Below are 72,089 nucleotides of genomic sequence, written 5' to 3' on the forward strand. Positions count from 1 at the left end.
CATCCCAAATACAAGACCGAACCGTGTCGCACCTTCCACACCATCGGCTTCTGCCCCTACGGTGCCCGCTGCCACTTCATACACAACGCGGACGAGCAGCAAGGCGTTTCAGAGAACACACACGGAGAGAAGAGCATCCGAGAGCGACCGCAGTTGCTCCGCCAGAGCGTGAGCTTCAGCGGCTTCTCCTCGCAACGCCAAACTCTCGGTTCGCAACGTCAAACTCTCGGTGGTTTCCACGCCGTCCCGGACGCCTTGGCCTTCTCCCGATCCTCGTCTGTATCCCCGCCTCCATCCACAGGGAGTCCCGACCTGCTCTCTCCTCTGTTCCCCGAGCCCGGGACCCTAAAGCACGGCCACCCGTTCACAGATCTGGGAGCAAACGGGAGCTTCTACGCCATCAGCGACTCGGAGAGCGTGCGAAACCTTGCGTACGCGCTCACATCGGCTCTGCAGAGAAGCGCTTCTGCGGACTCGCTCTCGGACCAGGACGACTACACCAGCTCCAGCAGCCTGAGCGACTGCGACTCTCCCGGGATCGAGGGCAAGCGTCTGCCCATCTTCAGCCGTCTGTCTGTCTCAGACGACTAGAGCGCATTACCTGTGCATATTGTGCATGCTCACTCGTGCAGATGTTTCTCTGCACTTGACTCATAAGAGTGATAGTTCATGAACTTTGTTGGCAATGTATACTGTTGTATACCCAGTTCGAAAGTGCAGTGGGAACTTCACTTTAGGTTTATTTGTATCGGGAATTGTTCTGCAGTGTTTTGTCTGTAGGATGAACTTTCCCAAGACGCCTATTTGTAGTCTAACCAAAGCCGAGCAACTTAGAGTATATACATCTAGTGTAACGTCTAACCCGCTCCCTGAACATACATACTGTAGCCTTTAGTTAAGGCATTTTTAAATGGACAGTGTTACTGAGTAGTTTAACCTAGTTCTTTAAAAAAAAAAAAAAAAAAAAAAAAAAAAACTATTTATTGCTTTTTTGTATTATGCATTGCTTGCAGTTGTGTTTTGTATGCATTTCGAAGAAGGAACAATGTAGGTAAGGCTTTTTTGTTTGTTTCTTTGAGCCCATTTGTCTGCTTTGCACGAGCTATCTCTTAGCTTTAATGAAGACCAGCTGCACAGAGTCTCACTGTTGGAATCTCAGGATCATTTTAAAGTGCTATTGAAACACTCCACTGTCCTGTATCAGTCCTTCTCAATAATAACAGTCAGAGATATCCACAAGGAAGAGTCAAAAATGTTCATATGCAAGCCAACATGAATGTGAAAGTAACAATGTACCGGAAAGAAGTCATGTTGTACCATGGCCTTCGTCTTTTGCACTCTTATCTTTTATTTAAGAGGCGAAAATTGTCATTTGCAAATAACATGAACTGTGAGTTCTGATGTCCGTAGGTTGTGTTTTATTATTATTGTTGATGTTGTTTCTCATCCTTTTGCCTTGTGAAAAGACACGCTTTTGCCTTTTGTTAACTTAAAACTTATTTATTTTGTTTTTTCGAAGTGGGAAAACAGTATATTGTGTTGTGCTTTCGTTTCATGTTTGTTTATATATAATTTAAATGAACTGTTTACATTCCATGGGATGGTAATGCCCATTTTCATTATAATATATTGTTTTAAAATAAACTTTCAAGGGAACAAAAGATCATTTGCCTCCTTCCTTTGCGTTACTTGTCTTCTAATCAACCCCGGTGAAGCTTCTCAAGCTTTGCTTATAACAAATAGTTGCATGTCAATTCATTTTAAACACAACTCCACAATCCGGTTGAATGCTGCTCCTTCCATCTGCCTCCTCGAAAGAAAGAAAAATGCATACTTGACAGCTCTTTTAATTATTCAAGCTGAAAACACACACAAAGGACAAGTGAACAGATGAAGGCTTTTGTGTGTTGCTTTGCTCATTGTTCCTGCATTTGTGCATGGAAGACTAAGAAACATCCCACTGTCACACACGGTCATGGACAATAGCCAAAGGTCTCGCAGCCTTTCATTGAGACCAGGCCGGGCAGTAAATGAAATGCAGGGGCATTTCTCACATCAGGGCTCCTTTGTGAGGCGACTCTCCCTTTTCTTAACAACATCTGTATGCTAATGGCGTGGCAGAAGGGAGGAGTGATTTGCAAGTCTATTGCAGAGCGGTAGGTCTTCGGAGCAGCTTACCAGACACTGCTGGGTAAACACAAATGCAACCGAGAGAAGGGTGGGGGATCTATCTGGATACCCTAATCACTCAAACTCCACAAACCATGATTTCACTCTTTACGCTCTTAGTTCAGATCACCACAGTCTGACAACCACTTCCACAATCCTTCCATTTCAACTTCCCAATAGACTGTTTTTTTGTTTTGTGTTGATTGTGTTTTTAAGCGTTGATATCTACTTCCTCCAAATCTCTGTAATCCCTGCTACACACTGTGTGATTTCACCAATCCTACAAGATCATTACAAATGAATGAATGAGGCATTTATATAGCGATTCCATATGTACTACTGTACACCCAAAGCGCTTTACAATCATATCAGGGATCTCTCCTCAACCCCCACCAGATCACACTGTACGACATGGATCTAATAAACTTAACACCAATAAACAACCACTTCCACAATCCTTCCATTTGAACATAGACTCTGGTGTGTTTTTAAGCGTTGATATATACTCTGAATCTTTCTTTAAAATCTCTGTAATGTCTGCGATTTCGGCAATCCTACAAGATCATTACAAAACCCACTGTACGACATGGATCTGATAAACTTGGGTACGACATGTGTAGATTGTACGATGGTGAAACCTTGAATCGTAGGTTATGACGCAAGTTAATTTAGAAGAATCATCAACATGCGCTGAAACAGAGCAAGATGAATCACACTTTGGCAATTGTGATTTGTATGTGGACGAGGAAGCGAAACAGGAGATCATGGCTACGGAAAAGAAGCCAACTTGGCTTGCCAATTTGGTAAATGGAGCTTGAGGAAAGTAATTTTAAGTTTTAGTGCAATGTCAAGTTGATCAATACGCCATTTCATGTTGCATTTTTATTGGCTAGTCGGTAGATGTAGGTCGTAGCAGCAAACACACTGTGAGATGATCATACTGAGGATCTCAGGCTATCTTTGGTCTCTGTGACGACGGCCGTCTTTGAAACACTCTCTCACTGTACAACGTTTAGGAGCCACGACCACAGAAACCTCCACGATTGCTCATCTTTCGTCAGGGACAGCCCAACATCTTACAGTGTGTACCGGGCATAAAACGGCTTTCAAGGGCAACTCACACAACACACTTAGTTTGAAGCTACTGCCACCTTGTGGTTCATATGTGGAAAAACACAGGGTCTGTCTGGGACATTCATTAGGTTGGGAAACTAGGCTGCAATAATCCTTTGGACATCAATTACAGTTTTTTTTCAAACTGCTTAGACACTAAAAGTGGTACTTGAGGTTCACTCAGTGTAACTATTCACTCATGCACCGAATCTTCAGACCAAGTCTGCAAAACTACAAGCACATTATACGCTTTACACTCAGGTTTCTATTATATATATATATATATTTTTTTTGTAAAACTCTAAACACAGTTCTCTGCATTAGACATATCACTCAAAACTAACAGCTCTAACAGTTTCATTTGGCAAACACTGCCGTTTAAATGCCACAATAATTTACTGATGACCTACAGCCAATGACCACGTGTGAAAACACTTAGAAATAGATCACTTAGAAATCAAAACTCAGTGTTTAGAGAAAGAAAGAAATTAGTGTTAACCCCTTGAATATCTGTTTCTAGTGTAAATACTGTATATTTACATATACACACACACACACACACACACACACACACACACACACACACACACACAAAGCGCTTTAGAAATAAAGTTGACTTTCTGACTTGGCTTGTATGCATATTCAGTATGTTTATATACAGTGCTATGCATAAGTTTAGACACCCATGCTAAAGTTGACTAAAAAGAGGAATAAAAAATCATCTTTTGGAAATTGAACTTAATGCCTTAATTTAAAAAATTAGGAAAAATCCAACCTTTAAGGACACCAATTTTCTTTGTGAATGAATAATGTATCGTAAATAAATAAATGTTCTTCCTTAAAATACAGGGTGCATAAATTTGGACACCCCTGTGTTAAATTCCTATAGAGGCAGGCAGATTTTTATTTTTAAAGGCCAGTTACTTCATGGATCCAGGATACTATGCATCCTGATAAAGTTCCCTTGGCCTTTGGAATTAAAATAGCCCCACATCATCACATATCCTTCACCATACCTAGAGATTGGCATGGAGTACTTTCCATAAGATCATCTCTCAATGCAAATCAAACTGGCTATTCGGCTAACTGAAATAAAACCATGCCAATCTCTAGGTATGGTGAAGGATATGTGATGATGTGATAGTCAACTTTAGCATGGGTGTCTAAACTTATGCATAGCACTGTATACAAGATACAATATAGATTGTTTCGCAGCAGATTCACACTACAAATTCAAATTCTCCTGAAAAGCAGCACCAACAAGACAATAGTGTCATTATTCAGCTGAAGTCACTTCAGTATTGAATCAGTTCAGTGTGTGTGTTTGTGTGTGTGTGTGTGTGTGTGTGTGTGTGTGTGTGTGTGTGTGTGTGTGTGTGTGTGTGTGTGTGTGTGTGTGTGTGTGTGTGTGTGTGTGTGTGTGTGTGTGTGTGTGTGTGTGTGTGTGTGTGTGTGTGTGTGTGTGTTTCGTGGTTGTGTGTGCAGAGTTTCAAGAAATGGAGCCATAGTTTCAGAAATTGTGTAAGCAATTTGAAAAAACTGTAAGGAAAAACACAAATCCATTGTTTCTCAGGCACTGCTCTGTTTTGAGATTTTGCTTCCATAACTTGTCCTCTTTCAGATTAGTGGAAAGAAAACATCCAAAATAGTGTTTAGTATCTACTTGCATCTGTAGATTTCCATTTCAATACACATATTTAAAGACGGTGAGTTTTTTTCTGTGAGGTTAATACATCATTAACTTGATTTTATACAATATTGTAGCCTATTATTTTTTTTATTTATTTTTTTTCTGGCTGTTGACAGCATTTCTGAATTATAAAGTGATCAAAAGAGATCCAAAATCCACTCTGTAAAAACCTTGAACTCTAATATTAATTAGATAATTTTCTATAAAGAATTTTTCAAAATCCTTTTCTGGAAATTAGCGCATATTTAATTAAATAATACCTCGTTTGCATATTTAAACAACATTTCAGAAAACTTTTAATACAAAATTGCCTTATGTAACTGTTATTAATCAAATGAGGAAATAAATGTTTTCTCAGTACTTCATCTTCAGCATGCTGAAAACTGATGCAGTTCTCGCTTCGACCACACGAGGTCAGCAGAATTCAAACCAGAGTCAAATATCACACATCTCTGCCACTGGAGCAAGTACTAACACAAGCAGCTGGCTAGTGCATAGTGGCTAATAACAGTTCCCTGCTAGATAAAATCTGTCTTCCTCCAGAGAGAGGACTCAATCGCACGGAGCCCCTAAAGGGACGTGGTGGTGTAAAAAGTTGGGGATGGGAGAAAAAAATATTTTTCAAATCTTTTGCGTTTCTTCGCTAAGATACGCTTTCCCTCGCAAAACCTGTTGTGAGCTCGGACACACACACTTCCTGTCCCGCTGGCAGTGTTTCAGACCGCACTTTAACAGCGGAGCGGTTCATAGTGTTTGAACTTGGACTCAAATATAAAGACATGTGTTGTCAGTGCTTAGTTCAAGGAGTTCAGTAAAGTTGGCAATTCACAGTTCGAAGTCGTGAGCTAAACGTTAAAACACAAATGACACCTATTTACAATCATAGGCTAACGTAGACAACGGGATACAACCCAATTTTCCTCAAAACGAGCTTTATAATATAAATTGGTCTCTAAGCATGCGGCTGAGAGACAAGTCTGAATAAGGGACCGTCTGCAAAGAGCAAAACCCAAAACACTTTTGCACATGTCATATTATGAAAAGTATTCAATAACTTAACTGTGACACACCCCAGGCGAAAAAGACGTACTATTAAATGTATTAAAAATGTACCTGAGTATGTTTTTAGTACAATACAAATATACTATAGGCCTAATGCATGTTTAACAGTACGTCTTTTTCACCTGGGACACAGTGGCGGAGCTAGGGGGTGGCCAGGGCTAAGCTTGGTCTAAGCTTGGCCACCCCTTTGGCCACCCCTCTCACAACTGCTGTTTCTGTCTCTTTTTTTATTGACAAATATCGCGTTTTTTAAAACGCTGAACCATCTCTTTAAGACCACAAAAAACGTGTGACTTTTCAGACGCATACTCCAACTTCACCTCAGCGCCAGGCGCAAGTCAAACGAGTGTGGAAATGTGCAAGTGCTGAATGAGCTTCAGCAGAACATCAGACAGTGATATGCACATAGTAAATATAGAGTCAATCTCAACTGGTGAGTTGCAAGACCGTTTTGAGGAAGTCGAATAGTGTGCAGTCAACAACAAACGTAATTCTTTTTTTTTCTGATGCTACTTTTATTTTAGAAAATGTGTGTGAAAGCTTGTGACACTTCTGTCAGATGCTGAGAAAAGCGCGTTGTCCTTATTCAGTTGGCTATCTTCGGTAAGATGAGATGTTGTCAGGCCAAATGTCAGTAAAACTAACTAACTTTCCTGTCATACGGCTGACAGCCATTGTACTGTGCTTGCGGTACGCACATCGCGCGCAACTGTGGTGTGCTGTAGCCGTAGTTCTGTCGTCAATTAAAGGGTTAGTTCACTCAAAAATGAAAATTCTGTCAGTAATTACTCACCCTCATGTTGTTCCAACCGCGTAAGACCTTCGTTCATCTTCGGAACATAAATTAAGATATTTTTGATGAAATCTGAGAGCTGTCTCACTTCTCCATAGGCTGCTAGGTGACCGAAACTTGCCGGCCCAGAAAAGTTATTAAAGAGATCGTTAATATAGTCCAAGTGACTACAGTGGCTCAATCTTAAGTATATCAAGCGACGAGAATACTTTTTGTGCGCAAAAACAAACAAAAATAACAACTTTATTCCACTATTCATTTCCTTCTCTCTGGGCCTCTAGTTGGTTCACGTAGTGTTTTTTGCGCTGTGTTACACGTCATCACGTAGGCTCACTATTGGCCGACGCTGGTCATGTGTGTGATGCGTGATGACGTGTAACACAGACGCGCTGCGCAAAAACACTACGAGGCCCAGAGAGAAGGAAATGAATAGTCTTTATTTCTTACAGGCAACAGCAACTGAATTTAGACTTGTAATGTGCTCCAATGATACCAAACATAAAAGGGAAACAACAATAGATTCAAAAGATACATAATATGTAGTATGTAGATTTTCTCAGTGTACTTTTAGTGACTTGAATCAGGGGGAAAGGAAGGGAGAGGGGGGTGGACGGATAAGGAAGGAGAAAAGTTTCCTGTACATGTCCTTTGCTCTTTCTCTAAGGTCTTCTCTCCAGGGTGCGTTTTACTGCTTTATTGCAGGGTGAGTTTGATATCAGCTTTTGACTTGGCAGGAAAATCAAGTCTTACACAACTATAAACCTTTATCCCAGTTCTTCTGTGATAATTTGAATTAGTGTAATATAGATATACTGATACTGTGTGGTTGAAAAGAATGTCTGTGAAGCTGTTTCATACAATTGGTTCACACATAAGTATACACTTTTAAAGTATAATATCAATGTGAGTACTCCTTTTAAAAGTATGCAAGAGTGTTCTTCTTTTACACTAGGGACGGTTAAAAATGTTGCATGTGTAATCTTTACAGATGTAGGCAAAATGGAGACAGCTCTATCTTCCTGCAGAATACTGTAACAAACATTACAGACAAACTGGGACTGAAAGATCTTTGTGAAACACATTTAATTCTTCTTGCCATGTTTGCTGTGAAAAAAAAGAGTCAAGCAGCAGCATCTCACACAGAAGACTATAAATAAACACACACACACACACCACCCATCATTTCCTGAGAACAGAACTTCCTGTGATAATGAACCGAGCGCAGAGTTCATGGCAAACATTTCTTTAATCATTATGTATTGCTGAGAGTTGATATTAACAACTGCAACAACACAACACGTACACTCACATTATTTGAGGAACTGAAAGTTTTTATGTTGGGTGAACGAATATAGGCCATCACATGCCCTCTAAAGTCTTAACACTGTGATTGTAATGTCTTATTCAGTATATGGGGAAGACTGGGGCTAGTTGTCATAAGGGCTGTATCTCAGTAACTATAAGGTTTTCAGTCAATAAATGTTGTGTCTATCAGTTTAAACTAGTTTAAAACCATCTTAAATTATAATCTTTTTTTAATTTTTTTATTACAATTACAATTACAATGACATCATATTCTTACTGTTGTGTTTTGAACAAAACCACACTGACATGCATTCAGACCAGAATCAACTATATAATGAAGAGTGATTTTATCTGAAAGGTTGCACTGTGTTAAAGGTGCCATAGAATGTGAAATTGAATTTATCTTGGCATAGTTAAATAACAAGAGTTCAGTACATGGACATGACATACAGTGAGTCTCAAACACCATAGTTTTCTCTTTCTTATTTAAATCTCGTTTTTGAAAAACACCCCTGAAAAACGGGCGAATCTCCACATAACACCAACTGTGACGAAACCGATGGGATCATTAATATGTACGCCTCTAAAAATTTGCATATGCCAGCCCATGCTCAGTGCCAGGCGAAACTGCACAGCCGAATCATCAGAAGTTCTGCAGGTGAAGAAACAAGCAGGAGGAGGATCATAGGGAAAATGGCAGATCTATCTATAATCTATCTATCTATAATCGGATACCGCTACAGTTTAATTCGAAGTTGTTTAGTTGCTCTGCCCATTTCACCACGGACTGTTACAACAATATCAAGCAGCCAGGCTTCTCTCGGCGTCTCAAACGGACGAAGGGGGCAATTTCAACTAACGTTATATTCCCGCAAGCGGCAAGTAGGGATTTTATTAACGATAATTTACATTGTGTTATCTAGATCCAGCGCGATATTGTTTTTTCCTCGAGAGACATCATGGCTTGCAAACGAGCGAACGAAGCATGGCAGTTGCTCAGTGTTTGGTTGTACAAATGAACACAAAAATATTTTTTTGCTCCTTCATCCGAGCCTCTGGAGAACCAGTGGGTTATGTGAATTTCTGATGTGTAATTGTTCAAATTCAGACAGATAATCTTTCTTTCAAAGTCGTTCAACACTGTTTATGCATCAGTATATCGCGTTGCAGTGATAAGATCTTCATTCACGCGATCAACAGGCTGTCATCTGCTCAGTGCTCATCACTGCAACCTTTCATGTGATGGGAATAGATCTAAATACTTTTAAAAAAACTTCTCATGATTCGTTAATCCCGATAGCTGTAATAGTAAAAACATATAAAAGCTGTAATAGTAAAAGTTTTCCAGATAGCTCTACATGTAATGCCAGATATTTCATATGCAAGCATGTCAGCCAATCACAGCAGTGGGCAACAACACTGAAGTCTCACAGCAGACACGCCCCTTCAAACAGAGTGTTCAAATCAATGGATGAAATCAGGCTAGGAAATATGCCTTTTATTTCTAAATTATAACAAATTTTGATCTAAAAAACATACTAACATTATAAGGGCACCCCAGGAAACATTATAAAATAATAAAATAATCCATTCTATGGCACCTTTAAGTGAACCCTTGTGGAAAAGAAGTGCATTGAATTGTATTGAATGCAAAATAGATTTTTGTTACGATCTGCGTTTGTTTCTCCTTTGTTTTGTCTGGGCGTGTGCGCACGCTCTTTCTGTCTCCAGGGGCCTGTTTCAGAAAGGAGGTTAAGTGAAAACTCTGAGTATGTTAACCCTGAAATGAGGGAAACTCTGAGTTTTCTGTTTCAGAATGGGTTCATGGCAAACATTTCTTTAATCATTATGTATTGCTGAGAGTTGATATTAACAACTGCAACAACACAACACGTACACTCACATTATTTGAGGAACTGAAAGTTTTTATGTTGGGTGAACGAATATAGGCCATCACATGCCCTCTAAAGTCTTAACACTGTGATTGTAATGTCTTATTCAGTATATGGGGAAGACTGGGGCTAGTTGTCATAAGGGCTGTATCTCAGTAACTATAAGGTTTTCAGTCAATAAATGTTGTGTCTATCAGTTTAAACTAGTTTAAAACCATCTTAAATTATAATCTTTTTAAAAAAAAATTATTACAATTACAATTACAATGACATCATATTCTTACTGTTGTGTTTTGAACAAAACCACACTGACATGCATTCAGACCAGAATAAACTATATAATGAAGAGTGATTTTATCTGAAAGGTTGCACTGTGTTAAGTGAACCCTTGTGGAAAAGAAGTGCATTGAATTGTATTGAATGCAAAATAGATTTTTGTTACGATCTGTGTTTGTTTCTCCTTTGTTTTGTCTGGGCGTGTGCGCGCGCTCTTTCTGTCTCCAGGGGCCTGTTTCAGAAAGGAGGTTAAGTGAAAACTCTGAGTATGTTAACCCTGAAATGAGGGAAACTCTGAGTTTTCTGTTTCAGAATGGGAGGTATGTCAAACCTGAGAAAGCAGAGTAAGTCAAGCCTGTTTCAGAAAGAGAGGTAACTTGTTACCATGGTAACTTACTCTGTGAACCTAACCTGGTCGGGAGCAGGTTTTCTTCAGTAAACCCAGAGTTTCTATCAGTCTCCTCCCCTTTTTTTAAAGAGGAAGTGGTGTTTAAACACCTCATTCATTATTTCAGTACATTTTTATTAATAAAATTAATATTTTATTAATAAATAAAATATTGCTTTTTTAAAAAATAAGATGAAGTCTATATAACTCCTTAACTGGCAACTGAAAACACAGTAGTAGATTAGAGTTACATAATGTAGTTCTAAACAAATTCTACAGAATTAAACTGTGGCATTTACTGAAAATCACTGAACTGTTCATCTGTGCAACAGAAGTTGATGGACCGTCCTCCTGCTGTTCTTCCACACTCTGGGGGCGGGGGTAGAGATAAGAATACCCGTTTATACTTAGATTTAAACTTAGATTCTATAGGCTACTCCACATAAAAATGTGAAAAAATGTGAATGTGTAGATTGTTTGATGTGTAGACACATAATATTAACATTACCTCTGTAGGCCTCTCTGTGGCAGCAGAAACTCTTTATCCCCATGTGATGAGCATTTGGTTGAGTACACTTTATAACACTATTTGTCATAATTTCTGGTGTATTGAGTAGGCGACTTACAACTGCCTGGGGTTCTGTTGGGACAGGAGGCTCCAAAAGACAGATATTACCATCAGAATCTACTGGGACCAACAAAAATCCTAACCCAAAGTAAAATAAATGGAAATATCAAAAATAGCCTATATAAAAAATAACACATATGTAAACCTCTTACATTTTATGAAGGCCCTTGGATCTTTGGGACTGGCTCTGAAGTCCGTCCAGGAATTCCCTCAGCCGTAAATGCTGCTGCACTGCTAGACACTGGATGCTATAGTTATTTAATATGTCACATGTTTGTAAAGTCAGGTAGCCTACACCCATGATATGCTCAAGCCTTACTTGACTGAATTATGTGTTTATATTTAATTTTCAGCTGCTGCCATGTTCTTTTAATGCCTGCAGGATTGCCCCTACATGAAAATTAAAATTAGGTTGAATAACACACTGTTCTTCCAGTTTCACCTCTGATATTATAACAGTTGGGCAAGTTACTTGTATTACTAACTAATGACATCTTCAACAGTGTAATTAGATTAATGTAATAATGACTATCTTTAGAAATTATTGGTCTACTTATTACTAATTACTAAATCCCATGTCAACCTTAAACACTTGAACAATACAAGGAGAGACAAGAAACAGCACTTTTAATGCTTTCAAATAAACAATATACAATTGCATGAATTATTCTTGAATTGACCAAAGTGTGTAGAGGGAGAAGGTTACATTAAAAATATAACTTTTAAAAATGTATGTTAAATAGCCTATACAGAATTGTTCTATAGTCTAATACAATTACATCAGATTTAACTTTAAATTACAGAAGAATTAAGAGTAATCCCTTTAATTAAATTACAGTATTTAGATTACTTGGTAATTAATTACACCCATCACTGTATAACAGTAATTAAAATGTGAAGAAATATGAAGACCTCTTTTTGTCTGGCGCTGTTGCCATGGTGACTCATAATATCTGTGCTCCATTGATAATGGCTTTTTATAGTTGTGGTGCACGCGCTTAACTCAGAGTCAGTCAACTCAGAGTTGATTGAACTAACTAATTTCAGCTGTTCTGAAACCAAAAACTCAGAGTTTCCCATCTCAGGGTAAGTCAACTCAGAGTTTAAGTTTTAACTCAGAGTTGGTTGAACCTCCTTATTGAAACAGGCCCCTGGTGGATGCACCTGTTCGGGATTTGCCTGATGGAAGTGACTTGTATAAAATGGCAATGAGGAGGAGAAAGGAGTGTGTCTTCAGATCTTGTGGGCTAACCAGCAAACAATTTGTCTTTAGTAGCTGTATATCTGTTAACTGTTGTCCGTACTGTTTAGTCCATTTACCGGATGAAATGTTCGTGGTTGTAACGTCTGTTGTGAGTGAGTAAATAAATCATTGCAATGATTCAGCCGTTCATTCGTTCTTCTTTATGTTACGAATTCTCTCTTCTCTCAGAGCCAATATACATTTGTGAGAGGTCGTAACACTGTTTTTCATTCAAATTAGTTAAAGCAACACAATTGCTGTACATTTTGTTTCTACTTAATTTAATCGTGTCCAATCTATCTGTAGCTCAATAGTTTAGTTGAAACTACTAAATCGTTTTTTGTAGCATTAACAGAAACTGGGCTATAGGGCTGGATCAGGAGAGAAAATATTAAAATTATGCGTTATTTTAGGTGGCTACGTCAAAGTGTTGTAGCGCCGTTAACATTGCTAAATGTCTCTTTCTCTATGGTTGAATAGTTCAACTGAGGTCGAGTGAACTTAGTAGAGAAGTAAGACACAGGATGAGAAAATCCATCAGCACCCTCTTGCAGAAGGACAGCTCCGGTTCCCGTCGCACTCGCATCCACCTCCAACGTAAACGGCCGGGACAGGTCAGGAGTTGACAGAACTGGAGCACTACAAAGAAGAGACTTAGCACACATAAAAGCATGTTGGCATGTGTCAGACCACAGAAACTGTTTCTTAGGACTGCATAGAGCAGTCAAAGGTGCCACAATCATAGAGAAATTTTTACAGAAGCACCTATAATAACCGGCCATTCCTAAGAATCGCCGCAATTCCTGCCGGGTCGTAGGAACAGGATACGACAGAATAGCAGAGATCTTAGCGTCAATTGGTCGAACCTTTCCTCGACCAACTTGCTTCCCTAGGTAAGTAACAGTTGCCTTCGCAAATTCACACTTTCTCAAGTTAAGTGTGAGAGAAGCACTAGAAAGACGACTAAAAACGGTCTGTAATGTTGTCATATGCTCATCCCAAGTGGCAGAATAAATCACCACATCATCTAAGTACACATTACACTTGTCAACATCTCTTAAAACTAACTCCATAAGACGCTGAAACGTCGCAGGCACGTTACGCAAACCGAACGCCATTCGTGTATATTGAGCAAAACAATCTGGTGTCACAAATGCAGCAATATCAGACGCATCAGATATCAGATGATATCAATATCAGAGTCAACAAGACTTGCCAATATCCTTTTAAAAGATCTAACTTCGTAATGTACTGTGCAGTTCCTATATTGTCAATACAATCTTCGACCCGCGGCAAGGGAAATGAATCTGGCACCGTTACCGCATTCACCTTTCGAAAATCAGTAGAAAATCTAATCGATCCATCTTGTTTGGGAACTAAAACGCATGGAGAACTCCTCGGGCTTTTACTCGGTTTTGCAAAATCATTCTGCAACAAATACTCTACCTCCATTTTCATTACCTGTCTTTTATCCATTGAACATCGATATGCATGATATCGATATGCATGATATCGATATGCATCGGGTTTAATCGGTGGAGCAGAACCCACGTCACCTACTGCTTCTGTTCAGTATCTAAATAAAACAACTGCTCCTGTAGGGAACTTAAAACCTCAGAGTTATTCAAGAACAGAGTTCTGTTCAACAGCTCTGTTGGCAACAGAAATTGCCAACAGAGCTGCCCACATGTGTAAATTTTAACACCTTTTCACATCGGGCCAAAAAATGGCTTCTTTTAAAACAAACATGTTCACATAATGTATTGTAATTGATGTGAATGTGAGAGTGTACTTGTAAATGAATGCTGAGGAATGAATGAAGGGTGTGATCTTTTTAATGCTATTTTGAGATAGATGTATTATTAACTTTATATGTTGACATCAGCCTGCCCAGGGACTACAGGTGGAAATTAGCACATGTGCTACAACCTGGTAAAATGCATCTCTCCTTTTTAAGGTTAATGTATATTTTACATTGTCCCTGTTCAAATAAATAAAACCCCCCAGTTAGCATCTCACTGTGCAATTCCAGCCCATCCTCAGACTGTGCGTTAAACATGGACAATACAGGACCCACTTTTTCGTTCTCGGTGGGTAATTCGAATACCTTAACAGTTTCGGCCGTTTCGTTTGATACGCCTTCAGCATATTCACATGACATAAACGCGTCTTTCTACGGCGATCTGGAGTATGAAGCACATAATCAGTCTCGCTCACCTTCCTCATGACAACATATGGTCCCGAGAAACGTGCAACAAGAGCAGCCCGCGGTAAGGGCAGCAATACCAGCACCTTTTCCCCCCGCAAAAAATTACGCACAATTGCGCTCTGATCATATCGCCGCTTCATTTTTTCCTGCGATCGACCCAGTGCATGTTTTGCAGCGGCACAAGCGTCATGTAACCGCTCACGAAATTGCGTAACGAAATCAAGAACATTGTTTTTTTCGCTTGCGTCACCGAAAGAAACTGTTCTTTTAAAACCTTTAAAGGTCCACGCACACAATGGCCAAATACCAGTTCAGCTGGGCTGAATCCAAGAGACTCCTGTCTCACCTCGCGAACAGCAAACAGCACCATCGGGACGCCATCATCCCAGTCATTCTCAGTTTCAAGACAATATTTACGCAAGGAAGACTTTATCTGATGCCACCGTTCCAGGGCCCCCTGAGATTCTGAGTGAAACGCACTGGATACAATATGTGAAATATTCAAAGCTTTCCACGTTTTTCGAAAAACTCTTGACAAAAAATTAGAGCCCTGATCAGTCTGAACTACCTTCGGCAGTCCAAAGGTTGTAAAAAAACTTTACAAGCGCTTTCGTCACCGTAGCTGCCGTGATCTTGCGCAACGGAATCGCCTCAGGGAACCTTGGCTACACACATAATAGTCAAAAGATACTGGTACCCCGTTTTAGTATGCGGAAGTGGGCCGACACAGTCTACAATAACTCTTTCGAATGGTTCACCCACTGCTGGAATTGGGTGAAGCGGAGCTGGCGCAACGACTTGATTAGGCTTACCAGCCATCTAACACGTGTGACAGGTTTTACAATATCGAGAAACCTCAGTTTTTAAACCGGGCCAGAAAAAATGCTGAAGAATACGATCATTTGTTTTAGTCACAACAAGATAACCTGCCCAGAGATGATCGTGCACCACAGCCAAAACATGTTGACGAAATCTAAAAGGAACAACGATTTGATTTACAGAGCCCCACTCATTACCTTCCTCCGTAACGGAGCGTGCATTCCATTTACGCATCAACACGTCTTTATCCCAATAATATTGATGCTTCTCGGATTTCGTCCCTGCATTAGCACTCTCACGACATTTCTCAAGAGTAGAATCATCTTTTTGAGTTTCAATCAGTGCTTCACGAGAAACAGGCAAAAATGCAGCCATTTCTGGCACAGCTACAGTGTTAAGGTTTAACTCGGGTTCACCTATTTGTTCGTTACGCAACTCACCGTCTACAAAAGCATCAGTCAGCAAAGTATCGCACAAATCAACTTCAGGCTGACAAGCTACCTTTACCCGTGCTCTTGTTGATACTGCACTGGCTGCAAACACATCAGGAAATTTTTGTGCAAGCTGATCAGGATGCATTTCAAACAGGGGTATGTTAGTAACTTGCAACACAGGCATAACCTTACCACCGGCAATATCATTCCCCATAATAAAATCAACTCCCTTTACAGGGAAAGAGGAACAAAACCCTCAAACACAAAAGGTTTAAAACAGTCTTCAGCACTGTCTCCCGGAACAGGAGAAGATAGAGAAACGGTTTTAAGTAACACCACTCCCCGAGACTGACTTACCGCCTCAGGTCGCGTTTGTTTCTTTTTAAGGCTGTAACATTCAGAAATAGAATACCCTATTTTACGGCAGTAACTACACTCCTTCCTAAATCTCACCCCTAAAGGCTTCATTTTAGAGTCAGTATGACAAACTTCTTTTTTTTGTTGAAAACTAGATCCTGATTCTGATGGAGATCTAACAAAAGTAGTTTTATGCATTAAAGCATACTCATCAGCCAGAATAGCTGCCTGTTGGACTGTAGTTACCTTTTGTTCATTCAAATAAAGAGCTGTACGTTCTGGAACTGAATTTTTGAACTCTTCAATAAGCACAAGCTCGCGCAGAGATTCATAATCAGTAACCTTAGAGGCTTTAATCCACCTGTCAAATAATGTGCTCTTTTCCCGAGTGAATTCAACTTACATTTGAGAAGCAGATTTTTTAGTTATACGAAAACGTTGCCTATAGTGCTCGGGCACTAATTCCTACGCACGCAAGATGGCATTTTTTACGGCATCATACTGAACGCTCTCCTCTAAAGATAATGACGCGCACACCTCCTGTGCTTTCCCCGTGAGCTTACACTGCAGCATCAACGACCAGGATTCTTTAGGCCATTTTAAAGCCATAGCTATCCGCTCAAAAGCCTGAAAGTATGCTTCCACCTCTTTTTCTCTAAAGAGCGGCACTAATGCAATATTTTTCGTCACACTAAACGCAACTGCCGACGAAGAATCTAACACCAGGACAGGCGCAGAATTACCAGAGTCATTTTCAACTGCTACAGAGTTGTCAGTACTGGAGTCTACAGGCGATCGATTTTCTAACACCGGTTCCTTTTGCTGTCTCAATTCTAACTCTCGCAACCGAATTTTAGTATCTGCCTCGATACGATACCTCTCCAATTGATGTTCTAATTCATCTTTTCGCGCCTGAGCTCTTGAGCCTCCAACTGCAATCGAGCAACACGCACTTTCACACGAGCCTGAGACATTGATGACATATCAGTAGAAATTGACAACGGTTCAAATTTTGGCATAGACAACGGTGGACCTACCACACCGATATTCAATGGAGTGACAGGAGCAGGAGCTTCTCCTATAACAAGGACTGATGGTTCACCCTGCTGCATTACTTCAGCGTCATCAGGTAACACCCCTTTTCCAATAAGACCAGCCAGCAAACAAGTTTTCAACTCTTTTTTAAGGCGAGGTGTCAGAGCAGTCTTTGGGACCCTTTACCAGGATCATCCCCCGTACAGTGCTGTTTCAGTGTTTTCCTGTCGGAAAGCCCTGACACACCACTGTGTGTCTCTGTCAGGAAAACATTACTTACTTTTAGAGTCATCTTTGAGTAAATGATGTCATGTATTTTTCTGAATTGGCTTTTAATCATTTACTTCTGTAATTGGCATGATACATTTTTACCTCACAAATAAATGTTACATCTTGATTTATTCTGAAGTTTCAGAAATCATTCATTTTAGTAGATTAAAAGTGTAGTCTGGTGTTTCCGCAAATCTTTGTCCAGGATTTTTGCTTATGGGTTCTATTTGCGACGTGACGTCTCAAAGTGTCACTGGGTCCGTAATGAACGAATATTTGAAATTATGAGATGCCCAGAATAATCAAAGATCTAAATTAATTCATAATCAATATTTATGATTATTTTCTAATCAGAAACAGGATCTAAATTTGATTATCATTTGAAATTGGAGTCAGATTATGCATAGAGCTAAAGTAAAACTAAAACTAAAATCCAATAAATTAAGTGAACTTCACTGGAGCCAACGGATGGTCCTTGCAGTATATATCGTCATATCGTCCAGCCCTAAAACTTGAATAGTTGTTGTCAGTGTTTATTTAAAACCATCAAATAAGGCAGAATATACAACGCTAAATATTTGTCAATACAATATGTAACAATACAATATAGCCTATAGCAGAGGTCTTCAATCCTGCTCCTGGAGGGCCACTGTCCTGCAGAGTTTAGTTCCAACCTGCTTCAGCACACCTGCCTTTGAATACTCAAGCGATTCTGAAGTGCTTGATGAGCTGATTCAGGTGTGTTTGATTAGGGTTGGAACTAAACTTTGCAGGACAGTGGCCCTCCAGGAGCAGGATTGAAGACCTCTGGCCTATAGGGTATGATTTTACCCGGAAATTCAATATATTGAGGCAAAATGATAACTGCAAACCTCTCAGTCTTTTTGCCACCCGGTGGGCATGATCTCAGCTATTCCTGCCGACTCATACCTCTATCCCTCACTCTCCTGTTGAGTAATAAAACACATCTCTGTCGCATTTACAACATCTCAAATCTATGGAGTCCCTAAAGGACGTGGTGGTGGAACACATTTTAGGATGGGAGAATTTTCTTTTTTCAAATTTCTTTTTTTGCGTTCCCTCGCAAAACCTGTTGTGAGCTCGGACACACACTTCCTGTTTAACGTCCCGCTGGCAGTGCTTCAGAGCTCCGCACATTAATGGAGCGTTTCATAGTGTTTGAACTTGGACTCAAAAATAAAGAAATGCGGTCAGTGCTTAACTCAAGGAGTTCAGTGATTAATATTCTTGAGCTAAACATTGTTAAAACACAAACGACACCTATTTACAATCACAGTAACCTAGACAACGAGCTACAACCCAATTCTCCTCAAAACGAGTGTAGAATATTTTGTAGAATATACAGTTTGTACAGTTTAAAATCATTATGTCTATGGAATGTCCCCATAAAACATTTGTGGTGTGTGTGTGTGTGTGTGTGTGTGTGTGTGTGTGTGTGTGTGTGTGTGTGTGTATTTATACATTAGGACAACAATATATTAAAATATGAATAACTGTCAAGTTTTCCAGATTTTTGTTACAGCTCTGCCCAAACTTGAAACGGCATTGAGCTTTACTATTTTTTTTTCTTCTGTTTGCAGAGGTATTGCCAGAAGTAATAGTAGAAGCAGCAGTACAGTAGTTGCAGTAGGTTTATAATCTTTAAAAGGTAGATTGAAACCAAACAAATATGCATTAATAAAAATAAAGGTATTATTTAAAACTAAATCAAATGCCTTGACAATACATTATAAATGTTAACAAACTTAAAGCACACCTTTAAAACTCAAATAATTGTTCAACACAAAACATACAAAGCTTAGCATCAATCAGCACTGTAGCAAATTCCATCACATAAGCTGAAACACAATACTGACATTTTACATCTTCAAAGTTGATATTTTACATCAACATAATTTAAATAGTTAATGTTCATACCAGTTGCATCTTCAAGCTTGAATCTGAGCTGAATGTGTGAAAGTCCGTCCCTGCGTATCAATGTCCATTCTATCCATCCTAAACAGTATGTGAGATTAAAATAGGCCTAAGTGTGTCCCAAAGTATAGCTAGTACGTTGAAAAGAGTATGCCAGAAGTCCCCAGATGGTCTACTATTTCCGGTGGATTTTCGAAGTGTGGATCAATCCGTGCTCACTATAACAGCTAATATTACCCACAATCCACAATCCCATGCCAATGGAAACTGAGGGGGAAAGGAATAAACGAATCCACGACTGCTTTGGAGGAGGAACTACAAAAATGGCGCGACCGATGGTGAGAGGTTTAGGCCCTGTCCCAAATGGCACCCTAAGCACTCGTGGTCTTCCTACGAGTCCGCACTTTCGTGGCGTAATGCCGCTTTGGGAAGAAGTCTGCTCTGGAGCTCGCATCAATGCGGGCTCGGCAAAAGTGCACATCGAGGGCGCATATCGACCGCAAAGGGGGCTGTCTGTGTCTGTGCATATGAAGTGTGCCATTTGGGACAGGGCCTTAGATAAAGGTTTGAGTGACTTATCAAAGTTTAACCTGATAAAAAAAAATATATTTATTTAATGTTATTCATGTTATATTTCATCTGCAATAACAATGTGAACTTTTGTAAAGATCTGTTTGGCTATTAGCCTAACTTTTAAATGCAGTATAAGTAGGCAAATTAGTATAAGTAGGCAAATTGAGTGGCAGCACTTGTTAGTCAATGAAGAGGTGCACCACTATACTGTTCCCCCTGGAAACACAACCTATCAGGTCCAGCTCAGCCGGGGGGCGGTCCAAGATGGCGCCGAGGAAAGTCGTGTCGTGAGTGACGTCGTTTTATTTTGTGCAAAGTTTTAACAATCGGTTACTCAAAAATGAACTCGTAGGTAAGTGTTTTTTTATTGGTGAGATCTGGAAGTTTAGTTGAACTGTCTGTGATCGTGGATGAGTTAATTTCTTGGAAAGAAAGATGAAGGCAAGTGTCGGAAATTCGAGGGAGAAGTTACAAAAACCCACGCCAATGGAAACTGAGGGGGAAAGGAATAAACGAATCCACGACTATGTGAAACATCCCACCTCTGAGCCTGGAAAACAGTCAGGAGAGTCTCCAGTGAACAGTCCAGCAAAAAAAGCAATAAGAGTAGAAACATCCGAAACAGTCTCTAACAACACTCTTCTAGATGCAATCAACAAAATTGGAGAAACACAACGATCATTTCTAGAGAAATTAGTGTCTGTTGAGAGCGCTGTGAAAGAAATCAAAGATCAAGTGAGTGGGATAAACGGCAGACTGGACATGGCGGAGGAAAAAATATCAGCGATAACTGCGGAGAACAAGATGCTGCGAAACAGAGTGAATGAGCTTGAATCCTACCAAAGACGCTGGAATTTGAAAATTTCAGGAGTCCCGGAAAAAGACGAGGAGAATGTCAAGATGATGGTAATTGATCTTCTATCACGCATCTCTCCTACTATTGCGGATAATCTGCAAAAATCGGTGGATGTTGCCCATCGCTTGGGTCCCGTCCCAGACCAAAAAAAGGTATCGGTCCCTCACAACCTCGCCGCATCATCGTGCAATTCTTGGCGCGAACGACACGAGACCGCATTTGGATCGACGCCAAAAACTCAGAGGTTCTCAAACAAAAGAACATTAAAATCACTGAGGATCATACACTATGGGCCCTATTTTAACGATCTGAAACGCAAGTGTCAAAGCGCAAAGCGCAAGTAACTTTGTGGGCGGGTCTCGGCGCTGTTGCTATTTTCCCGGCGGGATAAATGACTCTTGCGCCAGGCGCAAATCTAAAATGGGTTGGTCTGAAGTAGCTTCATTATTCATAGGTGTGGTTTGGGCGTAACGTGAAATAAACCAATCAGAGCGTCATCTCACATTCCCTTTAAGAGCAGGCGTGCTTTTTCTAAAGCGGATTCCTATTGTAACGGCGGATTTGCCAGGCGCGCGCCAGGAGCGGTTCACATCCGAGGAGAGCAACGCTCTCGTCAGGGACGTTGGGGATGGAGAAACCCACCCAAATTAACTTCGGTTAAAAAGGCGTATGATAATTTGGGTAAATGTGTAAGCTAGATGTATGCTTTTATAATAAATTGTCTATCTATCTATCTATCTATCTATCTATCTATCTATCTATCGTAATAATGTATGATTTGCAAAAATGAAAACTGCTGCTTCTGTGTAGATAAGAGAATCAAAGTGTATGCGCATTGTGCTCACGCTACATTGATTATGGCCCAGCATGTGCCCTTAAAATAGCATATGAATAACATGCGCAACGCGCCACTGACTTTAAACTATTTTTTCCTGGTTAGTGGCGCAATTGTTTTCTAAACCTGCAAAATAGCATGAAGGAACGTTTGCGCCGGAACACGCCTCCTTTTTTGCGCTGAACCGCCCAGGGAGCGCAAGTTCATTCCCAAGTTTAGCGACGTGCTTCTGTAGAGGGAAAAGCGCGCTTTGCGCGGGTGCAAAATAGGAATGATACATGCGTCGGTGTACAAATTCAATTGCGCTGGGTGCAAGATAGGGCCCAATATGTCAAAGATGCAAGAGCCAAGCTATGGCCTCTGGTGGAGGATGCCAGACGGCAAACGAAGATCGCCGGATTCAAAGGGCCATTTGCCATTATAGAGGGTAAAAGAATTTCAGTAGATGATCTGAACTAAAGTGATAACTAACCTAATTTTGTGAAATTGTTCTTCTATTAAGTTTACTAAAAGACATAGCCTATTATTTTTGTTTTGTGAATGTTGAAGCAGAGTTATTGAAGTTCTTTTCAGTCATTGTACTAATCATTCTGGGGGTGTAGCTATTCTTTTTGAAAGAAATTTTAAAGGGAATATTTTGGAATCTCATTTTTCTGTTGATGGTAGATGGATTGTAACTGTGATAGAGTTTGATGATTTTTTGTTTATTCTAGGAAATGTGTATGGTTACAATAATTCTGCTGCAAATAATGCCCTTTTGCAAGATTTATCAAATAAGATCTCATAGTTAAAAGGTAAATTCCCATCTGCTTTTTTGATTACGGGTGGTGATTTCAATGAGGCTCCTAACAATAATATGGACAGGTTTCCCTCTAGGACCACTGGTCATATTATTAACCCTGTTATTACTGACTTTTGCAATAATTTATCACTGTTTGATTCTTTTAGGTATCTTCACCCTTCTTCAATTGATTCATTCACCTGGTTCAAACCTGATATGTCTAAAAAGTCTAGAATAGATCTTTGGTTGATTTCAGATTGTCTATCTCCATTCATTAACACTTGTGAAATCTCTCCGGCTCCTTTAACAGACCATGCTGGAATCTCTTTGCTCCTTTCAAATGCAAAAAAGACAAATAATAGAAATATGGGATATTGGAAACTGAATTGTTCTTTTTTAGATCAAGACCCCAATACAAGATATCATTCAAAAATACAAAAATATGACAGATATATCTACATCCTTAAAATGGGAACTATTAAAAAACGAGTGCAGAAGCTATTCAATTAAATATGGAAAAGAACAGGCTAAAAAGAGAGTACAAATTCATAATAACATATTAAGCAAAATGAATTACCTTCTCAAAAAACCACTGCTTAACAAGGAGGAATTAATAAATCTTCATGATTTACAAGAGAATCTTGATAAACTTTACACAGAAAGAGCAAGAGGAGAGCAATTGAAAAAAATCAATTTTTTTTTTTAATTTAGAGAAAAATCGTGGTCATTCAAAAGAAAATCTAAATCTTTTTGTAAACAACAATCTTACTTCTGACAGCCAAATTATACATTCATATATATATAATTTTTATAAAAACTTTTACTCCTCATCATTTAATGATAGTGAATGTGAATCATTTTTTGATAGAGTTGATCAGTTTATATCTTCCCATAGTTTTAATAGCTGTGAAAATCCTATAACTTTAGAAGAGTTAGATTGTATTTTATCCAAATCTCCTTTAAATAAAAGTCCTGGTCCTGATGGCTTGCCATTTGAATTTTATAGAACTTTTTGGAAAGAATTAAGAGAATTGATTTTCACTGTATTTAAAGATTGTTTAGGTCCTGGTGAATTAATAGAAACTACGAAACAAGGTCTTATTACACTTCTACCAAAACCAAATAAAGATAATCGTCACATTGAAAATTGGCAGCCTATCACTCTCCTAAATTCTGATTATAAATTGTTAACCTCCTTATTTGCAAAAAGATTAAAACCTTGTTTAGAAGATATTATTTCAATAACACAATCAGGCTTTATTAAGGGTAGACATATTTCTAATAATATACGTCTTGTATTGGATATGATGGACTACTCTGATCTTATTGAAGAAGGAGCCATTATTCTGTTCCTAGACTTCTATAAGGCTTTTGACTCTATTGAACATGAATTTATATATACAGCCTTAGATAAATTTGGATTTGGATTTAAATTTAAGAATATGGTCAGAACTATATACAGAGGTATAAACAGTAGTGTTTCCCTAGCAGAAGGTACATCTAAGCGTTCCGTACTTAGTAGAGGTATTCGACAAGGTTGCCCGATTTCCCCCTTTTTGTTCTTAATTGCAGCAGAATTATTGAATCTTTATACTGTAAATTGTATCAATGTTGAGGGTATAAGAATAGGTGATGATGTTATTTTAACATCTCAGTTAGCTGATGACACTTGTATTTTTCTTAAAGATGAAAACCAGGTTTTGAGTGTTTTGAAAGGACTGGATCTTTTTTCAAAAGCATCAGGCCTCCTAATCAACACAGACAAGAGTGAAATACTTGCTGTTCATGACTCTAACAAAACTGTTATCAATGGTATTAAGGTCAAGCAGTCAGTGAAATATCTCGGCATAACAATTAAAAAAACAGCGAAGGAAAGACTGGATGACAACTTTACCCCTAAGCTACAGAAAACAAAAAACATTTTCAACAGATGGCTTCAAAGGGACTTAACTATACAAGGAAGAACATTGCTTTCAAAAGCAGAAGGAATCTCAAGATTGGTGTACCCGGCTTTATCGTTATATGTGGACAAAAGAACAGCAACGTCAATTGACTCTCTCTTATTCAAATTTATTTGGAAAAACAAGACTGAATACATCAAAAGGAAAACAATGATTAGGGACCATGCTGAGGGAGGCTTTAATGCTATTGATTTCACAACTCTCAATCAGGTGTTTAAAGTCAACTGGGTCAAACAATGTATGCTTGAGGAAATGCTCCCTGGTTTTTCATTCCAAATTTATTATTTAACCGCTGTGGTGGTTTAAAGTTTTTGCTAAGTTGTAATTTTAAATGTAATAAGTTACCTATCCATTTATCAGATTTTCACAAGCAAGCACTGGATTCTTGGAAACTGGCTTTTAAACACAATTTTTCACCTCACAAATGCATTGTATGGAATAATCAATATATCCTATTTAAAAACAGGACGATATTTAATTAAAAATGTGTAGAAAAGAATATAATATGTATTTCAAAATTTATAAACACGGATGGGTCTCTGATTAGTTATGAAAATTTTTGTAAGGAAAACAGTATTAATATTACTCAAAGAGAATTTTTGAGAATAATCAAAGGTATTTTGCCTAAACTTCTACAGCTTATCAAATCATCCTTACAATACTCTCCTTTAAAGGAAGACATTCCACGATTAATGATAGATGGTATTGACTTGTTAGATAAAAAATGCAATAATATTCATATCAGAAGAACATTACTCTCTATAAGTAGTATTTCTCCTAAAGCAGTGTCGTCATGGAAACGGATATATCCTTCTTTATCTTTATCTAACATATGGTCTATTCACAATAAGTTTGTGATACCAAACAAAGTCAAAGAAATCCACCTTAAAATCCTTCATAATTTTTACCCCTGCAAGTTATTTTTATCTAAATTTATGGATATTCACCCAGAATGCTCTTTTTGTGGATCTGAAAATGAATCAGTGATTCATTTGTTTTTTAAATGTCCCTTTACAGTACCATTTTGGAATGAGATTTCAGTGTTGATCTTTACATCCTTTAATAACCTTATTGACATCACTGAAGAAATGGTCCTGTTTTTGTCATGTAATACTGGTTCGGTTCCTTTAAATAATGCTGTTAAAATCCTGTGCTTGCTTGGAAAAGGTCATATTCATAAGTGTAAAGTTACAGCTTCAAACCCAAATTTTATTGCATTTTGCTCTGAATTAAAAAGTTTTGCTGAATCCCTCTGTAAATTAAATCAAAACAAAAAAGCAGTTAAAACATACCAGATTTAAATAAGGTCTTGAATCACCTGTAAATTGATATGTAATCTTTAGATGAGCTTTCCTACCCCCTACTTGAGTAAAAAAAAAAAGTATTTATTTATTTTTTGTCTATGTATTATTGTTATTTAATCTTTGAGTTAATTGTTATTGTATTTTATTATTATTTGTTGCTTTATTTGGATTTTTTTTCTTTTTTTTTCTTTTTTTTTTTCTGTTATTCTAAATCCCTCGTAACAGATTGTTTGTTCTTATTCATTGCTAAAGGCTAACTTTCATTGGAATATAATTCTGTGTTTTCAAATGTTACTGGCAAAATGTTAATAAAAAAAAATTAATAAAAAAATAAATAAATAAAAGGTCCAGCTCAGCCACCACACTGCACTGCCCTCTTCAGGAATTTCTTAACATGGAGGAACTTGAAGTGAATACTCATTCTTTCTTGACAAAACAATAACATAGCCATTTTTTTGTTTGTCTGTTGTTGTTGTGTCAGAAATTAGCTATTTACATATAGGCCTGCAAATACATTATACGCTGTATCAAATCATGTTATCTTATCACCAACCCTCGGCCCCTGATGTTTCGGGCTTTTAAAATCTACAAACGCCCCTGATTGATAAAGGATTTTTTTTTTTTACATTTGGGAAATGGAAATATTTACATTTTAAACCATGAAGGTGAGCCAATGGACATCACACAAGCAATGTGGAAACTTTGCTCTAGAGTTATAGATAGTATAGAAGTCATTATCTTTAGTCCAGTATTCACTACGGAAAGTGAAAGTAAAAACATCTGACGCTGAACTAACAGTGCATGTTCTCTCAGAGACGATGAGAGCTGAATCTACTTCACTGCGCTGATAACGGTAGGCTATAACTGTCTTCATTTATTTTCTTAATATTTCTCTTGTGGCCCATAAGTAGTGAAAATGAGAAGATAAGTATTTTGTGTTTAACAAGTTGTTTTTGAAAAGAGGAAGCAAATCTAACTAATCGTGTAATTTCCTCGAAGCTCGTCGGTTATGTGACGCGCTATAAAAATGATTCCTCCAACAAGTATCGTGAACAAGTCGCGGCTGAACATAATTAAATGCTATATGAGTAAATGCTATAATTTTCAATGACTTTCTCTGACTGGTGTACACAGTATAGCAGTGAAGCATTGCCTCTTTTTTTTAATTTTCAGTTTGACCCCACTGGTTAATGATCACAGGCCTATAGGCTAGTCAGTGTTTATTTTACAATAAATGATAGTTCAAATAAGTAAATGAATAGCCTGTGTAGGTTTGATAAGGACAGGGAGTAAACTTTTTTTTTTTTTTTTGCTTGTCTTTGACAAGTACTTGAGTCGTTTGCATATATTGCAGAACAGATCAGAGCACTTATCGTGGCACATGAAACCGTTCGTTAAAAACTCGTGCCAGGTGTTTGTGGTGAAATTAACCCGTGTCAGCAAGTCATATCTGAAGAGCTTAAAGAATTATGAACTGTGCTTTTTGATGAATGCTTATCAGTTCTGTCACAATGTTTTCATGAGGTAGGCTAAATTTATTTTATATTGTCTGGCATTTCTCCTTTTTCGTTGACATTTTTTTTGTAGTGCAATAGTATTAAATTAAAATATCTGATGGTAAAAGTAGTAGGCTAAACAAAATGTTTAGCATGTAAGCCCGTCTATTGGTCCAATGGGGGTCTCCAGTAATAGGGGGAAGGTTTCTCTGCGTACAGGGGCGTCATGCAAGCCAAAATTTTGGGGGGGGGCACAATCTGAGACGTTGAAATTGTTTTCTGACGGGTGATATGGATCATGTTAGGAGGGGTTAGGGGGTTTCTCCCCCTGAACATTTTTAAATTCTGGCTGCTAAACATACCATTTCAATGCAGTTTGGGAGGGACAGAAATACCTTAACGTAGCTAGCAGCAACCCTCCTCTATCTGAGGACTAAGTTAAAGTATCTATTTTGTAAGTTTATGTAAAAGACAGGTTGATGAAAGAACTGTAAGCTCAAATTCAAAAGCTTTTGAAGTCTACTTCATTAAAGCATGTTTACACACACACTTACTGTACACTTAGGCCTACTACACATGATTTTAAAAACAGTACCTTTGCAGTTTTTATGTTATGATTTTAAATTGGTATGTGACCTAAGAACGATCTTACATTAAAGGTACATAAAGGTGCTGAGGTCTGACTTTGTGGTGCTCTTAAATTAAGTTATTTTAATATTAATATGTGATGAAGGACTTTGAAAAAGAAGTTTGACAGATTTCAGTGCTGAATAAGGTAAACACTACCCCGTTTATTTGAAAATGGTTAATATTTGACAGAAATGTAAAAAAGTAATCAAATCAAATGTAATATGTAACATTACTTTAGTGAAATCATTGAAATACTGTAATTACATAATAACAGTCTATGGGAGAAACATCAAGTTGATGCCTTGATAACGTTAGGTTGGATTTTGCAGTTAGCCTACAACAAATTTAACACCCTCGTTTCTATGAAACTGAAAACAATTGAACCAGCTGGAGACTTTGACACAAGACAAAACAGAACAGATGTTTCAAAACCGTCCCGTGTGCATGAGTTGAATGTGTGAAACGAAATTATTTAAATATGATTATATTGTAATCGAGACGACGATATATGGCGAAATCTGTTAGTGAGCTTTTGCGGGAAGCTGCCGCAGCATTAGAACATGGAAACAACCAGCCTGACCATGTTAGTTATGATGTTAGACTCAGACTAGACCATAATCGATGAGGTTCATTCATGTATTAGGCTGTTTTGGAAATTCAACTATTTGGGTGTACAAAGGTCTTAGTAACACAGTTTCTACAACAATTATACCCAGACATTAATAGCCGCTGGCTTTAACCGAGAACCTCGGCCAATGTTTCATATTCGCGTCGTGCCTAACAACGCCCTTCAGCCGTGACTTATTCAGATACAGCACTAGCCTGTATCTGTCCGCTGTTTAACTGTTACGTGTCTTTTGGTTATTTTAAGTTTGTGTACAAAAAGAATCACAATGCTGATTTTCATTTCCAGTAACAACTTCTGGATGAGACCGAGAAAGCGAGTGTACCTGCATTTACAGTAGGCTAGATATAGCATTTTCCTTCAGGTCAGTCCTATATTCATAATAAAAAATCCGTTTGAATACCCGGTGTGATATCTTGTACTTTTAACAGCAGAGCCGGACAGTAATGGAGTACATTTACTTGAGTACAGTACTTAAGTACAATTTTGAGGGATCTGTACTTTACTCGAGTATCATTTTTGGGGAGTACTCATGACTTTACTCAAGTACATTTGAGAGGCAAATATTGTACTCTTTACTCCACTACATTTCTATCCATAACTGTGAGTACCCGTTACTTCAAAAAAAAAAAAAAAAAAAAAAAACGAAAAAAGAAACATCTCGGAAACCCTCTCAAATGTGATTGGATTGTGCAGGCGCCACTGATTGGGACAGCCTATCAGCAATCACCTTCAACTTTCCGCCAAAGTCAACTCCATGGTCAGATTTAGATAAGAGACGAAACCATGGACGAAACAATAGATGAAGACGCAGCAGGTCCATCCCAGGAGCAATATTTTTTTTCCCAGGATGGTAGGGGAAGACTCATGAATATTCATTAGGGAAGTCATCCCTGATTGGTCTTAACCCCAGTGACGGGTAGGTTTAGGGGCGGGGTTATGGAGGTCATAAGACCCCCAGTGACGGGTAGGTTTAGGGGTGGGGTTAGGGGTAGGTCATCAGACCAATCAGGGATGACTTCCCTAATGAATATTCATGAGTCTTCCCCTACCATCCTGGGAAAAAAAAATTGCATCCCGGGAATGTGCCAAGCCGTGGCCCCACCTCGCCAGACTATTTCAATTTTCTGAACAAGTTAATGATAGTTTTCGCTTCAAGTGTTTGCTGTGTTTACCAATGTAAGCACTGTGGCAGTAGTAATGCAATATTTAGAAAATGTACTCTTGTACTCTTGATACTCAAGTACTTTTAAAAACAAGTACTTTAGTACTTTTACTTAAGTAGACATCTGACTGTAGTACTTTTACTTGTACTTGAGTAAAATTTAGCAAGGGGTATCTGTACTTTTACTCAAGTAATGTAGCTGTGTACTCTGTCCGGCTCTGTTTAACAGTTAATAGGGGTTGTCCGTGCCTATAGTCATGTCAGTTGCGTCTTTCTTCTCCGTGATCACAAGTTTGAGTCATTTCAAAAGTCTTCTCTACTGACTGACTCACTCATTAAGACAGTCTTTGTCTCCATCTAATGGAGAAATAATGTAACTTCTTCTGCTGCTTTATGGTCAGGGACTATTTTTTTTTTCTCCAGCGGAAGGAATTGGCTTTTAGTGATTCATTTTACTTCATGAAAGTTGCATAGATACATATGTTTCGGGATTAATATTTGTATTGCGTGGTAACCGTTTTATAAAAGCAATAAGGTACTCTATGCTAGTGCTGTATCTGAATAAGTCACGGCTGAAGGGCGTTGTTAGGCACGACGCGAATATGAAACATTGGCCGAGGTCCTCGGTTAAAGCTAGCGGGTATTAATGTCTGGCTATAATTGTTGTAGAAATTGTGTTACTAAGACTTCTGTACACCCAAATAGTTGAATTTCCAAAACAGCCTAATACATGAATGAACCTCATCATCGATTATGGTCTAGTCTGAGTCTAACATCATAATTAGGTTATGAATTCTAGCTTTACAGAAGGCGTGTCTCAGCGGCGTTACTAGAATAAGCCACACCCACTCATTAACATAGAGTTTGCATGCAGGATGTCTTTGAAAATGAAAACGAAAATGAAAACTGTGAAATAAAAGAGGAATTAAAATGAAAACGAAAATTTACATTTGTATTTGAATTGTGTCACTATTATTGCGTGAGCGTTACTAAAGAGCATTGTAAAAACTGTATTTGCAGTTTCTTTTTCACGTTTGGCTTTTCATTTTAATATCGGCAGTCTTGCCTCGAGACTGTAGTGAAAATGAAATGTGAAATCACCAATTGCATTTTATTTTTCAATTTGACAGGGATAATTCTGTGAAAATGAAATCATTTAATTTCATTCTCAATTTTGTCACATTTTTTGCATACAGTTTTCTGTAATGAAATCGTTAATCTGGTTTTAATTTTCATTTTAATCATTTTATTTATTTATTTAAATTTGGCAGAAAATGCTTTCCATACGGCACAATTGGTCAGTCCCGAAGATCAAAAACAGAAGTAGTTGGCTAAATTTGGTTTATTTAAAATAAACCAGAACTGCACGCATATTTAAATGTAATAATTGTTTAGGTAAACTTTTTTTTTTTTTATGCTAGAGTTGAAAGCTCCATTTTAATATGTATAATTTAGGTAGGTATTTGAATGTCAATAAGTGACATATTGTGGTAGTTTTATTCTATGAGTAGTAGCCTAGTTGTTTTTTTTTTTTTTGTTGTTTTTAGAAAAGCCTTTCTAGGGACCTGAGATGCAAATTAGCTTTTGCTGTACTCTCTATGTGCAATACATATTTTCCAGTTTTGACTGGGATCATGTTTTTTTGTACTGTCCCTATACAAATAAACGTATAAATAAATAAATAAATAAATAAATATCTAAGATTTGCCGTAATTCCCACGCGCACAATCGAAGATATATTCATATAGCCCCCTTGGATGCCCCTCAGGAACTTAATTCAATCGTTTACTTTAGTAGAGTTTTTTGACCACCATTTAAAGACGTTAGTCGATCAACTTTACCTTTCTTAAAAATGGCTTTGTTTGGCCAAGCTCGTGGCTTGTTCCACGTACACTTACCTAAAGTAACATTAAATTAGAACAGAGGTCATCAGATGCGTCCAAGCTAGATTGATCAACCAGCATCTGCTGATTCTAGATGGACAAACTCATCTCCTCATCCAAGCACACTTGTTCTCTGATATCGGTTATTAGTCGTCACTAATCTATGACGCAACCTTGTGGAAATATACGGATCCATTAATCTGTTTGGGAAAAACAAGTCTCAGAGTCGTTCAGAATAAAATCAAACGTTTACAATTTATTGACCAGGTAATGAAGCAATAATTCAAAATCCAATTCATAAGAGTAAAATCATCAGTTAAGCATAACAATTCAGAAATAGAGGAATTTGTAGAAATTATTACCTGGCAACAAAAATTACACACAGCGGTTGTTTCCTGCACCTTTTCCTTATATACCCAGATAATTCAATATTCTTACCAAATGGTGGCGTCTGTCATTATAATTAGATTTTGGTTCCCTATTGAGGGATTCACAATGTGAGATCAGAATTTGTACTTGAATGGGTTCTTGTTTTACATACAGGAGGTATAGTCTGAATGGAGGATCTGGGGGAGGGAAACACCTTTTAGAGACACATCACTTTTCTCATATTTTATAACTTCTTTTAGCTTTTCATTATGGTTGGGAGAATGAGACCATTTTACCAGGCGCACTGAGACACTTTAAATGATATCAAACACGGATAGACACGTCTTGTACACTGTAAACCCTAACACTCAAAATAATTAATTGGTTTGAGTAGGACAAACTTAAATTAAACTAATTAGTTCAGTCAAATTAACTTATATGAGTATTTAGCACTTTCTTTTTCTTTCAAGTTCACAGAACTGATATATTTTAAGTAAACTGAACTGTTTCATTGTTTTGAGTTTTATGAAATTATTTATTTTAATTTAGACAAACTTAAGTTTAACCGAAACGGCTGGGATGTCTATTTCCCAGCATGCTTTGCCGATGGCACTCGAAAGGGAGAGTAAATGCTAAAATTAAGTGTAATATAATGTTTTTTTGTTTTGTTTTTTGTTTTTAAGATTAATGTTAAGTGTGAGATTTAGTAGTGATTAATGTTTTGTTATGCTAATTTAGAAGAATTTCTGTTAATGTTGGCTTTACACTGTAAAAAATAAAATCTTAAAAAAACAGTCAATGACTGTCAGCTACGGCTGCCAAACAAAAACCGTAAAAATAAAGTAAAATATCCTTATTTAAATGAAGTGCAAAAAACTTTTACAGAAATTTTCCTTAAATGTTTTACAGAAAAACATTGTTATTTTACAGCTATTTGCTGAATTATTACGATCAAACACCTTCACTGTAAAAAAAAAAAAAAAAAAACATAAAAAAACAGTCAAATGACTGTCAGCAATGGCTTCCAAAACCATAAAATTAATGTAAAATATCCTAATTTAAATAAGTGCAAAAAACTTTTACAGAAATCTTCATTAATCTTTTTTGAACAGAAACACAGTTATTTCATATTTATTTCCTGAATGTTTTTACTAAAAACCATGCAGTTAACTACATGCATGATTTGCTGTGACTATACGTCACTGCATTAGCAACTACTAGCATATCATCTGTTGTGTTTTCTCTGCTCATCCTGGACTGAACCTCAGGCTCTACTCTTCAATACAATGGTGACACACAAAACACACCATACAGAAACACTTTAAACCCCAACAGAACATTAAACACTACCAGAGGGTTGTTCCATAAAAGACGCTTAGAAAAGCGGGGATTAAACTCCAAAACCGGACTTGAATGAGCCTAACAAATAAGTTGGGGCTGAAGTGGTTCCATAAAAGGTAATTGAAGTTCACGCAATCTCACTAATTTGATCCAGGTTTATCAAGTCTAGATAATTGCGTGTGCACGCGTTTTTGAAGCAGCCCTAGAGGTCGATCGTGGATCAAATCGATCCACCATCAAACAGCGTATATTTTGTGCTGTTTTTTTCCCCCTCAGTGCAAAACTTACATTTTACAGTTATATCCTCCATCTGTAAATGTTAGAAAGTCATGCAAATGTATCCATTTTGCTGCTAATCTTCATATTGAACGAGCGCTGCTGCGCGCATGCGCGCCAAATAGGAGCGCAATAATTCTGACTGAAATATACATTTTGCTTGGAAAATTAATACGCGATATTTTATAACACTAGAAATATCTTCTAATTATAATAATTTATCTTTAGGATGTTGGATAAGTTGCAGTGAACTTCTAGCGAACAGAAGTAGGCTACTTAAGGGAAGTTTATTTTAAGAAACTAAATATATAAAGATACAAAATATAGTTTTGGGTATAGGACCTATGCTACTTAATAAAGATGATGTATACTTATTTAGAATGCTGAGAATTACAGCTTTTAATTCAATACTTTTTGGAGAAAGCAAGAATCCCCAGTTTTAAATGAGTAGATGTAATTTCTAAAGTACATTATGGAGAGGATAACATGAAATTAAGAGCAAATGAATACATTTTGAAAAGATATGTGCAACTCTAAAATCAAAGAATATTCCATAAAATAAAGGAATATATATTAGCCTACATTAACTACATTTTTATATAACCCTCCCTCCCTTTTATTTCTAGTTATTTGTTATTTTATTTATTTACTTATTTAATATTGAATATTTGATATTTAAATAATATTACTTGAATAACTATTAGGAATTATGTGTCATTATAAGAGTTTGATATAAATATGTGAATGTTAGATTTTTATTAATATTTATTTATTGTTTTTTGTCTTTTTCCCCTTAAATCATATGTATGTGTTGGTGGGTATTATCACAAAAGAAAAAAAGTAGAAGGAAAAATAAGGAATATTTATTGGGGGAAAATATGATGTCTTTAAAGGAACTGTCCATTTGTATAATTGTGTTAAATGTGTTTGAACTGACAGACATAATATATATATATATGCTAAAATATTTGTTAGTTGGACATTAGATGTCCCTTATTTAGAATTTTAAACCTACAAGTGTATTTTTATGATAGCAATAACTGTAAAGGGACTATTGGGGTAAATCAAATGTAGGCCAATATACTGTCAATTACTAAGCTCAGATTTATCTTACCAGTTATAATTTATATTGTGCTTTTGTAATTATTTATTTTTAATTTTGTGATTTTAACTTCTGCTTTAAAAAAGCTTTTTTTTAGATTGTGTTCTAATGTTCTTCTAATAATCATAAACATGTAGCCTACTACAGCTGCCAAACAAAACCAGAGACAAATGTATTCATAAATCTTTAAAACAATCTAATTAAATCTTGGGCACAAAACATTCAGCCAGTAAAAAAAGAAAACCTGTAGTATATATATTGTATTTATCTATCTATATCTATAAATACAGTACATATATATATATATATATATATATATATATATATATATAGAGAGAGAGAGAGAGAGAGAGAGAGAGAGAGAGAGAGAGAGAGAGAGAGAGAGAGAGGGGTCTATATTGTCTAATTTATCATTGTAGCCTTATTTAAGTTGATTTTCTGTATACTGTGTATTTATTTTTGGACTAATAATGGTTAATAAAGTCCAATAATGGTATGAGAGAGTGTCAGTGGTAATACCATTGTGTTCTTGTCGGTCAGTGTTAGAGGATCTGTGTAACAGCTGAGGCTTAGCCTGACAGTTAGCCTGCCCTGGACCAGGCTAGTTTCCCAGCATAAGTTGCCAGGGTAACTGAGTTTGAACTATTTTAAGTTTGCTTTATGAAACAGAATCCACCGACAATAAGTCTGACTTACCAAAATAAGCCTGGCTTGTATTCTAATCTTGTTTTATGGAACAGCCCTCAGGGGCCCGTTCTTCGTACGTCGCTAACTCAGTTAGCTGGATTTGATTGTTGGTGATTTGGCATGATCTTGGATTGTTTGGTTCTTCGAAGCTCATCCTGGACTTGCTGTCATAGCAACAGGTGCGCAAGCTTAAACCTGAGCAGGCTTATTTCATGTAAACAGGATTAGATCCCGGCTTCATAAGCGGAGCTGATACGGGAAGCACGGTAGTGCACTTTCTGAGAGATATATTTTTTTCTCGTGACTCGTGAGATTGTCGTTTACATTATTAATTTGTTGGAAACGCACATTTATTTTCGACTTGTCGGAGTCGGGCTTTAACTACAGCACAAACTGTACCCTAAGATTATTTGCGAGTGGCTCTTTCCTTTACACTATTGGAGATGTGGAGAACTTTATGGAAAGTGCTGTCTGTCGTGTCATTCAGAGATTACCTGGCGATTTAGGTTTAAAAAACAGTTTTAGTTTTTTTTTTTTTTTTTTTGGCATTTCCAAGCCACTTAAGACCCAATGTTGTAAAGCAGTTTTTTTAAGCAGTTTTATTTTTTTATTTTTTTTAGGCTATCATAATTTTTTATGAAGATCATGCAATCATGACCATGCTGATTACAGTATATATGTCACTCAGGCTTATAGGCTAGACCAGACTGCCATCAAGGCCTCAATGAAGGGGATCATGTGAACAGAAAGGGGGTTCACAATGTAAATGTGCAGCCCAGTTACTATTGTGATTCTTAATATTCCAGATTAATAATATATCAAATAAAAAAAAGGCAGTTGACAAATCTTCCAATTGCAAAATGGCCAGGATCTGTGCATGACTTAAGAATTTTCAGAGATTCACATTTATGCAAATTATTTGAAAGTGGTAAGGAAAGTTCCACAATTAAATACCAAGCTCACTGTATTACATACACTTATGCTGATCCTAACAGAACTGCATTTTTTCATAGGTGATTATGACATGTTCCTGCCTGCAGACAGGTGTTTTATGACCCCATTCCCAGACCCAAACCAGTTACAATGCAGCTCTAGCTCATTGCACAAGGGCACACAATAAAATGAACTTTGGCTAACTAAAGGGAAGATTTCAGTGTCTGAAAAGTCTGAGGGGTTGCACACCTGACAGGGCCTGTGACACTGTTGCATGTGCCATATTACACAACACTGCCAAAAAAAAAAAAAAAAAAAACACTTTTCATTAAATGTTTAATAAAAGACAAATATGCTTAGTTCCTTGAGTTTTATTTCAATTGTTCTTTGTAAAGAAAAGCCAGTGGTCAAGTGCCTGCAACAAGAGATATAGACACATGCCCCATGCAACAAATAAAAAGGAAAAGTTGGCTATACACTGCCCACCTGTAGGCCTATGTCTCCTCTGTAGGCCTTTCTGTAGATGTGGAATCCTGCAACTTATATTGCACCCATAAAGCATACAAGTATAAATTAAGTAAAGTTATTTATGCACTTGCAGGTAGGCTAGTTCCTCCATATGACAGTTATCTGAGAGGGTTTATTCACTGTCCAGTGCAATGGAAACAAATGGACATTACAAAGTCTTATACTTTCTTTCCTTTGGAAAGTTAGAAAATGTCCACTTACTGCACATATTTCAGCCACTTTCTTGGGAACAGATACAAGTGTTGGTGTATTATGTAAAATTGCACAAAAGAGGAAAACACAATGACATTACAATGAACTACACTTGGGAAACATGTAATCAATAACTCATGGCAAAATATTTTTACATTAACATAAGTTTATCAGTTTTCACTTTCACAAGTCAAAGCAATTCAGCATTACTCAAGATTTAACAGTTGAAATGACTATATGGCCTTAATTTAATGCAGCAAAAATTATTTTACAGTGTAGGCTACTAAGATCTTTTCTTTCATTTTTCTCAGCCTTTTTCTTGGTTGCTTTTATAAACAGACAACCATTTATTTAACAGTGCCTTTTATAAAAGAGACTATAATATAACTAAAAATTACCATTATGTAGAATATTTTTGTTCTTCACTTTTATTTGTTCCCATGTTCTAGTGTGGTGACTCTGACATTACAATGCACAAAGTAATTATGCAATTATTAAAATACAAATAAGGCTAATAAGTGATAAAAACAAATAACATGGCCACTTCTAACGGATTTAAATTGTCTGCTACTTTTTGCCAGCCCTCTCTCCTGGCTTTTGCAGACTTTGAGGTGTTCCCTGGCGTTTTGATTAAACATTAAAATTCCGAATAAACTTCGACTATTAGTTCTTGCTCTGCTGAGGAGAAAAACTGTGCGCGCTCTTTGGCCACTCTGAGCAGCCAATAGCAGCGTTGCTGATCAATGTTTCTACTATCGATATCATCTTGGATGTGTCATTTGATCTCGGATGTAATAAGCAACGTACGAAGAACGAGACCCAGATCTCTCAGGATCTCAGCATCTTCACTTATTACAATCCAGACTTTATTTATTTCATACTTACATTCTTATTGAGAATTAACAGAGGTTTAGAAGTTGAAGCTTTATTGAAAAGAATAAATTTTGATGTCACCATGATGGAGATCAGTTTTGCTTTAGTTGGGCTCTTGACCTTTTAGTGTTTAACTTAAAGGGGTCATGAACTGGCTTTTAAAAAAAAAAAAATTATATTGATGTCTGAGGTCAACTTAGGATGTTCGCTTGGTTTTTACATTCAAAAACGGTAGCTATTTTCTACCCTGGTTTTGAGCCTAGCTCCTTAAACGCTTGGTTTTTATGGGCGTGCCGCATTGAAGACTTGGAAGTAAACGCCCACCGCTATGATTGGATAACAGTTTTGCATATTATAATGAGTTTCATGTAATGCACGAATCGGTGGGCGGGGCTAAACAGGCAGTGTTGAAGTAGGTGTTGATCTTCTTCTGCGGAGGCGGGGTTTGATACCCTTTGACCTCATAGATCCACACTTTTAAAAACCTGTCGTTCGCTGTGACTGGTGACAATAACAGCTTTTATTGGACTAACAAGGACGTTTTCAGTTCTGAAACTTACAGGATATTCTTATAGTATGATGACCTCTTATATGTCAAAAGCTCAAGGAAAATTTGATTTCTCAGTTCATCACCCCTTTAAGTTTTTCTCAGGCTGCTTTAACTGTGTGTCTCTGATGCATATTAGTTATGGGAGGAATCCAAGAGAATCTTAGATCAGATGATGTTCAGATCAGATCAGATGGTCACTTTTTAGTGATAATAGTCATCATGTAGTGTCCTGCTTCATTGATACCATCTGAAGTGTAATATCTGATTAAGTCGATAAATATTAGTTGTTAATTTTACATGATAAAACTGCTATAGAAGATCCTGCAGTGCTGTGATACTCAGATTTTATGAAGTCATTATACAGAAAATGTTTTGACAGGATCATATAGACTCACTCAGACATCAAGAATCAGCGTATGAATCGCAACAATGGTGACAATGAAAAAAAATCTGATCAACTCTGAACTACTATAAAGTCACAAAAAGGCTTTGTTGGTTGTCACCATTGTTGAGATTCATATGTTGATTCTTGATGTCTCTATACTACAATACAAATGAACCAGCTCAAAACTTTTTCTGTATAATATATTTTTTTTTAAATTTCAGATTGTTATAATACTGATTCCACAATATTTCAAAGGTCATGTGATTAATTATGGCATTATTTATAGACTTTGTATAAAGCTAAAATCCATCTACGTATTATGTAATCTAAGCTAATATATTCAGAGATTCCAAGATCATCTGATATTTTCTTTTGCATTTATTGCTATAACAAATGTGTATCAAATACACAGTTAAAGAAGCCAGAGAAAACTAAAGTTAAAAACTCAAGGGTCATGAGCCCAACTAAAGCAGACACTGATCTCAATCATGGTGACATCAAATTTCTTTTACAAGTTTTTTACACTTTATTTAAATTAGCATATTTTACTTTAATTTTATGGTTTTTGTTTGGCAGCCGCAGCTGCCAGTCGTTTGACCCTTTTTAAAGATTTTTTTTTACAATGAAGGTATTTGATCATAATAATGCAGGAAATACCTGTGAAATAACAGTGTTTTTTCGGTTTATTTAAATTAGAATATTTTACTTTAATTTTATGGTTTTTGTTTGGCAGCCGCAGCTGCCAGTCATTTGACCACTTTTTTATGATTTTTTTTTTTTACAATGTGTTAATTCTCAGGAGGGCCTTTTGTTTCATCGAGGGGTCGATCGGACATACTGGCACCAGCCTTACAAGTACATAATTTGACATTTTAAAAGTTAAATAATTATATCTACACTGTAAGAATCATCTGTGCCCTGTATTTTTTAAAACATGTATATTTCATGCAGAAATTTGAACTTGCTACACTAAAATGGCTTGATGGTTTTACAAGAAGCTTTCAGTTGTTAACAGTTTTTTTTTTTTTTTTCTTATTGCTTACTTATTTATTGCAATTTCTGAAACTATGGCTCCATTTTTTGAAACTCTACACACAAAACCACAAAACACACGCAACATGCAAAACATCAGACATCTCTTGCAAAAGTAAACACTTCATTCAAAACTATTTAAACTCTTCCAAAAATTGTGTTTTTGTGTAGTAACTCTACACACAATCACATCAAATGATTAGCCACACACACACCAAACTGCACACAGATGTGAAAAATGTAAAACACCACAATCTTGTGTCTTTTGCTTGTTCAGTGTGCAGTGGAGCGTACAGGAGTTTGTCACACATATGTGCACAAAAAATACACCGTATATAGAGTATGTATGCAAAATTGATAAACTTTTATCTATCTATCCTGTATATGCATACAAGCCAAGTCAGAAAGTCAACTTTATTTCTAAAGTGTGTGTGTGTGTGTGTGTGTGTGTGTGTGTGTGTGTGTGTGTGTGTGTGTGTGTGTGTGTGTGTGTGTGTGTGTGTGTGTGTGTGTGTGTGTGTGTGTGTGTGTTTGAGTTTATACATATTATGGCCTGCCGTTCAGGAAATTATTGTATTTATAATATGAAGTTTGAGCAGAGGTGGACAGTAACAGTACATTTACTAGAGCAGTGGTTCTCAAACCTGTCCTGGCGTACCCCCAACACTGCACGTTTTCTTTGTCTCCCTAATAAAACACACCTGATTCAACTCATCAGCTCATTCACCCATGTTATAATGAGCTGATGAGTTGAATCAGGTGTGTTTGATTAGGGCGACAAAGAAAACGTGCAGTGTTGGGGGTACGCCAGGACAGGTTTGAGAACCACTGTACTAGAGTACTGTACTTAAGTACACAGTATCTGTACTTTACTTGAGTATTATTTTTTCTGGAAACTTTTTACTTTAAAGGGGTGGTTGATTATTATTTCACTTTTCTATCTTTAGTTAGTGTGTAATGTTGATGTTTGAGCAAAGTTAAGACACTCAAAGTTCAAAGCAAAGGAAGATATTTGCTTTTAAAGAAATAGTTTTTTAAGGACTACAACAAACGTCTGGTAGAGACTACATTGCTCCTGGATTAGTGACATCACAAACCCTAGAATTTACATAAACCCCGCCCCCGGAACATGCAATCCATGTTGAGAAGAGGAAGAGTTGTTGTAATCGAGCTCATTTGTGAGTCTGCTCAAGCTGTTGCATCCGTCTTTTCACACGCAATACAGTACGCAACACAAATGCAATAGCATGTCGCTCTCTAAGCATCTTACAACAGTTCCCACACAAGCAATTTTATAGATTATCATGACAGAATATGCTAATCAAAGACTTGAAGATAGTTAACTCCACATCAGCAACATAAATTCATCAACTAACCATTCAGAAATGTCCTGTTGCTTCTACATGTTGTCACTTCTTCTTGAGTCTCTCCATCATTGTCTGACTTCGGTTTGAACATAAAAGGCAGAACAGTTTCTGACATCGGAGCTGCTAACACACACACACACACACACACACACACACACACACACACACACAGGAGTGAGCCAATATGGCAGTGGTGTGAATGGTCACGTTTTTTAAGCATCCAAGCAGTTTGAGGAGTTTAAAGCTAACAAGATGAGATTTGAGTATGTAAAGTTCAGATTGTGATAATTTGTTTCTTTTCTCTCGATAATTTTTTGGCAATACTTAACTTTTGACTTGATATAATGGGCAAAAAAAGGAAGAATCAGTCCCTTCAAGAAAGCGCTATATTAGCTGGACACCTCAGTCTGAGAGAGCTGCATGTAGTCGGCCGATCTGGAGAATATTAATATTGAGAGAGAAATCGCTGCCAATGAAGAGGTTTTTGCAAGGCCTGTTTGTATAGAATTACTTTTGTGCCAATAATAATGAACGTAACTTTTCAAGAAACTAATGAAAATATAAATCGAAACTGAATAAAATATCTTTGAAACTGAAAAAGAATAAATCGCAGGCAAATTTTTTGACTTTGTTTTTAATACACTGCATTTCTATCGCTGATCTGAACTTACAAATGCGCTTCCAGAGTTTTCATTGACGCTTCTAAAGTTTCCGTTCGCCGTTCTGACACATTTCTCTCGTGGGGGCGGGGCTAGTAGCAGTGTGTTCTCATTGGCTACTGAGTTTTTGATTGACAGCTTCTTCACCTGGAAGTGAAGACGTCAGTGGTGTGTTTATGTGTGGATGTGAGCGTCTGTAATCGCAGCTTTCTATTTCATTTTAGTGATATTAAGGCGAGACACGGCAGGCAAAAACATTGTTTGTTTTTTTACTGGTCAATTTTGAGATTTTTGGATATTTGTCTTCAATAACATGTCTTCTTTCAGACTTGTGGTGATAAAAAGTCCGAAATACACATTTAGGTCTTTATTTTATTACACTTTGTCTGTTTGCGTCTGTAGATTTCTCATAAATTCAACAAAAATTGGCGTTCTTAATCAACACGCTTCTCCACGATCGCTGTCTGCTCCCGGTCATCACAAGCACCGTTAGGAAGCTCTCTCTCTCCTGTACAATCCTGTCGGATCCAAATATAGTAATTTCCTTTTTATCAGCAACCAATCGTGAAAGTAAAAGGGCTGAATGCGCAATCTCATTGGCTGATGATAAATCTTTAAAGCCTGTTTTCTCAAAATGACTTTTTTCTCATTCTCCAAGTCCGAAATCTCCACTTCAGTAGCACCGATATACACACCAAACTTTCCAGTCTTGTACCTAGTTATATTATGAAGACATTTACAGAGGGATTTGTAAATATATTATTCCTAGCCTGATTTATATAACATTTTATTCCAAAAAACATGGCGAAAATAATTTTATTTTAAGGCTATTGACAGTATTTTCTGATTTACAGGATAACAAAAGTAGATATCCATAAATCCCTCTGTAATTTTTTCCCATCTAATATGTGAACACAATGAAAAAATAATTTTTAACCTGGCTTTATCCAATACTCCGATTTCGTTTTTTTAAATATATGCAAATTAGCGCATATTTAATTTGATTTATTTAAACATTAAATTACAAAAAACTTGTAATACATTTTTTCTCATCTTAATGTAGGTAGGGGAGAGTGGGGTGATTTGTGCCAGGGGGGGTAGTAGTTCCACCCTTGTTTCTGGAAAACCATAGAAGAAATTGGTCATATGACCACATAATTTTGAAAAGCAATCACTTTTACTCGTCCTCCAAAGAAGAGAGACACATGGCATGAGAGTTAAGCATATTTTAGTGCAAAAAACTGTTTTTTCCCTTTCAAAGTAAAATTTCTATGATTAAGGTTTTTTGATTGTAGTGTCTGAACAATTATAGACAAGTTTGAAAACATTTCACACGTTTTAGTGCTTTAGTAGGCTACACAATGAGTCTATACAGTTAGCATGATGTTAGCTCTTAACTGCTGGGTCATGCTAGTTTTTCAAACTTGTGGGTCTGGGGTGATTTGTGCCAAAGGGCCTGGGTTAAGTTGTGCCAGATCCAGACCACCTAGACCTACATACTCACGGGATAATCTTGAGAAGTGAGGAGATGGGCATGCCTCATCATTGTTTTACTTGGGCCTGCCTGTTATTTGTTTAATTTAGCTAACACTGATTTCAGTTTTGAGTTTGCACTATGTTATTAAAGAGAAGTTTTATTCCGTTTTTAAGTGGCCTATGTCACAATAGGATGTTTAGAAATTAGCCTAGTCACTTTATTCTTATATGTTACATAATTGACAGACAGCGCTGTCAACAGGCATCTATAACAGGCATCTGTTATAGGGTGACAATATCTAAATAAACCTTAAATTAGTCATTTTGTATTGAATTTATCTTGCTTTCATATAGCATTACGGTTCATAACATTAAAATGTTCTGTTTTACTTCAGAAATCACTGGCACAATTTACCCCCAATGTATTCCCCCAAAGGCACAACTTCCCCCGCACCAGGGGCAAGTTGTGCCATGAGACCACTTTTTTTCCCAAGAGCTATATTTCTGAAACAGTTTATTTCAGATCCAAAGTTATTGTTCTCAGGGATGCACCACATCCTGAAATATATGTACATCCTTAAGTTGAAGGCATTACTGCCATGGCCTCACTTTAAAGTCACTTTGAGTAAAAACTGGCACAACTCACCCCACTCTCCCCTAATCAACTGGGAAAGTTTCATGGTGATATCTGCTAGTTACAAATTTTACCCTATTCACCTGTAGTGTCTCACCTTAAGTTATGTTTGTTTTTTTAATTTTATCTGTATTTACATGCTGCTACTACTTTGTCGACAGAAGCTTTTAGGAGCACAAGAAATCTATTCAGTCTATTCATGTGTAATTGTACATTAAAGTACTGTATATAATACTTAAAATATTGTATAGTGTCCAATGTTTTTGGAGAATATTTGTTTATTCCTGATGATTATTTTGCATGTTAGGCTCTGATTTGGTTCAGCTGTTACAATTTAAAGAGAATCAAGGGTGTAACTTTGGTTTGAGAAGTGGGGGGGACACAAAATGGGGGAACATTTTTTCGATTTGAATCCCATTTCCTGCATTTACATGCATTTTGGGACTATGGTGATACAAAATAATTAATAATAATAATTTTGAAAATAATTAAGTTGATTATAATGATAAATTCTGCCAAAAAGAATAGTAGGCTACTAAACTTTGTATAACAAAAATATGTCTTAATTTTTTATTGTTTAATAGGGGCCGATTGCCAAGACATGAGAGAATCATTTTATAAAGTCAAATATTAATATTAATGTTTTGTGTGTAAATAAAATTGAAATAAAGTGAGACTCAATTTCCACTGTAATGTAGAAACAACATAAAGACAGCACATTTTAAATAATTGTTTAATAGCATCTTTCTCTTAGAGAATACTAGCAAACGTGTGTGATATATTCAGCCGTCAAGAAAGTTTCACTTCAAGGTTGGCAACCATGGCCATCACACTACTCATTGTTAGCATGATATACGTTTACACCATCAAAATTAATGATCACTTAAATAAGAGGAATTTAAACAATATGAAAATTACAGTCGTGGCCTGCTGTCAGATACAGACCTCAAAGGGCATTTCATTACATATGTCACACAAAGAATGTTCTTGTTGCCATTTTTTTAAATTGATAATTGTATTTAGTTGTTTCATTTAATAAACACTATCTTCTAACATTTAAAATTGTAAATATATTTTAACAATCATCAACCGTTTCAATTGTGACTTATACAACCAGTTAAATTAATGTAATTGAAAATATGAATTCAAATAAATGTACATTCTTTATTGTCACTAAAGCATATACACAAGTATCAGAGTGAAGGTCTTGGATGCAATTATGTTGTGACCAGAAAGACCAGAATCCACAAAACATTAACTGCATAATATACATGTAATGCACAGTATTATCATGATATACATTACTATACAAAATGCACAATTACAAATACAGAATACATTTTAAAAATTCATATACATTTTAAATGTTGCAATGATTCTTTGAACAGTTCCTGTTGCAGTACAAAAGCAAAGCAGTGACTGGACACAAGCAGTGCAAGGATAGTCCACCCAAAACATGAGCATTCTCTCATCATTTACTCTCCTTCATGCCATCCCAGATGTATATGACTTTCTTCTTCACATAAACATAGACAAAGATTTTTAAGGAAATAATCCATCTCTGTGAGTTCATAATACAAGTGGATTGTAACCCATGTACGTAAGACAGTTGGTTGGAAGTGATTTTTAATAGTTAAAACAGTCATATTATTAGTATTTTTCTTATCTAGCCTGTTGTTTGACTTCAGAAGGCATTGACTCATCCACTGAGGTCGCATGGATTACCGTCACGCTCACTGTGTGTGGTTTTTAAAGCGTCTTTAGGACTCGCAGAGATGGATTACTTTCCTTACAATCTTAATTCGTGTTAATCTGTAGAAAGAAAGTAAAATGCATCTGGGACAGCATGAGGGAGAGTAAAATAAGAGAGAATTTTATTTTTGAGTGAACTATCCCCTTAACATTCATATGCTGTTGTTATGCTAATCCAAGATCAGCACAGATTAATAAGAATAAAGTAAAACCTCTTGTGTACTTGTGAACTGTGTTTGTTTTAATCTAGAGGAAATTAAAATATTTGCTAGTTTATATTAAAATAAAATAAATCAGGTGTCTGAAGATCAAGATCCCAGTCATTCAAAGGTGATGTGTCTGAACAAAGTAAGATTATTGTCTGATAGGGACAGTGGATCTCTGGTACTGTCACTCCATCCTCTGTGTCAGCATCAGAATTTTGTTTATTGAAAAGTTGCTCCACTTCCTGGAAAATGAGAGAGGAAATGTATTATAATCTAACAATACAAACTGCTTTGAACTCCCCATACAGTAACACGTTGCAGACTTAAAATATTTATTCTAAACAAATTTTATAAATGTTTTAAGAGATATTATAGTACTAAATATTAAATTCAGGTTTAAATAGCTTTATTGGCATGGTAAAAAAAAGGCTTTAAATTGACAAAGTTGAATCAGGCAGTGATTGACAGCGCTCTGGTCCAGTGGCATCGGTCATTGACTGATACAGTACTTTTTGTACTGTAGGCTACAGTACAGATACTGTACAGTACTCTAGCCCAATGCTGTTTGGGGTGGCTGGGGGGAAATATGATCTAATCGAAGACTGTAACCGAATGTAGATAAACAAGTCATGTAATGACTGGGCTAAGTTAAATCAAGACAACACAGCTGTATAATGTTATGGGCTCTCACTGAGCTCTAAAATACCTCTCCACCTGAAAAAAGCCAGTACTGTATTATAAATAGTATTAGTATAGTATTAATTTAAAAAAATAAAATAAATCAGACTTACCATGAGTAGGCTATCCAGTATCCTGATAGCGACGATGACTAATGATAAATATCATTCGTCTGTACTATTCCTTCTATAAGAAATCATCTCAACAATATAGTGTAGCAGCAAATAAATACAGATATAAACTTAATATCACTAAAATGAAATAGAAAGCTGCGATTACATATGCTCACATCCACACATAAACACACCACTGACGTCTTCACTTCCAGGTGAAAAAGCTGTCAATCAAAAACTCAGTAGCCAATGAGAACACACTGCTGCTAGCCCCGCCCCCACGAGAGAAATGTGTCAGAACGGCGAACGTAAACTTCAGAAGCATAAACGAACAATTCAGAAGCGTAAACGAACACTTCAGAAGCGTAAACGAACACTTCAGAAGCGTAAACGAAAACTTCAGAAGCATCAATGAAAACTTCAGAAGCGTCAATGAAAACTCTGGAAGCGCATTTGTAAGTTCAGATCCAGAATTCTTCAAACAGTGGTAGAAGAGGATGTGGTGCTGGTCCTTCAAGAGTCACTCTCAATCTGTCTATCTACAAAGCCTATAAAAAAACAGTCTTCATGTATTTCACAACACTTCAGTTTGTGATTCTTATTAAGAGGGGGTACATTTTAGGATTCTTTGCCTAACCCAAGTCTCTGAGATCCTGACACCTTGCTTTTCTGGAGACTGCAGTTCTGGAAAATGGTGGCGCTGAAGACTAAAGGGTTCCTGATGGTTTCACACTTAATTCTTCACCTTCATTCTTCATTCTTTTGCAGTTAACGTGTCTTTTTTTCTCCATCTGTTTTTGTCTGACCCTGCTGACCTAATGAGTATTTCACTGTCCAATGGTCATGCCTTAACTGCCATTTGTAGTATTGCATTAGTATTGCATTCTTCTCATGGGCATTTAATAATTTTTGACTTTTCAGTCTGAGTTAAATCTCTTTTTTGGCTTATTTTATCTGTAAAAGAAAACATGCCTAATAATTCTGCACACCTGAAAATAAGGCGTTTTTCATTTCCAGCCTTCATGAACAATTATATATCACTTATAAATGATTAAATACAAAATGAATATTAGTTATTACGATTAAAGTGGTTTGGAATTGGTAAAATGTGCCTAGAAAAAAAATATGATCAGAAAATCAACGTGCCTAATAATTCTGCACGCACTGTAGGTCTGGCATCGGACGCTCCGCAACGTCCGACTGCCAAAGGGGTGCGGAGGAACTCTACAGGGTTCGCCTGAGTGGGGAACTCGACTGGAGCAAAAAGCGCATTTATCCGCTCCATGAGGAGGGGAGTGGCGCAGCAAGCCGACACTAGAGCGTGAACTTCGGTGTTACTGGCTTGTTGAAGTGAGCACACAGGAAGAAACTGGCTCAACACGTAAGCTATAAAACCTAGTGAACGTGTTAGGTGTCGCCCAGCCCGCAGCTCTACAGATGTCTGTCAGCGAGGCGCCGTGTGCCAGCACCCAGGAAGAAGCGACACCCCTAGTGGAGTGGGCTCTCAACCTGGGCGGGGAGGGCACGCCTTGAGCTTCGTAAGCCAAGGCGATGGCATCCACTATCCAGTGGGCCATCCTCTGCTTGGAGACAGCCTTTCCCTTCTGCTGGCCTCTGTAACAGACGAAGAGCTGATCTGAGGTCCTGAGGCTTTGCGTTCTGTCCACATATAACCACAAGGAGCGGACGGGACAGAGAAAAGCCAGGGCTGGGTCTGCCTCCTCCGAAGGCAGCGCTTGCAGGTTCATTACCTGGTCCCGGAAGGGAGTGGTAGGAACCTTGGGCACGTATCCGGGCCGGGTCCCAGGATCACGTGAGAGTTAGCCGGGCCGAATTCTAGGCACGATTCGTCAACCGAAAATGAATGCAGGTCCCCTACCCTCTTGATAGAGGCCAATGCAACCAGGAGTACTGTTTTTAAGGAGTACAGGACAGCATTTTTAACTCCGCTGACTGCAAAGGCTCAAAGGGTGGTCTCTGAAGTGCCGAAAGGACTAGAGACAAATCCCAAGAGGGTATAGAGAGCGGGCGAGACGGATTTAGTCTCCTGCCCACCTCAGGAACCTGACGATCAGGTCGTGCTTTCCCAGCGACTTTCCTTCAACTGCATTGTGATGTGCAGCAATAGCGGCAACATACACTTTAAGGGTGGAGGGAGACAGCCTTCGCTCCAGCCCTTCTTGCAGGAAGGAAAGCACGGCTCTGATCGAGCAAGATCGGGGGTTCTCCTCGTGAGAAGAACACCAGTCAACGAACAGGTTCCACTTCAACGCATAGAGGCGCCTCGTAGAGGGGGCTCTTTGGCTGCACGGTTGAGCAGGCCCGGAATGTAACCGGCACGAAGCGACCTCAGATGCTTCTGATTCCAGAGGAGGAGATGGCAGGCGAGTTGTGACATGAGGCAGGAGCGTAGACCACCTTGGCGGTTGTTGTACGCAATGGTCGCAGCTCTGTCCGTACGGATCAGTACATGCTTGCCTAGTAGCCTAGTACATGCTTGCCTAGTAGTAGTTACACTAACTGGACATGGGCCTCTGTGAGGTGCGGTGTCATGTTAATCGAGTCCAATTCCATACCGAGAAAAGAGATCCTCTGCCCGGGGGTGAGTTTGACCCATCGTCAAACCAATCGTCCAACCGATAAGGTTCGGGACATGGTGGAGGGTTCCACTCAAGCCCGACCTTCTCGGTGGCCCAGGAAAGCAGGGCTGCCCACTCTGGATCGGACTCGGGCAACGCTACACCCCCCAAAGGGGGCAACGCAGCCGAATCTTCATCTCCAGAGGAGCGAAGCTCCCCCTCCGATGCTGCGATAGACATCTGGTCATCAGGAGGAGCCACGAAAGAGACGGATGGTCGTTCCTGAGAAGGATCAGCACGTTCTTTTGGAAGCTCCAGTGGCGGTCACATTTGTGAGGCGTGAGGGGCCCACGGAGATTGCCTCGGCGGGGAAGCCCTCATGGTAATCCTCAGATCACCCTGGCTAAGCGCCGTAGTAGGCCTATTCTGCAGGGCAGAATAGACACTAGATCAGGGCAAATGTGAGGGGACTGCACCTCCCTTGAGGTAAGCGAGTCAACGTAGCCATAGTCATATTCCCGCAGTGGGAACATGAACTATTCACAAAAGCTGCCTCAGCATGCTGAATGCCCAAACATGAGAGACTACTATTGTGGCCGTCTGCTGGCGCCATGGAACGACTGCACCCAGAAACGCACAAGCAGAATGATATCCTGAAAAGGACGCAGGGTCACGCTTGTGTTTTACTTTTGTGAAGAAAAAGAAAGAAAAGAAAAATACTCTTCCCACTACTGAGCTGAGGCACCCAGGGAATGGCCGCAGTGTACAGCAGTGCTGTAAACACTATCAGGGAAAAGCTTGCTGTGAAAACAGCAGTTGTGTGAGCTTAAGCTCGCGGCCACTCGCTGATTGTGCCGTTTGTCGTCACGTCAATTATGTCGTCACGACGACGTTACGTCGAACGTGAGCGACTTTAAAGGGAACAACATATATTTTTAATATAATATAATAATAATAATATATTTATATTTTTAATAATGGTTACAAAGAGCTCCAAATTTTATTTGGAATAATAAATCTCACAAATTGAAGAAATATATTTTTGCAAACAAAATGAGTGAGGGGGGGTCTTGAAATCCTGAACTTTGATGATACTAACAACACATTCAAAATTAATTGGTTGAACAGATGCTTGCTTGGGTCAGATTCTATGTGGTATTTTATCCCTAATAATATGAAGGGTAGGTGGCCTTTCTTTTTTGATGAAATCATGTAATTACAAATTTTAAAAAATGTAAAAAATTATCATGTAATTACGCCACTTGTAAATTACACATTAAATTGGCTAGATTTCATCAACAAGCTCTGTTAGCCCGGAAATTGGTTTACAAACTAAAGTTAATATGAACGGTAATCTATGCATTAAGGATGTCATTTGTCTTTTTGAAAACCCAAACAAATCTTTAGAATCTACTGTTAACTTCTTTATCATTGTGGCAAAGGTTTACTTTCACAAACAAAGGTTTCTTAAGAAAAATCCTACTTTTAAAGACACCTATGTGAAGTAGAATATTTAATCAAATCCCTAAGAATAATTGATAATAGAAAATGTACTTCTTTTTTAAAGAAATATGATGAGATCTTTCATGTACCATGATTAATATATGTTTGCTGTTTCTTTTTTCTTTTTTTCTTTTTCTTTGTTTCGTTCTTTCCATTTTTCTTCTATGATTGTGCAAGAATGATTTTACTTGTTTAATATGTACATTGTAATATATATATATATATATATATATATATATATATATATATATATATATATATATATATATATATATATATATAAAAGTGTGAATATATGGAAGGAAACTCTGAATACATGGAAAGAAAGTGCAAATTTGACAGTACTTACTGAATATAGCTAGAACAGACGGATATTCCATGACTTCTGAATTCCATGACTTTAAAAATGTGACTCCCTGAAATTTTCCAATAATTTTAGATTTTTTTTTTTTTGCAACAGCTGGCCATAGTCCAAACAATACAGACAGTCTGGAGTCTACATCCCGTCATCTTGAGGATCATATTTTCATTATTGCAACATTCTTAATGCTTATTTTTATGAGTAATCGTGTTCATCAAAATGTTGCTGAAAACATTATGCATCATTATTGAAGGAATTTATGATTCTCTAAGAGAGATGTTGGCTGAAATAGCACTCCAGGTAGAAGCTGATATGCAAGTGCATGGTATGTACATTTGGAGAGTACATTCTGCATCACTTGTAGACAGGGGCTTCTGTGGGGGCTCCCTGTGAGGTGGAAGGCATGTTTCTTTCTGTATTTATGTTTGCCGCTTCCTGTCGGGGGTTTATTCTCAGATAACAACCGGCTGGATGTACATTATCCCTTACACAATATATATATATATATATATATATATATATATATATATATATATATATATATATATATATATATATACACAAACACACACACACAAAGCACTTTATAAATAAAGTTGACTTTCTGACTTGACTTGTATGAATATTAAGTGTGTGTATGTGTATATATATACAGTCGTGCTCAGAATTAATCATACCCTTGGTAAATATGATCAGAAATAGCTGTAAAAAATAAATCTGCATCGTTTATCCTTTTGATCTTTCATTAAAAAAATTGGCAAAAATCTAACCTTTCATTGAAGTAAAAGAATTGAAAGTGGGGGGGAAATCACATTATGAAATAAATGTTTTTCTCCAAAACAGACATTTTTGATCATATTTACCAGGGGTATGATTAATTCTGAGCACGACTGTATATATATATATATATATAGATACAATATACAATATAGATAGTTTCGCAGCAGATTCACAAATAGTAACAAATTCAAATTCTGCTATAAAGCAGCTCCAACAAGACAAAAGTGTCATTATTCAGCTCGTCACTTCAGTGTTGATTCAGATCAGTTCAATAACTGTAAAATTCATCAATTGTGCATACATACTCTATATACAGTGTATTTGTGCACATACGTGTGACAAACTCCTGTACGCTCCACTGCACACTGAACAAGCAAAAGACACAAGATAGTAGTGTTTTACATTTTCACATCTGTGTGCAGTTTGGTGTGTATGTGGCTAATCATTTGATAACATAAAAATAATCGATTAATAATCCCACAACCTAACCACAAACACTCAAAAACGCTTAAATATAACCCAGTTTCAACACTTACCCTCCCAGTTCAATCCTATGCAAAGCATGCAAATGCACTGCTGAGTGTTCATGAGTCCCAACACTTATGGAAGTGTACTGAACTCAATGAAATTAAATTGTGACAAAATATTCAATAACTGTGTTGCTTCAGCTCATTTTAAAACAGTAAAACAACTCAAAAATGTGTCTTTGAGTCTGACTTCTTGTGTTGTGGTTATTATGTGCAAGAGTTCACATCCCAGCCACAAGTGCATTTGTCCATTAAAGCCAAAAGCTTTATTAGAGACAACCATAAAATGTGTGTTTTCTTTCTTTTCCCTAGGGAAACGTGATGGAATATGACTAACTGAAGAGTGAATCAGAAGCAATCGCTTTTAAAATGAGGATTATACTGGTGATCTTGTTTTTGGGCTTTTTGTTTTTCATGCTCATACAGTTACCATTCCTCCAAAAACCCGTCTACCACAAATCCTTCATTCCTCCGGCTCCAAAAGCATCTGGCGTTCAAGTGAAGGACGGTCCAAAAGCATCTGGCGTTCAAGTGAAGGACGGTCCTGAAGCATCTGGCGTTCAAGTGAAGGACGGTCCTGAAGCATCTGGCGTTCAAGTGAAGGACGGTCCTGAAGCATCTGGCGTTCAAGTGAAGGACGGTCCTGAAGCATCTGGCGTTCAAGTGAAGGATGGTCCTGAAGCATCTGGCGTTCAAGTGAAGGACGGTCCTAAAGCATGTGGCGTTCAAGTGAAGGACGGTCCTGGGATTAAAGTCGGGAACCTTCACACATATGTGACCGGCTCTTATATGGATCATCGTTTCAGAGAGAAAGAGATAAAGATGATTGCCATCGTTCTCCGTGATGAGAAGGTGACGTACAGGTGTGTGATGTGCTGCGAAGAGAGGAACGTGACTTCACCAGCCGAATACACAATTCACTACGACCACTTTGGTTTTGAGTACGGCACTGCTACTATCACATGCCAGATCGATAGCTCGTGTTCGACACCGACGCATGTTGCGTTAACAGCCAGTGAGATCTCGAACAGCATAACATCCTTCCAAACCATTAGAAACAGAGACGTTCCAGCAGTCTTCCCGTATACATTTACAGTCTGCATCTCTGTCATGTATGACTACAAGAATGTGCTGGGTTTAGTCCAGGCGATGGAGATGTTCAGACTGCTTGGTGCTCAAAGGGTGGTGATATATAAAACCAACTGTGATTCAGACACACAGAAGGTTCTGGACTACTATGTGAAAATAGGTTTTGTGGAGATCATCCCATGGACGATTAAAAAGCACATCAATGTGTCTAGTGGCTGGAGGAAGAATTTATCACCCGGTCAGCTGCATTACTACGGGCAAATTCCTGCACTTAATGACTGTGTTTATCGTTACATGTACCAAAGTCGCTATGTGGCTCTACATGACCTGGATGAGTTCATTCTGCCTCTCAAGGTGAAGAACTGGATGGATCTGTTGCCTGAGCTTGAGAAAATGTACGGCACTAATGTGGGCTTTGAGTTTGAGAATAATGTATTCCCTTGCACCGCAAAAGCTGAATATGAACAAAACAAATGGGAAAATGTACAGGGATTGAATATTTTAAAGTGTATAGAGCGAGTACCCAATATCCCCAATAGTTTCAATAATTACAAGATTATAGTGAGTCCTCGGCTAGTTCTGCAGGCTACTGTACATGGCCTGCTGGAAACTGTGAAACCTCGACCCTGCACAGTAAGAGTGAAGAACTCCATCGCTCGTATGTACCACATGAAATTATACCCAACAAACACAGACCTTATAAGAGATGATCATCTGAATGACTATGTCGAAGATCTTATACCTGCTGTTTCTAAAGTTCTGCTGGACTGTGGATTCATTAAGGACTAAATTATTGCATTATTGAACAGATGTCGTCTGGAGAAACCTGAATGGACAGTCTGCATGAGGAAAAATCTAGTGGACCGTTCTTTTCAAGGTTGAAATTGAAAATTGGGCTTTACACATTCCTACACATTCCTACAAGTTACACACTACTATAATACGGAATTCAAAATCGGAATAAATTGTTATTTCTCTCAGACAAACACCTTCATCAATGCATACAAATGATTAGTTATATGCCATTCAGGCTATATCACTTAACAGCACAGGGCTTTAAAGGGCTTTATTCAATGCGTTGACATAATTTCCACTGGAACAGGAAAACAGGGCAGGATATATCAAGCAGCTCCTTGCCTTTTTTAAAATAGCCAATAGGCGCATTTGACAGCTTATGACAGCCACAGTCTAATAGATTCCCCTTTTAGATTTAAAAGTCGACATGAAATCAAAATTGACCCTATTTACTTTGTTAGCGCATATTACTAGTCTTGTGGTGAACAATTAATCTGTGCAAGTTACTACGCAGAAAAAAATTGTTTGCCGTGGTAATCTTTAATCAAAATCTGAAAAGTTACTTCCGGTATGGAATGGCGTTCCTTTTCTGATGACGTCAGTTTGACGGCTTGGGTTGATAACGCTTAACCAAACCGTTAGTCTGCTATGAGCAGAGATGGAGAGGAGGAGCGCTAAAGTAAAACCCTGCCCTCTGTTCAATATTCCGTTTCACTTGGAAATATGTCACAACACTGGAGAAAAGTCGTTTGCAACTTTCGGTTTACGGGGATTTTAATATGAAACTGTTACTAAAGCAAAACAGTGAACATAAATATGCATAGGATGTGTATTATGAAAAGTGTGTAATTTATGTTGGTACATGACACCAGTGTTACCTTGTCTACTCGTCAGTGCTGTTTCTAATGCCGAGTCTCTCTAACCGTTTCTCCACCTAATCTCCTCCATATCGCTTTATATTACAGCATTCTGTGCAGAATCCAAAGGATCCGATACGTTTTCTGGTCTGCGCCGACATGGTCATGTTTTTTACAAGGGATATTTCTCACAGTTGCTGCTTTATTTTTCATAATTACAACTTTATATCTCACAATGAGAATTATATAAAGTTTATTTTACAGTTACCTTTTTATATTTTATTCTGGCAGAAACAGATGGTTAATGTGCAGCAAGTTGGTAAACTGACAAAAAAATTGTCAATGACATTTCCTACTCTTTCTGAAATGCTGCAAATTGAATTGTGATGTGTAGTAAAGTATGATTGTAAATTATTTTTGTGATCAGTGAAATCTAGTGCAATAAGCCTTTACTTGTACATTACATGCATTTGTTAGTAGAACTAGTTTATAATGTTATGACTACTTCAGTACAGTATCTGTTAGTGACACTGAATATACCCAGTAGGAAATCAATGCAACTGTGCATGATTAGTTGGTAAAATCTCAACAGTCACACATACTGTATGGTTGACATAAAGCAGTAAAGATCAGCATCTTCAAAAAAAAAGTTTACAAGACATTAGGCTGCTTTAGGCTTTTCTTTTCTCTCTTGGCAGTGAGTAGATTTTAAACTGAGGTTACAGCTGTAAAACTAAAACAGTGAAACAAGTTTTTATATGCAGCGGGTACAGGATCTCCATATCAGCTGACAGTAAGCGTCCCTAGCCATCCGTGGAATGGTGGAATATACACAAGACAACAATGTCCGTGTGATCATCTCTGGCCTTGCTGGGTTATATTTTTTTCATTAGAACAAACAAATGTAAAAAAATAAGAAAATACATTGTCACAATACTTTTTTTTTTTTTATGCAAATCTTCACTGTTTCAGTCTCTTTCTTGCAATTACACAGCGTTTTCATGAAAAACCTTTCAGCCAATCATTGTGTTACTCATTTGCATATTCAAAATGCTGTTCAGTGTTACATGACTTTTAGAGCTTTCACTCAATTCAAATCAACTAAGCAATATCAACACATATTCAAACAAGACATTTCTGTGTTTTACCCATTTTAGACCACTCACATGCATTTTTAAAGTAAAATGTACATATTATGAACTATTGACACATTTGAACATGTTCACCTTCAATCAACACTGTAATGCAGCATACATATCATCCAATCGTGGGTGAAACATTGCAATTTCATTTTTTGATTAACCATGTAAAACTTTATCAAAACAAATCAATTTGCAACACTTAATATGCACTAACATGTATTCTTTCAACATCCATGGAGACTGACATAAAACAATCGACTAATGGTGGAATAAACACAGGACAACAATGTGCATGTGATCATCTCCAGTCTTGCTGGGTTATGACGAGCAACTCAGCAGAACCTCTAAACTTTTATTTTGTGTCTTTATGCATACCTTTAATTAAGTTGGAACCATAAAAGTAATTGGCACTATTTGGTATGGATCATTGGCATGGCCTAACCATGTGTGTGCAGTTGTGGGTACCAATGGTAGTGACTGATTTGAGTTTGCTGCCACTGTGTTTAGTGTAGACAATGTTTGGAATGTGGATTGTCCAAGGAATGGGTAAGTCATTCTTTGGGCAGGTTTTCTCTCTCCGAGTGATGGTCTGATTGCTCAACAAGGTTCCTGTTGCTGTGACCCTCCCTCTTGGTCCTCAGTAATCTGCTCCTCCCGTGTGTCTCCACATTCTGGCTCCATGCCTTGTTCTGGCTCTGGATTCTCAGCAGGTACACTGTTAGACATTTTATCGTATTTTTGCGGTAACTTACTGGCAGCACTATTGCCAGTAAGTTACTGTAAGTTCCCCTTTACAGTAGCTTACCTATAAATGTGTTTTACGGTAAGATGCCCTTACCGCAATTTTATTTTACAGTATGATGCCCTTACCGCAATTTCATTTTACGGTATGATGCCCATACCGCAATTTAATTTTACAGTATGATGCCATTACCGCAATTTCATTTTACAGTTAGATGCCCTTACCGCGATTTCATTTTACAGTATTATGCCCATTTTACACTATTTTATTATTTATATTTTACATGAATGCTATTGAATTTAATAAATTCCAAAAAAATGACTTGAGTCCATGTACATCAGCATATTCTTTATTCACTGCCACAATCAATTACATCCATTATATTTATTTATTGTGATGCAACAGTTTTATTTATATAGCACGTCATAAACTTTGGCAATTAAAAGTGCTTTACACAGTAAGGAATTAAAATAATCACAAAAAATGACCTTTCATGTAGTGTGTAACAGCTCTAAGGCCTCATTTACAAGTGAAATGTGACCCAATTCCGATTTTTTTTTGCCCATATGTGACACAGATCGGATCGTGTTCTATGAACGTGTAAACAGGAAAAAAACGCATGCATTCGGATATTTCGAGATCAGTTTCAGGACTCATTTATATGTGGAAATAAATCAGATATAAATCAGATATGCGCCAATGCAACTGTCATGGGCCTCGTTTACACTGCAGGTCTTGATGCCCATTTCTGATTTGTTGCCTATATCCAATTTTTTTGACCGTCCATTTACACGTTCTTTCAATTGTGACCCATATCCAATTCATGTGTTTACACTGGCCATACTATCTGAAACATCGCGTATGCTTAAAGGGGGTTCTTGGGGTTGTGGATGAACACAAAATATGCTTGATAGGTTTGCGATATATGCGAATTTCGCCAAACATCACCATGATTATGAGGCGGAGGAGGACGAAAAGGGCCATCATTTCAGCCTGTGCATTTGCTTCAGTTATTGTGTGCGAGAGAGATCAGGACTGGTGGGAGCAGTGGTTAAATTGGGCCGGGGCTCTCCGGGGCTCAGCCCCAGCACATAAGCCTGCTCTCGTTTGCAGTCAGTTGCCTACTGGAAATTATGTCACATAAAATTTGATGAAAGTGATGCTTTTGAAAACATATTTCTGATTATAAATGAAAGATTTTGAAATGGCATGTCTATTTTGTCTCGAGGGAGCGGAGAACAATCGGGACACGGCCGTTCGTGTTCAGCTGCTTAATCTCGTTGTCAGTTGATCGCGCACCGCTCGCGCATGCCATGCGCATCTAGGTAGGCTACTACTCAGAACTCCGACACGGATAAATGTACGCAGCAATAATGAATGTTCCTGGGAGATCCGTAGTTGCGCGGGATGTGGAAGCGCGCAAAAGTTCCAGAACCTTCTACTGCCTTGAAAAAACAAACAAAAAACAAAACTCACAAGCTGCTGCAGCAGATCAATTTTGTCAAGTTGATCAGCACACGGACGCGCCGGCGAGTGAACTGGACTCTCGTCTCATAAATGAACCGAAACTCATCGTATAAGGGAGCCTACTTGCCTGACAGACCTGATAAATATATCTATAGAAAGCTTGGAAGGTATTCTTTTAAACAGAACAATTCAAAACGAAAGAAAACAGACCGCTGCTTGTGTAGCCTAATCCGTATGAAATGTGCATTTCTCTCTGGCGCGTTCACTACTGCGAAGATTGCGAGGACAGCATCGTCAACTTCATCTATGCAGGGCACTGACACAGAAAACACTTGTTTATTAATAAACAATTAAAATGTCTCCTTGCTATATTTTACATATTCATAATCATTACTTTTGCCGGTTTTTTGTGACAGCTTTTAGCTTATTGGCAGCGCCACCCTTAAATGTTACATGAACGCGTCACCACCGCATCAGCACAGAAAACAGGAAAAAAAAATTCAATCCCTGTTTTGGCAGGGGGGAAAACTGATCAGAAAATGTAACGAAACGTTGTAGAAATGTAGTGGAGTAGAAAGTATAATAATTGCTGCAAAATGTAACGAAGTAAAAGTCAAAAGTATGCACTATTGATTCTACTTAAGTAAAGTAGGCCTAAAGAAACGAAGTATTTGTACTTCGTTATATTCCACCACTGCTGATTAACAGTAATGTAAATGCTAAATGTCCTAATACCTGTTGATACTACAACAATGCAAATATGCTCTTAACCTTGCAGTTTTTCACATATCATGTAAGACACAATTTCTCCATTTCTTTGCACAAAACTCTCCAGAAAATGCCATTTAATAGTTTATTTTTCAAAAACAAATTCCGGGGGGGCATTCCGGACCACCCTAGGGAGAGCCCCCCCACATAATAAATCCCAATTTAACCACTGGGTGGGAGCATATTGTGGCGAGCTTTAACAAGAAGCAGTGGGTCCGAAATTTTAGGATGAGCAAGCCAACCTTTGATATGTTGTGTCAACGTTTGTCCACATTCCTCTCCTACGACGACACAACGTTACGTCGGACCATCCGTCCCTTTGCAGAAGCGTTTCTCTCGTCATTAAACCGCGGAGACGTTGCCTAATGCCTCAGAAAATCCGAATATGAGAAAATTAAACAGTTTTTTTTTTTTTTTACCTTTGATGCACGTAAACCTGTTGTAGGTAAGTGTTGTAGTAAATAGGATAATAGGGGCACTTTAAGACAGTTATAAAAACAATTAAAAAAGATGTACAGTACAGTTATAAAATGAATTAAAAGAGTAAAAAGATGATACATAGATAACAACAGTAACAACTTCTCATCTGGCAATACACCGGTGCATCATATTTTTCACAACTCCCAGTTTTACTCTGAGATTTTCCCATGGTGATTACACTGTGTCTGTGGTGTTCTTGCGGCACGCCTAAGAAATCGACGTATCCAATAAACCTGATTTTTCCCTAAAATCGTACATGAGAAGCTCTAGGACTGACTCACGGGGTAACCTCGGGTTCACTGCCCCATCAGTCCGCACCCCAAAGTTTTGTCCGGAAGCTCTAGGAATGGAATCGATTCAGTCCGCACCCCACAGAACCTCGAGTTTAATTACACGTCAAAATCACTACTTCACCACAGACAGAGGTCATCAGCATGGTTTCATCTCTCAATTTCCCCAATTAAGTAATTTATGTTTGTCTCTTACCCAATTCGCAGTGCCATTTGAGTTCAGTTTAGAATCAAAGGGAGGATGCAAAAAGAGAACTGAATTCATAACAAATCAAAGCAGGGATCATGACAATACACAAAAAAAAGCATCCCAGTTGGTCTTGACTGGCCTCCATACCGGTAAACCACTGATGGCTGATCTGAAAAACAACAACAACAAAAAACAGAGAAAATGTGTGAGTAATGGTCATGAGTTTATTTAATCTAAATTTGTCCATGGACAGACGAGGAATCAACTTGTGCAACAGCAGTTATTACCAGTCGAGTTAGTTTAAATAGTATAGCATTATTGCACATCCCTTGTTAGGGAACTTTATTAATTGCCTGAATGTACAATTACGTTAAATGTACACTGAGTAACTCTATGGCCCTTCAAACTTAAATCTGAAATAGAAAGCTTTTGTAACATTACAAATGTTTTTACTGTCACTTTAAGTCAATTTAATGCATCCTTGCTGAATTAAAGTATTAATTTCATTCAACAACCAAAAAAATAAAAATACTGACTGAACAGTAGTGCTTTCTATTTCAGATAAATGCTGTTGTTTTGAACTTTCTATTCAAAGAATCCTGAAGAAAAGTGTACAACTGAAAATAATCAGAAATGTTTCTTGATTCTCACAAGTGCTCCTAAAAAGAAATGTAAGTGTAGAGCCCTGCAAGTTATGCATTACAAAATGTTAATCACATAATGCATCTGATAGTTAGTCAAAACATACTTACAAAGCCAAAGATGCTCAGTGCTGAGGCTCTTAAAATAGCTTCTGGGCTGTAGTTAGCTCCTGTTGACACGGAAAAGAGAGAAATAGAAGAAGCATTATTTTTCATCAATGATTATTGGCTAATGAATAGCCTATGTTATGAACATGATAATTCACAGATCTAGGATGACTGCTAGATTGATCAATTACACAATCAGATGACAGTTTTACCAATAATTGGCATAGAATTTAAAAAATATTTTGCAATGAATATTTTTCAATTTAGTCTGCATTTACATTGTATAAATGCATCACTATTTTAACATGTCATATTTCGGTCCTGTGCAGAGTGAATCCAGCATTTAGATAGATAGATAGATTGATTTATTGTCATCATAAAAAACATTGTAAAAACGTTGTTTACAACGAAATTAAAAGTGCTACTCCTGGTGCATATATAAAAAGAAAAAATACATTCATACACTTTCTCAAGTCATACTCTCACACAGAATCATACCAACACATACACATAATAAGACTGGTCACATGGTAGATGCAGTGCAAGTAATACAATCATTTCATCATGAAATAGTCCTATTTCAGTAAGTGAGTATTTAAAGTTGTGATGGCTGTGGGAAAAAAACTGTCTCTGAATCTGGATGTGCGTGTTCTGACCGACCTGTAATGCCTTCCGGAGGGGAGTAATTGAAAGTGTTCGTGGCCTGGGTGGGTGGGGTCGTTGATTATATTTTTTGCTCTGCTGAGGTAACGTGATGAGGCAATACTGTCCAATGTGGGTAGAGAGCAGCCAATGATTTTTTCCGCAGAATGGATAACCCTCTGAAGGGATTTTTTCTGTGCCACAGTGCAGCTTGTATACCACACTGTGATGCAGTACGTCAGTGTGCTCTCTATGGCAGAGCGATAAAAGCCCACCAGCAGCGACTCACTTAAGTTGTTTCTCTTTAGCAGTCTCAGAAAGTAGAGACGCTGCTGTGCTCTTTTGATTATGGTGGTTGTGTTAACGGACCAGGAAAGATCATTGTTGATATTTACTCCAAGGTACTTGAAGGTGTTGACCCTCTCGACACTAGCCCCTGCTATGAGGAGTGGCGGTGGGTCCATCTGTCGCTTTCTCCTAAAGTCCAGGATCAGTTCTTTGGTCTTTAATGTATTAAGCTTGAGGTTGTTGTTATGGCACCATCCTGTTAACCTCTCTATCTCAGCCCTATAATGCGTCTCGTCTCCCCTTACAATTTGCCCGATAACTGTGATATCATCTGCAAATTTGATGATGTTGTTGGTTGGATAAGCTGGGGAACAGTCACTGGTGTACAGAGAGTATAGCAGAGGGCTGAGAACGCACCCTTGCGGTGCTCCTGTGCTGAGTTTGATGGTGGAGGAGAGATGGGGGCCCAGTCGGACAACTTGTGAGCGGTTAGTGAGGAAGTCTCTTATCCAAGTGCAGATGGGGGTTGAGAGGCCCAGATGGAGCAGCTTGTTGATGAGGATGTCCGGAATGATGGTGTTGAATGCAGAGGTAAAATCCACAAAGAGCATCCTCACGTAGGTGTTTTGGTGTTCTAAATTATTCAAAGCCACGTGTGTTGCTATGGCAACAGCATCCTCTGTGGCCCTATTAGAACAATATGCAAACTGATGTGGATCAAAAGAGGCTGGCAAGCTAGATTTAATGTGTCGTAAAACCAATTTCTCCAGGCATTTCATAATAACTGGTGTCAGTGCAACTGGCCTGTAGCTGTTAAGGTCCTCTGGAGCTGGCTTTTTTGGCACGGGGATAATGATTGCTGATTTTAGACAAGCTGGAACGATGGCCTTTGACAGTGAGCTGTTGAAAATTCTGGTGAAGACACCTGCTAGCTGGTCAGCACAGGAGTTGAGGACTTTGCCCGGCACTCCATCAGATCCAGTAGCCTTTCGTGGGTTGATGGTCTTTAGTGAACATCTCACTTCATGTTCCAGCAAAGTGAGAGTATGACTGGTGATGGCTGGTAGAGACAGTAGATCTGTTTCAGATCTTTCAACCTCAAACCTGGCAAAGAAGTGATTCAGCTCCTCAGCCAGTCGAGACCCGCACGGAGCGCGGTGTGAAGGACCCGGTGAGAGGGGTTACATTGGTGCTGTGACCCGGATGGGAGTGAGGTTTAGGGGGGTGAGTGTAACAGAGGCAAGCAGAGGCTGCAGACGCTAGAGGCTGCAGTCTTTAGCCTCCTTGTTAGAACGCCTGACTCTCATGCCGGAGACCCGGGTTCGAGACCCGCACGGAGCGGGGTGTGAAGGACCCGGTGAGAGAGGTATATATATATATATATATATATATATATATTTGTTATTGGAGAAAATGCTAATATAAAAATGACTGGTCTCTCACTAAGAACTTTTTTTTTTAATTCAACTTTTAAACATCCAGTGTGTGCATAGCTTAAAAATTAGAGTGTAGATTCATGATTTTCATCTGCAGAACAAGATGGGGGAATGATATTTTAATATGCCTAAAACATATGCATAAACACACTTCCAGAAATCTGTCTTCTTCATTTACAGTAGCGCTACTGCTTTTGCGTAAACAGTAAAGTACTGTAAATTCCCATATACAGTAAGTAAAAATACCCACAATGCAGTGCATATTACAGTAGTTAACCGTAGATAACATAAGTGGTATTTTACTGGGTTTTTTTGCGGTAAGTTACTGTAAAATTACGGCAAAGTCTAACAGTGTAGGTAAGTGTCAGCTTGTAAGTATCAGTGGACATGTACATGGTAATTGTCTCAAAGTCCCTCTTGTGCAAGTCTGTGGTGAATCATCTCTTTCATTGGTGTAGGGTCCATTCAATCAGTATACTTTCTGATTCTTCTCTTCCAGATCTTGGGTATTCTATAACCTTCATCCTCTTCAGAGCTAGACTCTCCATCTTCTCCTGCCTCCTCTTTTTGTGTCACCTTTATGTTCTGTTGTCTCCTTACCTTAACACTTCTATTTTAGACACTTCCTGTCTCTTTTGGTCCAGACTCTCCAGTGTTGGTAAGTCATTCACAAGCAGGAGGAGGTTTCGGTGCAGTATCGTTTTCAGGATGTACTTTGTATACAAAGTTGTCACCTAATTGCTCCTTTACAACGTAATTGGTGGGCTCCCAATAGGAACAGCTTTCCTGGGCCACCTCTCTGACTCAAATTTCTTACCAGGACACGATCTCCAGGTCTTAGGATGACACAGCTGGTTTTCTGATTGTGGTACTCTTTATTGCGAAGACTCATCTGTTTGCTTCTCTGTGCAGCAATCTTATAGGCCCCCTTCCATGTGGGATGGTGAATCCATCTTCCTGTAGCAGCCCAAACAATAACTCATCGGGGAGTTGGGATGATGACCACACATTAGGTAAAACAGAAAGTACCCCGTAGATTCATGTATGGTGCAGTTGTAGGCATGGATTGCCTTCTGCAGATGTTCCCATCATCTCTGTCCTTATCAGTCAATGTCCGCAGCATCTGGAGCAAGGTTCGGTTAAGTCTCTCTACAGGATTACCTTAGGATGGTATGGTGTAGTCCTGAGAGGTTTTGTAGGTTGTGGAAGAGAGAATTTTCAAACTCGCACCCCTGATCATGATGTAGCTTTGCAGGGAATCCAAAATGAGTTATGAAGTCATTGAATATTTTCTCGGCTGCTGTCTTCCCAGATTTGTTCCTGGTAGGATAGGCCTGGGCAAATCTGGCGAAGTGGTCAGTCACCATAAGGATGCATTCATCCCCCCCGCGACTGGCCTCAAGGTGCAAGTAATCAATACACACTAACTCAAGGGGTGCGCTTGATGTGATTCCTCCCATCTGTGCATATGCATTACTGGCTATTTCTGTGTTATGTATGGACACTGGCGGGTCACATATTCTTCCACACTCTTCCTCATTCCAGGCCAGTAGAACCTCTCCCGAGCTAGCTGTAACACCTTCTCTGACCTGACATGACTCATGTGGTTATGCAGCTGCTGAAGAACCTTTGTCTTTGTGTTGTTATCCTATACAATATGCTTTTTTCTAGGACCAACCTGTGCCATTCTCTTAACAGCTTCTTTGTGTCGCTAGTTGCCATGCACTAAACATCAGAGGTCACCATCTTACCAGCTTCCTTCAGTTCGATGACTGGTCCAGTCAGTCACCATTTCCTCCCGCTAGACTCTACTTAATTCATCACTGCTGATGGTTGGTGAGAACTGGTTATGGAGTGTGACTGGGTTTGGCACCATCAAATTTAGAGCTGCCACCTAGGCTACATCTCTATTCCCAAGAATAAGGAGTAAATAGGAATATAGAATAGAAAATAAAATAGGAATAAGCAACATCATGTACCCCTCAATACAGGGTACTTGTGATGGAGTTTCTGATGTGCTAGCCTGAAGCAGCTCATACAGTGCTATGCATAAGTTTAGACACCCATGCTAAAGTTGACTAAAAAGAGGAATAAAAAAATCATCTTTTGGAAATTTAACTTAATGCCTTAATTAAAACAAATAGGAAAAATCCAACCTTTAAGGACACCAATTTTCTTTGTGAATGAATAATGTATCTTAAATAAATAAATGTTCTTCCTTAAAATACAGGGTGCATAAGTCTGGACACCCCCATGTTAAATTTCCATTGAGGCAGGCAGATTTTTTATTTTTAAAGGCCAGTTATTTCATGGATCCAGGATACTATGCATCCTGATAAAGTTCCCTTGGCCTTTAGAATTAAAATAGCCCCACATCATCACATAGCCTTCACCATACCTAGAGATTGGCATGGAGTACTTTCCATAAGATCATCTCTCAATGCAAATCAAACCAGCTATTGTCAGGTTTGGCATAGACGAAGCAGACAGAATGGTAAGTTAAATGCTTTAATTTGCAGAATGGATCGGTACAGCGAAACAGGTGAGTAAACAGTAAGTTGAATATCAGATGATAGCTTAACTGAAGTGTAACCAAGTCTCTCTTCTCTCTTTCTCTTGCATATGATGATGAAGGAGTTCCTTAGAAGACGGAATGATGACTGGCTGAGAAGATCGGGATCGTAGGTAGGAATACAGGTAAGTATGGCAGAGAGTCTGTGTCATGTGTAGACGAGATCAGACAATGACTGAATGTTTGTAGCAGGTATATATGGGTGAACTGATGATGAGGTCCAGGTGACGGTGATTAGTAATCAGGTGACAATGAGCGTGTGAATGACTGAGTGGGCAGAGTGAGGGAATGAGTGGAAGGAGATGGTGATGGAATCCTGACAGCTATTAGGCTAACTGAAATAAAACCATGCCAAACTCTAGGTATGGTGAAGGCTATGTGATGATGTGGGGCTATTTTAATTCCAAAGGCCAAGGGAACTTTATCAGGATGCATAGTATCCTGGATCCATGAAGTAGCTGGCCTTTAAAAATAAAAATCTGCCTGCTTCTATGGGAATTTAACATAGGAGTTTCCAGACTTATGCACCCTGTATTTTAAGGAAGAACATTTATTTATTTACGATACATTATTCATTCACAAAGAAAATTGGTGTCCTTAAAGGTTGGATTTTTCCTAATTTTTTTAATTAAGGCATTAAGTTAAATTTCCAAAAGATGATTTTTTATTCCTCTTTTTAGTCAACTTTAGCATGGGTGTCTAAACTTATGCATAGCACTGTAAATGGGTTTCGCCAACCTAGCAAAATCTTGAATGTAGCTTCGATAATAGCTCAGAAAGCCTACAAGGCGGCGGACTTCTCCAAAGTTTTGAGGTGTTTTGTCACGGAGTACCCTCACAGCCCACAAATCTTTTGGGTCCATTCTTACTCCGTGTACAGACACAAGACGACCCAGTTACCGGACCTCTCGCTCAAACAACTCGCACTTAGCTGGATGTAGATTGATTCCGTGCTGTCGAAGAGCTCTGAGCACAACTCGCAGTTTCTCCACATGCTCTTCAAAGGATTTGGCAAACACCAGCACATCATCCAGGTAGGGCAGGCAACACTCATCGCAGATGGAATCTAACATCTCTTCCATACTCCGCTGAAAAGCGGCTGGGGCATGCGATAGACCAAAGGGTATCCTTACCCATTCAATAGGCCCCAAGGGCAGGGCTTAATTTGAGCCGGAACACGCCGGAACATGTTCTGTCACCTCCGACATTGGATCCGGCACCTCCTGTGTCACTATGGAAAATTAATTGCCTAACTGTACGTTCACACCGCCGCCGGCGAGAGCGGCAAAATTCGCTCTCGCCGCCCTGCCACCGACGCCGTAGAAAGATTCGGGGACGCTCTGAGGCTCTGACGTAGATTAGAATGCGTGATTTTTTTCCTCTCAGGCGGAGGACTTCTACATTCCGATTGGTTGCCGCTAGTTGCCGCCGAACCGCGTCATAGCTTATTACCATAAAGTTGACTTGATTTCAACTCCTCTCGCCGCGCTCGCCGTCCAAGACGCGCCGCGCCGCCCTCGCCGGAGCTCGCCGCCGGCTCTCATTGAAAATGAATGGCTTCCAGCCACTTTGACGCTCTCGCCGCCGGCGGTGTGAACGCACAGTAAATGAAAAAAATAAATTTACTGTTTGTGTAGTGTTCAATGTTTGTGACTCATGACTTGCGCGCTTGTTGTACTAGTTGAGATAGCTGTTAGCCTCGATCGTTTCACTCAGGGGAAAAATTTCAAAAAGACAGAAAAGTTTGCTTAACTTTTTCAAATACGCTGGCCAGTCAGATCCCAAACAAGCAAAAATCGTTACAGCTGATCAAGAATGTGGAGACCACGGTGGACACAGCAGTAGCCTAGTATCTACATAATATCTCGTTATTTCGACAAAATAAGAGGACATTCTAATCTGCATTAAGCCACATTAAGCGTTCTTATAATGGTTTTCTATGGGAGGAAAATGCTTAACGTGTAATTGCGTTCATATTCTGGGCTCATCTGGTTTTTTGTACATAGCATAGCCTACTTTGTTATGATTTTAGTATCATAATGATTAATAAATGCACGCACAATTATCCGTGAACTTGATTTGAACAAATGCCTTTCAACTTGTGCAAAATTCAGAATTAAATGAATGTGCAGCAATTTGTACAAATAGAGAGTATGTAGGCCTACTATACTGTTGTAGCCATTAAAAAAGCGCATTGTTTCATATTTGTTAAAATATTATAATGTTTTTGTTTTGTTTTTCATTTATGTTGATTTATGAAAAGTGAACAGCACGACCGAGAAAGATAGGATGCGCAATATGAGACATGGAGCGGGTCAGACATGATTTTGACCACTTCATCAAGTTTTGTTTTGTAGAAAACCTTTCTTTAAAGTGAATTTCGTTTTGTATAAATTGTATCTTAATTTTAATCAATTTTTCATCAACCAATTGACCCTTCGCTAAGCCCCGCCCTCCTTAGTTACTGTTGCTACGCCTGTCAAGCTTTTGCGCCTGGCACGTCTATTACAGTATGTATGCACTGGTTTCAGACATTCCTAAGGAGATAATTAGTCATTTTTGGCAAACAGGTGAAAATATGAGAGTGCAATACTGCAGTATGCATTCGAGGGCTATATCCACGACATAATATGCAAACGATTAGAGAATAATTTCATCAAAATTGAAGTTAAAGCATAACGTTAGGTCCCAGCGCAAGCAGCAACCGCCTCATATGCTGACCATTCAAATGGGAAACACACAAATTTGAGGAACAGCTTTGTGCATGCCCAGCAGGGTAAGTGAAATTTGAAAATATTCTAATATTTATAAAACAAACAGCTTATCCATATGTATTGTGGAATAAACACAAGACATTAGCCTGACCACTTTCCAATGATAACATTCTCCCACTTATATTTTTAGCGCGCCAGGCTAACGTTACTGCTCACACGTCGGACTAACTTACTGTTATGAACTGATTAAGTTTGCATACCAACCTTTTCCTTGGAGATCTCCGGCAAGCCCCGTGATGTTCCCTCCTTTTACTAACTAGCTTTTACTTTTACTAGAACTAACGGAAGAGTCGCGATCGGATTGGGGTAACGGTTTGGCCGTCGATTAACAAAATGCTCAAATATATTTTTAAGTAACGTTAAGTTATGTCAGTGAGCCTCCGTCTTGCCTTTAATCACACTGCTTGATCCACGAGCTGGACAATAACTTTATTCTAGAGCTGCTATAAAGCCAAAACACTTTACTTTTAATTTCCTATTATCAATGTAAAGCTGCTTTGGAACAATCTACATTGTTAAAAACGCTATATAAATGAGATGACGCCTGGCATTTCTCCCCTTGGGTTTTAGGTTTCGGGAAGGGAACAAAATCCACCACCCCGTCCAAACTTTTAGGATACCGGGTATCAGATTTGCACAATCCATACGCACAACGCTTCAGCATGTTTCCCTCGCTCGAAAGCTTGCCAGACCTCCCGCGCCTAGTTACGGTTGCTAAGCCACGATTGGCCTGTGGCGGTTTTTGGGCGTGGCTTAGCGAAGGGTCAATTGCCTGGATTTAATGAATAAGAAGCAAATATAACAGACAATCATGGAGGCGCCCGCGCAGTCACTTGCATTGCACGTGAACTGGAGCACATCCCATCCCAAACTCAGTGTATGCCTCACACAGACATGAAAAATACATCAAATACACAAAGCTTGAAATGTCTTTAAACAAAATAATTCAAAACGAAAAAAGAAAAAGGCTACTCTCTGATTATGTAATCCATTAGGCCTATTTATGTGCATTTCTCTCTATAGGCGCGTTCACACGGAGATGGCGCATCTTTGCAGCCGAGTCGACACTGTCAGAAAAAACACTTGTTTATTAATAAAAATCAATACACGCGTCACCGGATTTACAAATGCACATCTTGCTTGTTGCACGCACACATATTATGTCGAAATAACGAGATATTGTGTTGAAATAACATTATTATTAATAATAGCCTACATCTTTTAGAATATTTGATTGAATGCTGAATGTTGCGCTTGTTCAATTTAATAAAATTAAAACTTTAATTGTGATCATTAACATAACTGAATATTAATATTTAGTGGCCAAGTTTTGCGCAGCTCCCCCCGTCAATGATCTAGCACCCCCTCAGCACATGCGTTAAAAATTCTCTGGCACCGCTCCTGCAGAGAAGCTACGTAGGCAGTGTAATTTATTTATTTTTTGTTCCGTTACCTCCAACCCCCGTTTTGAGTCGCCGGATCCACCCCCCCTCTGCGCTCCGGGACCTCCCACTTTACAAATTAAGCACTGCCCAAGGGGTCACAAATGCGGTCAAGTGCCTCAACCATTTAGCCATAAACCCCTGGTGGTAAGTACCCTGGTCAAGTATGGAGAACCAACGGTAACCACCCAAGGTGTTCATGAGTTCCAGGATTCGTGGCAGAGTATGGCAATCAGGCACGGTTTTCTTGTTAAGCTGTCGGTAGTCAATACACAATCGTAGTGCACCGTCTTTTATCGGACACACATTACTGGGGCAGCGCAGGGTAATCGGGATTTTACGATCCAACCATTGGCAAGCAAGTCCTGAACATACTCCTTTACCTCTTTCAAGAGTGGCTTGGGTATAGATGTGTAGGCCTTTTGCACAAGGATATCATCCTTTAAGCTCAAGGTCATCTGTAGACTGGAGATGTTGCAAATGTCGTTTTCATCACCGGGCAAACACAACCGACTCTTAAAGTAGTTGTTTCACGACTGCTTGATTGCTTTATTTAAACTATTATGAACTAATATAAGGACACATTTTAACATATTCACCTTCAATCAACACTGTAATGCAGCATACATATCCAATCACGGGTGAAACATTGAGATTTCATTTTGTGATTAACAGAGGTGGGACAAAGTCATTGTTATGCAAGTCACAAGTAAGTCTCAGGTCTTTGCCCTCGAGTCCCAAGTCAAATCGAGTCAAAGATGAGGCAAGTCCCGAGTCAAGTCAAAAGTCAAAGCCAACAAGTCTCAAGTCGAGTCCAAAGTCCTACCATTTTAGTTTCGAGTCATTTCAAGTCCTCTTACCACAGAAATAAAATTTATACAAATCATGTATGTCTGTAAGATTTGTATTTATTTAAACCTCTTTTTATACAATGACATTAATCAAATACAGTAAAAAACAGAAAATTAAATTTTCACAAAAAATTTCACATGAATTTCTTTCTTCTGCTGAACAGAAAGGAAGATATTTAGAAGAATGTCAGTAACCAGGCAGTTTCTGGGTCCCATTGACTTCAAGTCCCATTGACTTCAAGAAAAAATTGATTTCTCTGATCTACATATGTGTATTTTAAGATGTTTTGAAGGCCAAAAAAATTTGATAACAATAGCTTTAAAACCATGTGCGGGCAGCTGTTTATTTTTCACACCTCATCAGCATCACTCTCTTTTTCTCTTTGTTTTTATCTTGCTCTGTCTTTTCCCCTCCTAAAGCTGAGCTTTGACTGATATAGGCTTTTCATTTTTGTCTGTCAGTGAAGAAAGTAAACATAGGGTCAACTGATAGGTTGATTTATGAATCATTTTCTCAGACAAAGCTACCAGGAAAGCTAGGTAACTAAGTTTATTAAATTCATTCACAATATGTACACATTCATTATTGATCTAGGCCTAATACATGGCCGTAGACAGGGCTTTATAATCAAAGAGGTAATAAATTTGAGGTTGTTATGGGGTTAAACATTTTTATTTCTCTGATATGTGCATTTCAAGACGTTTGAAGGCCAAAAAAGGATAAGAAATATATTTAAAACCCGCTCTCTCCTCATCTCCATCACTCTGTCTTTTTCTCTCAGTCTCCTGATCTTGCCCTGTCTCTAATTCCCCTCCTAAAGCTGAACTTTTTTAATTTACTGAAGGCTACAAATTGTATTATATTAATTCTCAACATGTACACAT

The 72,089-nt window shown here is 38.2% G+C and overlaps 2 protein-coding genes across 4 annotated transcripts in view; both read left to right on the plus strand.

Moving 5' to 3' along the window:
- LOC311089177 (mRNA decay activator protein ZFP36L1) overlaps positions 1-1,663 on the plus strand; it is a 2,806-nt gene extending 1,143 nt beyond the window's left edge. The window contains exon 2 of the mRNA XM_084123668.1: positions 1-1,663. This exon is cut by the window's left edge and continues 459 nt beyond it. Within this exon, the coding sequence (XP_083979794.1) occupies positions 1-591 (591 nt within the window). The 3' untranslated portion in view covers positions 592-1,663.
- Positions 1,664-26,304: 24,641 nt separating this feature from the next.
- On the plus strand, positions 26,305-56,802 carry LOC311089298 (uncharacterized protein). 3 transcript variants are annotated; one of them, XM_084123879.1, is made up of 2 exons: positions 26,305-26,781; positions 52,943-56,802. In XM_084123879.1, the coding sequence occupies exon 2, from the start codon at positions 53,000-53,002 to the stop codon at positions 54,506-54,508; it is 1,509 nt and encodes a 502-aa protein (XP_083980005.1). In that variant the 5' UTR covers positions 26,305-26,781; positions 52,943-52,999; the 3' UTR covers positions 54,509-56,802. The 3 variants fall into 3 exon arrangements, with proteins under 3 accessions (XP_083980005.1, XP_083980006.1, XP_083980007.1); XM_084123880.1 differs by having other exon boundaries at positions 26,347-26,593; XM_084123881.1 differs by lacking the exon at positions 26,305-26,781 and adding an exon at positions 27,286-27,452.
- The last annotated feature ends 15,287 nt before the right edge of the window (positions 56,803-72,089 follow it).

Source organism: Abramis brama (genome assembly GCF_963993115.1).
Source record: "Abramis brama genome assembly, chromosome: 9".
NCBI classification, from domain to species: domain Eukaryota; kingdom Metazoa; phylum Chordata; class Actinopteri; order Cypriniformes; family Leuciscidae; genus Abramis; species Abramis brama.

What these genes read in the sequence shown, in the direction of transcription:
- LOC311089298 (XM_084123879.1), top strand. Translation starts at nt 53,000, where the DNA reads ATGAGGATTATACTGGTGATCTTGTTTTTGGGCTTTTTGTTTTTCATG.